General features: G+C 38.7%; 1 protein-coding gene across 1 annotated transcript; it reads right to left on the bottom strand.

The window, feature by feature from the left end:
* Positions 1-30,382: 30,382 nt before the first annotated feature.
* ARSJ (arylsulfatase family member J) lies at positions 30,383-68,098 on the bottom strand (the record flags this gene model as incomplete). The annotated part of the gene is made up of 2 exons (XM_079534969.1): positions 30,383-31,784; positions 67,731-68,098. The coding sequence occupies 2 exons, from the start codon at positions 68,096-68,098 to the stop codon at positions 30,383-30,385; spliced, it is 1,770 nt and encodes a 589-aa protein (XP_079391095.1).
* Between the last annotated feature and the right edge of the window lie 3,991 nt (positions 68,099-72,089).

Raw genomic sequence — 72,089 nt, 5'->3', positions numbered from 1 at the left:
AAACAACCACTAATTAAATGCAGCACAAGAATTTTCCAATTTAAAATGAACACCATTGTTCAGAAATAACTCCCAAATTAACTTTTAATTTGCTTACCTTACTAAGTATTAAATGTGACCAATATGCTCACAATAGAAATCAACCGAATGATGGAGAACTAGTCCACAGTAAATTGACTGTCTAATGGGGTTTTGAAGGCAATGAAAAGATGCACAGGGAAAATTGGTTGTCTTGCCTGGGCTTTCGACTCTGCAGAAAGTATCTCAGAAATCTGAGCTGGAATGCAGACTTATAATGTACATCCACAGACTGCTGGGCATGTTTTATAATGACTTAAGTTTAATTTTAGATTCCAAAGTAGAAAATAAACCAGCAGGAGTATGAATGATCTCCTATGACCAGGAACATAAGGTAGATGTATTGGCACATTAAATTTCTGGAGCTGACAGGTAAATTTCTATTGATAATAGTGCCAATTGGCATGTATGACCTTATAATTACCAAATAAGTTCACAGATAATGCAGAGAGATAGAGGAAGAAAATATTTAAAGGAACATAGTAGAAATCCTTCCTCTCCCATAGGAAAAGAGGAAGGTGCACCATCAGCTGTGTAAAAAGTTTTAAGGCATCTTGGATATCTTAAACCACATGTTATGGTGGACCAAGCATAGACTAGCAAGAAGACCCGTAAATCAACTAAGAATGGAAAAGCAGAAACAGGAAAGAGATACTAAAAATCCCTTAGCAAGAGTCAAGATGACAAGGAAAGTATCAAGGACTCACTAAACAAAAGTGAAGAGATACTTTAATTCTATTCCAGCAGATAAATATAAACAACTGGAATTTTTTGTTGATTAACATCCATTATAGAATCACAGAATCACAAAGGCTGGAAAAGACCTCCAAGATCATCCAGTCCAACCATCCACCTACCAACAATATTTCCCCACTAAATTATGTCCCTTAGTACAAAATCTACACATTTCTTGAACACCTCCAAGGATGGTGATTCTACCACCTCACTGGGCAGCTCATTCCAGAGCCCAACCACTGTTTCAGAGAAGAAATTTTTCCTAATATCCAACCTGAGTTATATCACACTGTTGTAAAGTTTTGTTTTTTGGTTTTTTTTTTTTGTTTGTTTTGTTTTTTGGTTTTTTTTTTTTTTTCAACTGAACTCGTTAATCAGTGGCTGGAAGAAGAATCCAGTAGGTAAAAGGGAAGTAAAATCAGCACCCTAGGAAAAAATGTAATTAATCACTTTCTGAGGAGCTGATAGAGTGGACACTTACTGTCTTGAAACAAAGATCTACAAACAAAAGCACAAGAAATTCATCACCAGTTCTTGCTACAAGAACCTAAGCACTAAGATCAGGAGTAAATACTCATCTACAAAAAGAAGTGCATACTCAGACCTCTAGTATTGAAATAGCCTTAGAACTTCTACAAATTACATTAGTCCCCTAGCTCAAAAATCCATTTCTGATACTGAAAAACAGTATATTTCAATTGGTGTTTAATGAGCCAGTTTTACAAGACCAAACCAAAATGAGATTAAGCTGAAATTAAACTGAAAAACTGAAGATGATAATTGAGAATAAAAGACTTCAGTTAGATGCACCCAAAACCACAAACTTCGGCTGAAAAAGAAAGCTGCTAGTTAAAAAGCAATCTGACTTTGTAAGAAATGAAAGCCACAATAAAGTAATATAAATATTCCCACTTTCATTCCTTGAAAGTCAGGGTGATTCTTTAACAAACTATTCTCATTTTAATTAATGCAAGGGTCTGTCTTGCTATCAGAAATTTTACAACAATGCCATGGGGCAGCCCTTAAAGCTGTCCCTTCTGGAATTAACAGAAGGGTCTTCTGATATACCAGAGATTACAAGGTTACCAAGAAAGTGATGCATACAGTGTTTGGCCCAAGTTCCTTTCTCTTGCTAAAGTCAATTATAGAGAAATTAAACTGAACTCCTATGTTCTCCTCATCTCCTCTCACAGCTTTCATCACCATTATTTAAAGAAAATATTTCCTTCCTCCATCACTTGCTAATGTTTATTGGCATAAGCTGAAGGTGTCAGTCCAAGGTGAGAGTTAGCTAGAAGAAGGAAAACCACAGAGCAGGATTGCAGGGTTGCACATTTCTTCTGAACTTGATGCTTTATTTTAGCAGCTCTGCTGGATCCCACTTTCTCAAACCTTGAGGTTTCTTGCCAGCAGACAGGCTCCAATTTCAACATTTTCTTTACAGTAACTCCTAGTTTTGGTAAGCCAAATGGACATATTTTTCAACATAGATAAACCCCCTTCGCTCTCATCTGAGAATAAGCCCAATATGTGAGTGTTCAATGCATCTTACTATTCACATGAATACAAACAAGAAAGCCAAGTCTATAAATTACATGAGATTGGCTTCTCCCAGAGGACAAGCAGGAAGAATGCGAATAAAGGTGCATATGTAAGGAAGGCTGAGCTCCTAACAAGACATCTGTGGAAGGCTGGGAGAGAATAAATCTTTTCCTTATTCTCCTGTGGAACTGCATTAATCTGGCCTCAATTAGACTTTTCTTACCTATTGCTTTTCCACCCCGTGAGAGAGCAAATAAAAACTGTTCTCTCAGTTGGGGAAGGAAAGAGGAGAGCCAATGACAAGGTAAAATGTAAAAAAAATAATAAAAAAAAAAGTGCCAACAATTAGGAAACTACTGATCTAATCAAGAGGGCATGTTTGCACACATAATAGAGCCGACAAAGACACCCAGATGCATTCATATGAGATATGTGGAAAGCATGGACTTATGTTGAGCTTTATGGACTTCAAAGTCTGTACTCTTTGACAGTGTTGAGGCATGAATTTCTTAGAAATAGGACAAATATAAAAATATCAACAAAAATTATTCAAAGATTTCCTATTCAAATTCCTATGCTGTTTACGTTTGTTGAAATCATATTTTACAGTGAGATCTACCTTTTCTATTTCTGCTAAAACAGAATAAATATATACATATATCCATCTACCCATGCATGTAGTCATTGTCTTCTGATACATCCTAGAACAACAAATCCCAATAAGCCTCATCTGATTAACACACCATTCATACCAAGTTGGATTCAGATAACATCTTTGTTGTCATCTTCATCATAAGCCCCTGGAAAAACCCGAAGCTGAAGCCATAGAGGGCTCAGCCCCAGGAATAGCTGCATGCATGGACAAGCCAGGATGTAGGCAGCCCCTTCAGCCTTGCTCTGTAATGCAGTGCTCTGTCTTTTCTCACTGCTCCTGTTCCATACTTTCAACCCCTGGTGGTGATCTCAGTCCCAGTCTTTATTTTTTCTCACTTTATTTTGTTGCATAATCTCCTCCCAGGTGAACTGCCTTGGAGCTAAGAAAACAATCATGAATGCCCATTAGTTTTACTTCTACAACACTTCTCCTTGAGTGTATTCAGCCACTTTCACCACCTGATTTCTATTTACAGCTTAAACTCTATGGAGTAGGAGCTCGTTAATGCCCCACATTTTCACAGTGGCTAGCATGTTTGTGATCTAGCTCGTGGCCTTCAAATGATCTTTTTTTTTTCCCCTCCATCCTTTGCTTATATAATTCATATGGTTCATTAACATGAAACCTTCGACAATACAGAACATCTGTTTTTGTTTTTTTTCTTCTTGTTGTTTGTTTGTTTGCTTTTCATTTTGGTTACTCTGTGAAGCTGTCATGTCAGCTTCAGGGTGTTTTTTCTAAACTTGATCCTTAGAAAGTTGATGCAACTAGGATGAGAAATCTTTTCAGATTTCATCTTTCAGGGATAATCTCATGTTGGTAAATGGTATTTTCTGATTAGACGCTTATGTTAGGAGAGTGTCTCTCTTCACAGTTCTTAGAATCTTGTATATAGTTTGGGAAAAGATAATCCCTGGGTTATTAACGCTTTCTATAGTCCTGTTGAGTTTGGCAGAGATTTTTTTCCTTATATTTCACAATTTCACCCCCCACTCCCATGTATATTCCCTCAAAACATTTCCTCCATCTGTTTTGCATTTTAATGCTTGGATGAGGCTCTGCGTTTTGGGTGATGTGGCCATTTCTATATAGGGCATTATCTGTTTTGCCTTTAAAAATACACCAGCTTTGCAAATTAATGATTTATAGCCCAAATGCTGCTAACCATCTCATTACTGGTCAAACAATGACTTTTTCTCAAATGTCAGATAACAGATGGTGAACACAATTTTCTTTCCTCTTCTTTAAGAACTACCATTTGAGCTACCAGGGAAGAAATGAGAACAGGGACACACGCTTCAGACTTCAAACGTACTTGTTTTCAGTCAGCATTTGCCATTTAAAACCTGACCAGTTCCACTGTTAATAGCATTTTTTTTCCTATTTTGGTTAAAATTTCATACTCCAAAACACTGCACTGTGTAAAACAGAATTAGTTCTTACATAATGTTTGTACAAATGGATACATACATTTTCACCTGTCTGTCCTGCACAGAATCATAGAATTACAGATTGTTTGGGTTGGAAGGGACCATTAAAATCATCTAGTTACAACCCCCTTCTATAGGCAGGGATACCTCCCTCTAGACCAGGTTGCTGAAAGCCCCATCCAGCCTGGCCTTGAGTGCTTCCAGGGAGGGGGCATCCACAACTTCACCAGGCAATTCACAACCTCAATGAGCAAATTAATACACTACAGGTAATAGAGGTATCCCAAGCACAACTCTAGAAAACTATGGTTTAAAGCAGATATGAAACAACAGATTTGTGGGTGAAATTTAGCTCAGATTAAGCCCTATCTGACTTGGAAATCAGTGATGCTTCTGAGGTATGGACACTTGAAAAGATGTGTCCTGTCACAGGACAAACCTACTCTATGCAAGGTGATCAAATAAAATGGTTGTTACCCTTCACCCTCTCGGCAACCTTCGTTTTGATATTTGTGTTTTTACCTGGATTCATGAAAAGCGTACACTGTGTACACAGTGTATCCAGCTGGAATCACAGTCTATAGAGTGGCTAGACAGGAGGGTCTGTTGTATTTCTGAGTGCTTCCAGCTTGGCCCAACTGGATGATCAGATTAAAGGTGCATTTCTTCTAATTGAAACTGTAATCTATCATGAAATCTTTAGGAAAACTGCAATCGTCCCAGCATCAAGATCTCTGATGATGTTTTTAAGTCTTTTGTTTGAATACAAGATGAATGATTACTAAATATTAGATATATTTATAAGTAGTCTTGACCTTGATAGTAACTATTTTATTGGGGAAAAAAGTAATTTATTATGACAATAAACACTAAAAAATATGCCAATGATTATATAGTGGAAGATATCTTAATGTATTAATGTGAAAGAATAAAATGATAGATCACTCCTTCCTAGGAAACATGTACTATTGCTGCTAAGATCGATAAGATTCAAAGAGTAAATGAAATACCCCAGAGAGATGAGAACCAAAACTGAATAGATAATTCTGTATTCATTTACCTTTTCTGATATATTTTCTCCGTTGTTTTGTTCAGACTATAAGGGAAATGTTTGCTTTGTTTTTATAGTTAGTGCGGAGATTTTCACATACCTTCTCATTTTTATAGCAAAAATATGTTGTCGCTTTAAATGTACCCACCTTCTCTATGTCTTGAATAAAAGCCTTTAGGAATAATGAAAATGTTCTGTCTCATTTCTGAGCAAACTATGGCAGTGTCTCTCAATCCCTTCTATTCTAAAACTTTCCATTAGTGGAATCTGAATCTCTTCTTTGCTATCTTGATGGAGAAGGACAGGAGAAGATTTAAATTTCTTTAAGTAATTTAAATAACAGCAGCAATATTTCATCTTTCTCAGCTGCCTTGGCCAAGGTTCATTCTAATGCTCTTCCAAATACTTTTATTCTCTCCTGCATATTTAGCTGAAGCTAGCAGATGCTTAGCCCGCATGTCAGCCCTCCAGGGATGGAGCCATAAATGTCTTCCTCAAAACTGCATTGAGTACCATTCCCCTTGCAGCAAAACTTAATGACTTCACATAGGAATCAAAAACAAATGAGGCCCCTTACTAAGAAGAACTCAAGTTATAGTTTACTTTCTTATCCTTGCTTGAACTCAGCCTTCTGCAACCCTTAAAAGGCTTTCACTCTTTAAAATTCATGTATTCTGTGGATGGTGCTTCTAGCATCTTCCTGACAAGGATGAAAGGCAACAGGGCAAAAACAAGCCCTTAACAACCATTTTATTTGATCACCTTGCATAGAGTAAGTTTGTGACCAAAAGAGGGCTTTTTGTTTTTGCTTTTTGTTTTTTTCCATCCAAACTGAAGGCAGACAGAATAAATTCATTGGATAGAATAAGTCCAATGTTTGTAGAATGAACTGCCTAAATGAACACCATATTAAATTGCTGAAACTAGAGTGTTAAGTTTATAACAGTTGACATATGACTGTGTAAGAATGGTGATTTTAAGAATTTTATCACTGCTTCTGAGTTGGGGTAGAGCTTACAATGTACCAAAAAGCAGAAGATAAATGATTTATTATTTATTTATAATTTGTCCTGAAAACACAGTTTGAGCTGATCATATGCTTAGTGAGAATCTGATTCATGATTTCTGCATGGCTGGGCTTAGCAGCACTCAGTGTCTGTTACCAGCTCAGTATTGCAGTGGATGCTATGAATAGCATTCCAAGTGGAAAAAAACAACAAACATGAATGATATGTCTTGAAGATTGAAAATCTACTAAGGAAAACTGACTTGATGAAAACGTAACAACATTTTCCATTCATTTTTGTAATATAGATAAATAGGAAACTTGGGAAAGAAAGTTTGTTTTGTGAGACTGGATATACTGCTAATAATGAGGAAAAAAAGATTAATGTTATATTATAAATATCAAATACCAGATCATAATATATTCAGTTTCCTTCCATTGATTAAAAAAGGTATTAAATGAACTTTAAGGCAATTATGTCAACTTCTATCACCAACAGCTTGAGTACTGAAAATGTAAGAACTTTATTTCTAAATTCTTTTATATTTAGAGTTCCTCTGTTACGTAGAGATGCCCATCACCTTGCACATCTGCCAATCAAATTAACAAAACCCAGATTCCTCATGATATGAATCTCAGTTTGGATCATTCTGAGAAGGTACACTATATTTATACTTATTTATATATAGGAATTGTGCACATAAATGAACAAAACTATGTTTGTGTATACATCTATATATTAAAAATACGTTCTCGTGAATGTCAGGATGATGAGCTGACCACATGCTTGTTCCATTCATTCACTCATTTTTCATGCTAGCTTGTCTCTGAAATAACAAGGCCTGAAACGAGAAAGGAGTAACTTCTCTAAATCTCAAAGTACTATAATCCTGGATTTGAAAAGTAAAGTGGTCCCATTACAGCAGATAATTGTAATGCTGGAGAATTAGGTCAGAGCTGCAGTTCATCTCAGCACTGCTATCAACAAATGAGGTCAGGTTTTGCTGTCTTTTATTGTGCTGTTGCTTTGAAAGAAAAGACCTTTTCCCTGTATTGACAAGAGTACCACAATTCCCAAGCAACAACACTAGTAAAGATAAGAAGAGAAATTAAATCTCTGGTCTGTCCACTCTTAGATACCTAGGCTCTCCTCAAAGAGTGAGCTCGTGCTTGCACTCAAAGCTCCCTTTGTACATTCCACCAAACACATGCACAAATTAGATCAATCTTACAATGTCCTTTCTAGCATTTCTCATAAAATTGCATACATTCTTGCAATTAATTAGCATACAGCATGCATTCTCAGTGTAAAGAGGGATAAATATGCAGATTCATCCATATTATTTTCTATCATTGCTCATGTAATCACTGATTCCTTATTAAAGAGAAGTTGCCTCTATGGAACTACTAGGAAATGAAAGGAAATGAAAATAAGAACATGAGAATTTTCTGTAACCATGTTTATGGAATGTAGTCAAGAAGGAATTTTTTGCAGCTGGTATATGCAATGTAGCTACAAAAAAATACAGCTTTTCTATAAACTATCTACGATCCCTAAGGAGACCTCAGGAAACAAGTTACTGCGGTGCAGATTTGCATGGTTCCCTGAAGAATACTCCACTTTCACAAATCCTTCCCTAAAGAGATTTAGCTTTTCAACAGTTTACACTCAAGTACAGTTAATTTTGATGGCCTCTGCATACTTCCCTTATGCTTACAAGTCTAGTTTAGATTTGGTATTGATTAGCAAATGAGATGCTATTCTGGCTCCATACTTGGTGAACTACACTTACTCTAGAGCTGTTTTCATCCTCTGTGCAAGTGGTATGCTTGAAGCATGCTGGTCTTTCTGAACAAGCTGAAATGTGAAGACATAGCCATCAAGCAGACAGTTGAGGATTTTGCTGTCAAGTGTTAGAAGCATTGAAGTAATACACAAACAATTGAGAAGAGAAGGTTGCAAGGTGACCTGATAGTGGCCTTTCAGTATCTAATGGGGAGCAATAGGAAAGAAGGGGACAGATTCATTAGCATGGTCTGTGGTGATATAACAAGAGGAAACGGTTTCAAACTTAAAGAGGTTAGATATAGGTTGCATATAAGGAAAAATTATTTTACCGTGAGGGTGGTGAGGCAGCAGAACAGGTTGTCCAGAGATGCTGCTGGTGCCCTGTCACTGGAGACTTTCAAGGCGAGGCTGGATGAAGCCCTGGGCAATCTGATCTAGCTGTGGATGTCTCTGTTCGTTGCAGGGGAGTTGGACTAGATGGCCTTCAGAGCTCCTTTCCTACTCTAAGGATTCTATGATTCTATAACTTGCGCCTAATACTGTTGATTTGAATAGTAAGAAAGACTCATTTGCAAGAACACAGGTGAACCACTGCTACAATCTTGTTTGCAAACTTTTACAAATACTTTCTTTTTCTTAAAAGCAAGTATTAGGACAGATGTTAGTATCTATGCAATAGCCGATGGTCTGTAAAAACCTGATCAGCTTGTGCTAGGAGTGAGCTGTTAATTTCTTTTTGATTAAAACTGCTTATTCTGTGATCTTGTTTGAAAATATAAAAGCCCACAGTCAACATTTTTAAAGTTTCATATTTTGACAATGCTCTAGATATATACATCATGTATTAAACAGATACAGAGGAAATCTCTTAAAACAATAAAATATAAATGAGTCGTTTGGTGAAAGCAATGCAATTTTTCTGCCAGATGGATACTTACTTACTTTTTTTTTTGTTTTGTTTTAATGCAGAGATAGAATAATCTAATCAACCTTGCAAAGGGGAATTGCTATGAAAATAATTCATTTAGCTGATGCTTCTCACTTTTCAAAGTGACAGACTGATGATGGGTAATGCAAGAAATATTTAGTATTATGACTTTCCCTTTACCGTAGGCAGATTAGGCAGAGAAAGGCAAGTTATCTGTAGCCATTCCCTATTTGACGGGGGGATCGTTCTACAAAAATGTTACATAGGCTTCTCGATACAAATGAGCCAATACTAAATTGTCCATATAGATTCCAAAATTGTGTCTGAATTTCCTAATCTTGAGAGTGTTGATCAGAGAAGAGTTTTGACATAAAGAAAAAAAAAACCTGAACAAGTGAAAACTTACAATAGTAGGGAAGCAGGCTTGTTTATCTATTTGCCTTAAGCAATTTGGGAGGAACTACCAACAAAATGACAGCTGCCACTAGTAATAATCATTGCACGTGAGGTACTTCCTGGAAAAAGACAGATGGATTAAACCATAAAATTACAGAACAATAGGTACACGTCTTATCTGGTATAGTTTTTTTGGTTTTGTTTTCATTTCATTGTATTTGACCCTTTTACAACAAATTTAATTTTCTGTATTCAGAAAACCATAATTATTTTTTTCTACAGCTTCAAAGGTTTTTTCCCTTTTCTTTTCCCCAGATATTCTCTTCCCTTCTCTTCCTTTTTTTTTTTTTTTTAATGTAAATACTAGAAGGACTGCAGCAGCCATACAGCTGCTGAAATTTGCTGCCTGTTTGTAGAAGCTATAAAGTAAGAGCATAAGAAATGCAAATCATCTTGACAACCTCCAACAGAACAAATAACAGAACAAATGAAATTGACTCTGTCTGGTACAGGGAAAAATTTAACACTGAGCCATAAAACATAGATTACTGTTATTTCAGGTAGAATAGTATTTTCATAGCCACCACCTGACAGAACGGATGTTCCCTCTTACTGTTTGCTGTGTCTTGCTCATTCTTCATTCACCATTCCCACATTTCTTATTGCAGGAATCAAAAGAGAAGAAGCTGTGGTAAAAATGGAAAAAGGAAATCTCCAGGACCACTTCATGTTGGAAGCAAAAGCATTACATTTTCTTGTGCTGAATGCAGCACGCTCACTGTGGCTCTGGACAAAATTCTGGCCTCTAACACTTCTGCAGATATCCATAATATGTGCTTAAGTCTCAGTCAAAGCAGTATGTAGATATGTGCTGGATTTAAATATGGAAATCAAAGCAATAAACTGACATTTCATTCACCACTTGTACACTCACCTCTGTTCTTCCATATAAAGATCGCCAATTTATAACATTCCTGATATTACGTAATCTTTTTCACTTACCCTCATTTTGCATTATTCTCAACTATAATTGTTTTTGAACATTGTCTACAAGCTGCATGCAGAAGTTCCCTTTAGCTTTAGGCTTCAGTAACTCAGCTTCAAATACTATGGAAACCAGGAAGCCTAATAACTCTTGACAGTTTACATAAACTCAATAGCTAATCCACTGAAATCTGATGGGAAATGTTGCAGTCCTAACATTCGGATCACTACATGAATTAAACAAGGGTTTGATTCACTTTCTAGAAATAATTATTTTCAGTTTCATTGAAAATGCACAATAGCCAATTGCCTAAAAAAAACCTGGAAATATAGTCAACTCATTTTTTAAGAACTCTATAGTTGGGGAGTTATTCCCCTCCCTCCCTCCTTGATCAAATTAAGGGAAATTAATTACAAGCTTGTGAATCACTATTTTAGTTTCAATTTAGATCACTGATTTAGCAAACTTTCAGTTTAAAATACATGTTCAAGTAATTTCACTCAACCAAATGCAAAATACTTTCCTTCACAGCTGCCCAAAATAATACAGGATTTGAGCTCTCTTAACTCTTACCCTCCTAACTTGAAGGGGAAATTATGATTGCATACTGAGAGTCATTACGATGATTCCAGCCAAGTTAAGAAAAATCCCACTAGTTTTACTAGTCCACACTGACACTTTCCAAGCAATAATGGAGACTCTGGATCTTTCTGTAGATAAGACTTTTGTAATGAAGCTGAGGAGAACTCTGTGCTGTCCTTGCTCAAGCGTACAGATAACCATTTCAAACTGCAGCATTTCATACCTAATCCAAAGTCTGCAGAACTCAGTGCAGTTCTATTTACTGCAAATTGTTTGCAGTAGGAAAAATGTTTGTCTAAGCCAGCAGGAAGAACCTGCTTTTATGCAGTGCTAAGGCATTGCTGTAGAAAAGCATAACAGAATCTTCTGAAGATGTAAAGCTTCATTTTGACCCTAGACCACCAATTAAACAGGAGCTTCACCATATGTTAGTAACGCAGGATCTGAGCTTAAAATCTATGAATGTCTCTGCATCTCTCACCTGTCTACCAATTTCTTGGTATTTTGCCTGAATAGACCAGCTACGTCAACTACTTTTTATACTAGGAATCACTGACTCCTTTAAAAAACTATCATCACTCCCAACTTAAACTCTCACACTTTCCAGGAAAGAAAACACTTGATTAGATGCAACATATGAAAACAATATTAGAATACGGTTTCCATATGCAGTGAATGCAAGTATCTGGTAACTTTCACCTATTACAGTTCACTTCCTTGGACATTACACTTAATAGTACCAAACCCTACCTCACTGCCTGGAGCTTTTGTTGTGTTAAGATGCAGCTCTCCCTCTGTAGCTGGGATCTTTTTGCTCCTGCATTTGCCAAACTTTTGCTTTAGATCTGAAGTGGGCAGTCAAAGCCAGCAACCAATGTTATGAATAGGAGATAAAGATGCTCAGATCTGACATTTGTTCACCAGCATTTTCCTAGTAGTTTCACAGCAAGACAAATGGCATGTAACAACAATTTCCTGTACTTACTAGGAAATTGCCAGGCATCTATTTTCCTCTTCATAATTTTGTACAACTGCTAATACAAGAATATGTACACAAATCAAGCATGACAGTTACACTGATGTAATCTAAAACAACACTCAAGCAGCTTCTTAAAACAAAAGTAAATAATCTAGGTATATGTGATAAGTGCTGAAGGATATCTTCTGCCTCCAGATAGATCTCCCTTCCCACTGTATCTTGTAGGTTTTAAGAGTTCTCAGTACTTCCACTGTCATGGCTCATTTTCAGCATGAGTGATTCATTTTACACACAAGGAAATCAAAGGAACAAGAAAAAAAGGTAAAATCATAGAAAAAGATGCAAGTGTATGTGTGATGCTGTAACCACTCTGGAAGCAAAAAAGGTTAAGTTTCTTTAATGTTTTATGTATTTAGTAAATTAAATCCCTTTCTAATCAGCACACCTTTTGTGATACTTCACTGATACTTCATAATAAACTCTACTGCAATATCTGAAAAGTATGCAACTGTGAAAAAAAGCACTTCTAAGATGATGGGATGTGTGAGGAATACACTCAGGAACAGACTAATGTTGTAATGCCTTCGTATTAAGTGACAAGACAGCCCATAGCAGACTGTCTGTGCACTTGCCACCTGATATCCTGAAGCGTGCTGCAGAAGCACTGGGAGAACAGAAGTCGGAAGCTTCTGTCTCTGTATCTCATGGCGCAGGAACATGATGATATGCAATTAAGCTAAGGGTGTGAAAATCAAAACTGACACAAAAATATCTCTCCATAGTAACTAAACTGTGAAACTCAGTGTTACCAGAAGTCGCCAAATCCAGCAACAAAACTTACAAGGAGGAATGCAATATTTATAGAGTCATCAAGATTATCACATTTTCATGCTATTAAATGCCATGTAGAGTGATTTAGGCCAGTATGTAACTACTGGGAAATACAACAACAGTCAGCATGCAAAGTTATAGGTAGGTTCTTGCATCTTGTTCTGAAGCACCTGGCACAGATGCTGTGACAGAAAAAATGGAACTGAGTTCTGAAATTATATAAATAAGAGGATAAAAATATTGCATATTTTTCCCTAATATATACATTTAATTATTATCCTTACTGCATCAGTCTAGCTATGTAAAATGTAACTACACAGAATATTATTTTATTTTGATAGTTTGTTGACTAATATGGCTTAATTTAGAGATTTCATACTTCTATTTGCAAAAAAAAACCAAACAACGTAACGAAGACTACTAAGATTACTATTAACAACAAAAATTGACAGCCATTTGTGTGTGCTCATGTGTGTGCATGTTATGTACAAGAAACACTTTTCTTTCAACACCAGAATTTTTACCAGATCCTTTTTTATTTTGTCATGTGTCAATTTAATTGCAAACATAGTGTGCACGTGTGACTGTGTGAAAATAATGGTAACAGATGGAAAAAATGTAAACTCTCTCTTCCTAATGTTTTCCCCAGTGCCCTATTTAGATTGCTATCTAATATTTCTTTAGTCATGAATATTGTTGTTCTAGCATAGCCATCTTCTGTCGTCTGTTTTCACTTACACCATTCTTGGGTTGCTTTTTGAGCATTTTTTTAATAAACCCAGTTCAACTAGTAACTCATCACATGCAGATCAGCTAAGTGAGAAAAAGAAAAGGTCAAGACAATCAGGAAAATTCTTAAAGAGGATTATTTTAGTGCAATCAAGAACTTCACTTCTACATCATTACCATTTTCTGTTTGAAAGTCATGCTTTGCAATCTCCTATTCCTGAAACACCTTAAGAATACATTTAGTTTTTTTAATCATGGGTTTAATATATTGTAAAAGCTGTCTCAGAAGCTTAATACTAGACATTTCTTCCACTTTGACTTATTACAGTTTGATACATTCCTTTGACAAAGGCTTGTTCAGCCTGGAGAAGTGAAGATTGCGAGGAGACCTCATTGCTGCCTTCCAGTATTTAAAAGGAGATTATAAATAGGAGGGGAATCAACTTGTTACAAGGGTAAGCAGTGACAGGACAGGGGGAATGATTTTAAGCTCAAGGTTTAGACTGGATATCAGGTGAAACAGGCTGCCCAGAAAGGCTGTGGATGTCCTATCCACTGGGGTGTTCAAGGCTACTTTGGATGGGGCCCTGGGCAGCCTGGTCTAGTATTAAATGGGGAGGGTGGTGGCCCTGCTTGTGGCAGGGGGGTTGGAGCTTCATGATCCTTGAGGTGCCTTCCAACCCAAGCCTTTCTATGATTCTGTAATTTTGTGACCTAGCTTAGATTCTACGCTATTAATGAACTTCCCTCTGAATCAAAGTGGAGTGGGAGCATCACAAAGTGAAGGCAGGCTCCAGGATGCATTTTTTTGCACAGTGCTTTATCCTCAAAAGTTGGAACAGAAGTGCACAAAAATTATATTTCTATACTCAATTTACTCTTAGTGCTGAGGTAAGCTTTTCATTTCTGAATACTGTGCCAATTAGGCTCAAGCTTATTAGCAGTCATTCTTACTTAGAGATTACATTTTACTTACAGTAAATTCAGCAGTCTAGAATTTGTCCATTTACTGCTTTATTTCTGGCTAGTAGAAGAGTACTCCAAGTTATTGAGCCAGACCTTCACATTTACAGAGAAGTTTTACTCAGTATTCAATATGACTGGCAAAATGCGCCCTGAAAATAATTATTCCAATTTTATATTTTGGAAAATAATAAGTTCTGTTTCTGCATTAAAATTACCAAAAACATATGCTTCACTGTTTGCACACACAGACATTCACACTGCTATACAGACTTTCTTAAAACTGTAGCAGGCCTCTTGGATGATATTCCCTAAATGAACACACAAATGGGTTAAACAGCAAATTTAGGATTAGAAACAAAGATTTTTCAATTCCAGCAGAGAACTGAGAAAGTTCAGTAACATTAAAAAATAAGTAAAACATCTATTGCCAAAAATAACAATTATTCTAAAAACAACAAGCTTAAAAGTTTTAGTTATATAGCAAAATTAAAGCAAAATGGGTGTTAAAACCAAACAGAAAAGCATTTATGTCAATATATTTCTTTGAATATTTTCAGCAATATTACCTTTCCTTTAGGGGCACCCTGAGAAGCTTCAGCAACTGTAGCACAGTATGTATAAGCCAAGGCTGAGCTTCTGTGTCACTCAAGAGTGACGGTAGTTGAACATAAGGTGAAATCAGCTAAGAAAGCTTTGAATCACATCTATTCCCTCTAGACTCTAATGCTGTTTCAGCACTGAAGGCTTCTGCGCTTTAATGGCAAAATCAACACGGTTTGGGCTTTTCCAAGTATTCACATACAGCCTTATATGTTCCCCACGGTCTCTCTTCTCTGAAATGTAGAAACAATAAACAGCAGAGAAATGGTTTGTGAAACTTTTTTCTCATGGATGACTTTTTCTTTCCACTTTACTTCAGCAGTTTGTGATTCTGCCATAACTTTGTTAAACTTTTCAGGTCCCAGGTACTTCCACTTCAGCAAGATTCTGTACAAGGGAAAAGACGGTATTTAGACTGACTTTGAATGTCCTTGCAGCTGTGAAACGTGGATGGCAGTGCTGCTGGAACAAACTCTCTTGTGAGGTTTCCTGTACTTTCTGCTTGCAGTATTGCCAAGAATATTCGTAGGGCAGCTTTTTCACAGTAACTTGGAATTTCACACTCAAGATGAAAGTAATGCAAAGGCAAATGAGAGGCAGAGGTTCTTTTTTTTTTTTTTTCAAGAAAGAATATGTCAAGTTAGCTGTGTTAAATTCAAGAAATAAGCACCTTTAAGGAAATGAAAAGATTCTCTTTTTTTCCCCTTCCCTTCACCAACTAATAATTTCCTACTTAATATTTCTTTTTGCTTTTCCCTGCCATCCATCAACAGTGGCATAGAAGTTGTTTCTACTTTATCTGCTATTTATTTACTGGCATTCACAACTTCTCTGAAAAAAGGTTCAAAATCATCCAGTCTGTAGATTTCATAGTGCCTCTGGATCTCCACTTGGAGGCAGAAGTAATTGAAGTGGTGCAGTAGCACAGCTTGCTTATGCACATTTGTACACGGACTGTCCCATCTTGGCCTGTGAAAATTAAGTCCTATAGGACTTTATCCTCTATGTGTTTAAGCATTCTGCATCAGGTATTGTATTGTATTTTAACCACAAAACTCAGAAAACAGCACTGCAGTTCTGCTCCTCACTACCTGTAGAAACCTACCAAAATAGCTTCCATTCTCTGTGAGTGAAATTGCTCACTTGAGAAATATTTTCGTCTTCAGCTTCTCCAAGGACATCTGTTTAACTTACAACTTTTTTAAAAAACACCTCTTTGTCAGCAGCTGAAGAACAGGAGATGTGTTAAGAGATGGTTGCGTGACTGCTCCTAAGCTCTTGCATGCACTGTGCCTCATGCCAAAGAGTTACAGCACTTTGGTCCTGCATGCAAAATTGTTTGTGGCATAACCACAAGGACAGCTTCCAAGCCCTGTAGATTTAATGAGTCTGAGCATACTTTTCACAATCCAATGTGTAGCAGATAGAATCTGAGACAAAAATTCAAAGCTTCATTTTCTAAGGACAACATAGATAGAGAGGGCCTAATGCTAGTGACAAACACTCAAAGGCCTTAGGAGAAGACTTAGAAAATTTTTCAATGGAAAAGTAAAGGTTCCTGAATTCTAGGATAAGGTTGCTTAACACACTGACTCTTCTTGCTGCATACTTTGCACGCTGTGCTAATATCATTAAGATACTGCTTGCAAATCTCTTGGCTTATCTTTTATTGCCTAGCACTAGAAACACACATAGACAGTAACTGAGAATACATCGTGTTTAACAGTCATCTACTGATGGTGTAAAAATTCAGATGAATTCTTTTGCTGTTTGGAGGCCTTCCTTCAAACAAATGCAGAATTGAATGAAGCATCAACAGCTCTTCTGCTTCACAGAAACCAATTGCAACTGTCCAGCAAATGATGTACATTTTTCAGAGGCCAAGAGTGTAACGCCACAGTCTTCACGTAGAGAACTCTGTAGATATCTTCTGTCTCTTGCTTCTCTTATCCTATTATTCACCATCTCATATCCTAGAAGCGGTGAGGTCCAGCTGAACAATTCTAGTAACATGAATGCCTTTGCCAAGAGCTGACATTTTCCTCCAAGAGGTTAACAGAGCTGGTTCCACATTAAATACCAGCTTTATTCTCATGCTCCTCAGGTGCCTATTCATTATAGGAACTACAGCTAACCTTCTGAGAAAAAGAAAAGAAAGAAGTCACAATCTCAGTATTCGTGGAGAATAGTAAAATAAATATATTACTTTTCAGGGAAGGACACAGTTTGGGAGGGAATGGGAATGAATCACAGTGAATCATTTTCACTCACTGAATATAGTACAGAAATGGTAGGGGGAGGAGAAGGGAGGAGTGTGAAGACATTTGCCTCTGCCGTTTTCTAAAGTAACAGCTAAAACTTCTTAGGACTCCTTTAAAGGCTGTATGAAATGTTTAGTGTGGATATACTTCCTGTGCAAACACAGTAAAGGGACAGCACACAGGAAAAACAAACAAACAAACAAACACACAGGCTGATTTAACAGTGGCAGGGAGTACTAAGATGACAGGCTTTGGGAAATAACATCCAAGGTCTGAGTGTTGTGCTTAGACAGAAGGATTGTACAAATCACCCTGCTAAATTACAAGGCAGACAGATAAACACAATTCAAAGGTAATAGAGAAGTGCTATGGTCAAGTACTTTCAAAGTGCGCAGGAAGGATTCTCTATCTTCTGTCAAGCAGAATTTAATGGAAGACAATTCTCTCTGTGCAGGCAAAGAGAATATTGGTATCCCCACATAAACCCATATTAGTATATATTCTTATCTTCTGCATGGGATAGCAATGGCTATGGAGCTGCTGTGTTGGCTTAAACATATTGATACAAAATCACATCAACAAATTAAAGGTAGTATAAAACATTGAACGGGACTAAAAAGTACAAGCTAACTGATCATGATGTAAGAGTAGTGAAACTTCTCACCTAAAAAGCAAATGTCTTTATTTAATGCAAGTATACTATGCATGTCTTGCCAGGATCAATTTCTGTACAGTAAAAGCTAGCTATGGGAAAGAAGAAAATCTCTTTTTAAGTTTTATTTTAAAACAATATTGATTTTAATTTAAGAATTTTATGAGACCATCTGAATAAAGTATGTTTTGGTGAAAGTAACCTTGGTCATTCTGGAGAGAAAATACCTTCAAGAAGATAAAAAGGGAATCTGGCATATTCTAAATTAGAGTTCCTTTCAAGAGAATGAGCTTTTGTTTTTCTTTTTCACAACCAGTGCTATGTGTAGGTCTGCATTGTGATGACATGCACAAAAAGATTATGATGAAGATGGATAAGAACTGAAATTTGAAGGGACGAAAGTGATGAGAAGACCAGCACGTAGCCTAGGATTTCAATTATGAGTTTTCATACGTTTCCCCAGTTCTGTAGTTCTTGGATGAAGAAATAAAGGCAGCTCTCTCTGGAGAGACTGCAGAAATTTCTGTAACATCAGTTAACAGTGTTTACCTAAGTCCATTTTTCACTGACTCATCTCCACACTGAACTGCTACAAGTTGGCCTCTGCTCAGGATGACAGCTTGCCAGGAAGCAGAATCCTCTCTTTGCTCAAGGTCTTAGTGACTCGCTAGGGCCAAGTTCTCTAGCAAAGCTGGAAAACGTGCCATGAAGTAAAACTCAGTTTGTTTTTCTTTTTTTTTCTTGGTCATAAAAAGAAGTCGTTGCACTGTACAACAGAAGATGCAAGTTAGGACAGTGCTATGATTCAGAACGGGTAGGCAGAAAAGTATGTGCTGGATGCAGTACGCATGTTGGCCAGCCCAGCTAGAACAAACCAAATGGAGAATGGTTTGCTGACAACATGAATGCTCCCTACCCAGAGGAAGGGAAAGGAGAGCTCCTCTTAGTGCTCCTTACAAAATTGAAGCTAAGAGCCCCAGAAAGGATCACACCAGTCTCCTCCTCCTCCCACACAGTCATTTAATTTAAAATAACAAGAATTGCATCTTTCTTTTAAAAAATATCTACAAAGCGCATACACATAGAGACAGGTTATTCTTTGTTGGAGAATAGCACCTGAAGTAGGAGCTTTTTGTGTCTGGTCTTAGCCTACATAAATTCAGGGGGAACGCCTGAAAAATTATAATATGGTATGAGGACCAGATGGCGAAGTTAGAAAGACAGATTAGAAAGTGGGTGCACACTTTTAATGATCTGTGTAATTAAACATTGGAACAATTTAGCAAAATTGCAGTGGATTTTCCATATGGTTTAGCATGTTTTGTACTTGGACTGCTTCATAACATGGTATCTTGTAATAAGTTTGTAAACAAAGTTTGGTAACAGACTTTTGCCTCAACTTGCAGCAAGTGCAGGAAGAGATTTAAAATTATTAAAAGGAAGGCTAATAAAAATATATTATTATATCCAGGTAATCGTACCATCATACAATACACGGAGATTTCAAGCAATTTCCAAAAGGATTTTTTTCTCTAACTCAGTTAGAAAAAGAAGAAAAATAATATCCATAAGAATTTTATAATTAAAGCCAAAGATTCATTTCCGTTTGAAACAGATGGTCAGGCAAAGGCATTCTGGATAATTTAGCAAAAGCTTGTGCTTCAACTAACTAACAAATTGCCGTTTTAATCTTTCATCTAGTTGCACAGGCTAACCTATTTATTGTGTATGACAGATCAGGAAATATCTGCATTGCTTCAAAACATAAACACAGAACCAATACAGATTGAGAATTACAAACAGAATTACTATTTTTAATGGAAATAATGAAAATAATTTATGATTGCAAATGAAGAGAAAGACAAAAAAGACACACACAGTAACAGAAAATAATGAGAGACCAAGAGTTGAGGGAATTGGGAAAAACCCACCAGGACTGTAATGAATAGCAGATATCTAAAGTATCACTGAAATCTTGCAGTGTAAGTTTATATCCAGTTTATATACATTGAAACACAACTCTTTTTTTCTTTAAAGTAAACTATGGAGCTATGACATTTGTACACAGTTAGATCACTGGATTGATAAATCTTAATGGCAGCACTAGAAACATGCTTTCACGCCTGAGAGTTTCTTTCTCAGGAGACAATGAGGGAGAGAGTTGTTGACACGCCTTTACCTCTGGGGATAAAAGCAATTGCTGGCGATACTACACCCACCAACAGTGTTTCTTACATCTCCCTCCCTAATTAAATAAATAGCCATTTTGGTTTACTGCTGTTGCACCAACACTTGTAATTCATGAAATACTCATTTAAACCAGTAAATATCTCACCTAGACCTGTGAATAGCAAAGTGTCAGGCTTGCCCTATTTTTCATTATTAAAGCTCACAATGTTTTTTTGTCACTGTGGATATCCTTGTACACAACTGTACTTTTGTTTCTATTTTCAGAAAGTACCAAGTGAAAACATAATCTGAATGAATGGACAAAATGATATTGTGATGTAGTTACAGACAGAATAAATTACAGAATTAGAAGACAGTTTACAAATATATTGGATATTATCCTGGGGAAAACATAACTCATCTTGTATTCAGTTGAAAGTCTCAGGACACAAGTTATTAAGTAGCCCTGAGTATTCCTCTACTCCCCACTCCTCCCACCTAAACCATGGACACAGTTAGCAGTGTATTTTAGAGCACAGCCTTCACCCCCTCAATCCATTAGCATCCATTAGCTCTCTTCATCTCCAAATTCAGTATGCAGCAGTTACACAAAGCAATTAAGAGACAACCAGTAGTACCTGCATTCTGATTTAACTACTGCTGCTATAAAACTCTGGCAGAGCACATCTGATGAAGTGTTTGAGGAATGCTGACCTTATGGTTTAAACATCAGGCTACAGCTCAGGTCATTGGGCTTTTGCCAGCCTTTGCCAATGACTTCCTCTGTCACCTTGGAACAACCTGTGTCTCATTTTCTGTAGGTAAAACAGGGACAGACATAGTGCCCTGCACTGTGAACTGCAAGGGCAGATTTAGTAAACGTACAGTAAGTGCTCAAAACCAAGAGTACACACAGTGAAGGAGAACAGCTGAAGAAAAAACTAGGTAGCGCATCGCATTAAGTGCTTCAGCGAGACAGAGCAAATTTCATCACTCAGCAATGATAAATCACCAGGCATACTCAGAACCAAGAAAATCAGAATGAAGATTTGTCCATGGCTATGGAAAGCAGCTATCTTATGGCACTGAATATTCACTTACATGATCAAAATGTACAGTTTGGAGAATGCAGCTGTTAGAACACACATCTTGCATGCTGCCCTGAAGCGTGTCTGAGTAAATTTAATACATGTGGTTTAAATAAGCGCAAGTTAAACAGGGACTATTCCCATGAATCATGAAAAGAGAAAAAGTGAGTTTTGAGAAATTTACACCTTAGAGAAGGAACTCTGCATCTTCCCTGAATTATAAGCATGGGTGCTATTAGGTTATTTTGGGGATATAAAATATAGTAAGTTTATTTGGTATCCTCTCTATCGATACAGTTTCACCTTCTGTTTTGCCCAGAGTGCTTTTGGAAAAAGGCTATGGAACTTGAAATAAGGAATGGAATTGCTCTGAAAAAATCTCAAAGTCCTTTTTTCAGGGAAGTTTCAAAAAAGTTTTTCCCAGTGCAAGAATTAAAAACACAAGGGGTAAGAGATACACTGAACAACAGATGCACAGATCTGAAGCCCTTTCCTTTCCCGGGCTCCCAAGCTGGGAAGTGCCATCCTGAGACCAAAGCAGCAGGGGATGCTCTAGGCTCAGTACTGCCAGCAGGGCAAGGTTTGAACATTACTGCTGCCATCCACCACAGGAGATTCAGGCTCCCTACACAGTTTGGTGCAAAATTATTTTGCTGTTTGAACTAAGCAATCAACAAGCTACTGTAACTCTGATGGTGCAAACAAAGCATACACCAAATTGCACTGGCAAAAAGCTTATGGGTTGGCCTTCAATGTAGCAGTTAGAAATCATGATGAAATGGAAAAACTTTCATGGGAATGAGTACTGTGTCCAACCCATGCAAAATGACTGCAGACAAGATGTGCAGGTGACACAAAGGCTGGTGGAGTGATATACAGCAAGGGGTCAGGGCAGCCACAAAGTGATGAAAGTTACTTGATAAGTTTAGTAAACTTCATAAATTCAACAGAATGTGTTTTACTAACGCTCCTGAACTGATGCACAGAATGAATATAACAAAGGATAAAGGTGTACTAGAATTAATAGTTAGGGTGGTGAAAACCCTTAATTCAAGAGTCACAGAGGGCACGCATTTCATCAGAGGCAGAGGTCTACACCTTACTACTGAGGAGGTGGTATTTGTTCCTTCTTACAGCTTGAATGAAATTAATATTGTAATGTTGTATTCACCTCTGACATTCATATTTCTCTACCAAAAAACTGAAGAAGGTGTGCAGAGAAGCCTCAGTTTCTGGAGAACTGGAGAAAGTGCCATACAATGCTATAGCAACACTGTAAGGATCCCAACTGTTTGGCTTTTTTTTAAAAAAAGTTAAAGATTGTGTACAGATGTATAATCAAAACAGGAAAACACCAGGTGCCAAAGGACTATTTGGTCTTAGGAATAAATGCATCAAAAGGCAGCACACTGTAGCCAGAAAAAAAAAATAAATTAGAAAGGAGTTACACATATTTTTTAGCTCAGATATTAAATATTACAAGAGATGTAAAATGGGAAGTAATACATTTTTAAAATTCTTTTCTGCTTTTAATCACAACTGGATGCTTTTTTTGAAGTTTAGCCAAGTAACTTTTATCTTCCAGTTAAATAGGATTTACTAGGTTTAAGTAATTAAATAGGAATTAAAATACAGAAAATAGCAACCCAGTAAGCTTATGTTGTTAGCAAGACACTGCATTTGAGAAGTCTAATGTATAAACCTGTGCACCTCTTGGCAGCAATCATGACAAATTTGAGAAGACATGATTTTAGCTGGACTTCAAGGACTGTCTTCTACTACAAGTCCTGATGCTGGCCTTTGCAGGAGTGGATAAGAAGGAAACAGATGTCAGTGATATCTCAGTCTGCTGAACCTGCAATAGAGAAAATCTTCTGATTTTAGTACAACCCCAAGTTCGTGAAACTGTGGAAGAAAGTTGTAGGAAAGAAGGTACAGAAACCAGAAGATGTACTGCTTCATTTAAACTTGTTCTGTGGAGCTTGGCACACTCACATACTAAAAAGCTTAATGACTTTCATGTTAATGACTCGCTAGCTTGACCTGTGAGAGATTGAGGAGAGTGGTGGGAGTGGAAGCAGCACGACATGTTCCTCCCTTACAGAAACCCAGAGGAGGTTTGATGTAAACCAGGCACATTTTGTTCTTATGCTGCTGTTCAACACAGGAGGGTGCCAAGCACATTTTCACATTGATATCAAAAGCAAAATTAATCATTTGGCCCTTTTTCCTTTCAAAGAGAACTCAAAAAATCTAGTGGCAGTACAAATCTCAAAGAAACTGAGTTTAAAGAGAGCAGCTGCAAGGTTGTGAGTTGCTGAAGGCATCGTGCAGGCTGGGGCTGTATGCTCCTTCCACAGCCCTGCAAACTCTTGTTTGTGGAGATTAACTTTATTTTACCCCATGCCTACAATGGACACCCTTCTCTGCTGCCAGAACAGTATGGAAAAGATTTCAATGTAATTTTCAAATCCTCGGTATCTACACGCACAGTAATAAGAGATCAATTATTCTTGTATACTAGAAATTGATCTGGATAAGAGATTGCTCAGAGATTACTTCAAGAGCATAAGAAATTTGGTAAAGATAAACAGTACTGAACAAAAAGCTTCAACATTTTCCTTGTCGAAATTAATTCTATTCACTCCATGCAAAGTGATAAAATGTAATGAAATTTGCTGATGAAAACTGATGAACTAATCAATACAAAAAGAGGTGTGCTCTCAGAAGAAGATTTAAGAGGGTTGCCCAAAGGAGAAAGATTACTAGTTACACCTTCAGCCTTGAAGTTTTGCCAGTATTCAGAGCTTGTAAAGTTTTTTTCTTAAAAAAAAAAAATAAAACAACCAGCAGGTGATGACAGGCAAAGTATAAAGACATTCCATTTATCCTCCCAAATTGTTCCTTTTATGCAACTTGCAAATTTTTCATTCTGTGTACCATACCAGCCACAGCTTAGTACTCTTTCTTTTCTCATAGGGCCATGTTTTCCCTACTTCTCTAGCCACCTTAAGAAACAAAAACATATATTTGTTATCTAAAACAAATAAATTAGTCTACCACAATGGATTTCAGCAAATACTGAGTTCTGAGACTAGTTATGGCCTTTTTGAAACTGCATATTAGATACTTTTAATGGAGAACCATTCCTGATTTCAGGATCATTTCACTTTCTCTTGCATGTAGTTCTGTGCTAGATAATCTTAATTAGCAGGAGCAAAGTTTCATTCAAAAGAAGAATAATCATGGTCGTGTCAAGTAATTCTCAAAAGTGTTCTTTTTAGACAAAGTTAAGGAATGACAACAAACATCATGGCCTATAGTAATTTTATATGATTATATAGTTGACTTTTACAGAGACTGATGTTTATGAGGAATTTTTAAAACAATTTTTATTCTATGTTTATATGATATTATATATTCAGACCCTATTCTCCATTCATTATTGAAATTGACAAAACATTCATTAATCAGTTCTTTTATTTTGGTTGCAAGCTCAACTTTCTTAATGTTGCCTGGATTATAACTCACACAAATGGAATTTATGAAATAGCTTATAACTGTATCATGGAATATACCTGTGTTGCGACACCCATTTAAATCCAAGCACTAAATAAGAACTTCTTTCATGCTTTAAGCTATATTTATATCTACTATTATTAACTCATTTGGCAGAGGCAAAAACAAGCATAACTCAGGGAAAGGGAACATATTTCTCTTTTCACACTGGCCTGCCTTTTACATAACCTTTTTGCTTCATGAGGAACTTAAAATGTTCCACGGAAATGAAATGAAATGCTTTATTTAGTACGCTGCTCTACAGGAATGGAACACAGAAGTGAAGCTTGTATTACCTATCTGCTAAGTTAAATCTTACGCTCTTTTTTTTTGTTGGAATGTACATTCTCTGTCTTGGAAACCAGAAAATAAATGATTAAGAGTAAAAAGCAAAGCCAGTGCTGTCCTAAGAATACAGATCAATAAGGCGGTAGTTAACAGGTGAATTTCTGAGTACTTTCCTGAGCTAATGCTATATTTTGGAAAAGCGGACCTCACACTGATAGTACAGTTTATGATATATGCAACATGAAGTAAACCATATTTTATTTACTTTGCAAGGGAATATTCTCAATTTAAAGCAAGATGACCAAGGGAGCCTGTACTTAGCCTCTGAATGTTACATACTAAAGAAGACAAACTTTCTTTCAGGACTCGGATAGAATGGACAACAACAGACAGCAGAGATATAGTTCTTTGCTCACATATCTCTATCTCTGAAAAAAAAAAATCCTACAGATCATACCATATGTTATTACCATTATTTTTCCTTATTCAGAGAATGACCAATTCTCAGTGACATTTGCTGTCAAAGTCGGTAGATCCAAAATCCACATTTACGCTCCAGAATGCCACTGGAAGGAATTCAGTATCTCAAGGTAGTTCAAGAATTCAGATATAACCATGTCTTCGATCCAATTGCATTATGGAAGCTACTCTGCCATCAACCAATTCTGAAGCTACTTCAATTAAAATAAAATTTAATAGAGCATTAGTTCCTAGTCCCAAATGCAGCTGCCCAGTATCTGACACCATATGCTCTAACTTTTGTTGCAGTATCACTTTGTGATGCAAAAAGCTAATGCTATCCATATGAGTAAAAGGCAACTTTGAAACTGTGGATGGCTGTGTAAAAGCATTGAGGGCACACTGCTGAATGTGCAGAGCAATGAAAGAAAAAAAGTTGTTTATTCTTTGCAGTAAGACCAGTAAGTTTCAGTGTTGTCTAGGCAATACCTCAGATAACCCATTATATATAATCCTGTATAGGTGGAAGCATGAGTGCTTTTTCATCAGCTTGAAATCCAATCAGCATCCATTACTTCCAGGCAGAGAGACAGGAAGTTGCAGGGTTTAATGGCCTAATTCACTTTCTATACCAGTTGTGTGTCCCAGCAGATATAGAAACCTACCAGATGGCTTCAGACACTAATGACTCCATTACTTATGATAATTCATCTTCCATTCCTGAGCTTCAGTACTGTCCCTCACCTCTTACAGCAAGATCCATACAAAAAGATTGTCATTTTAGACTTACTTACCATTCGTAGTACCTCCTTCCACTAGTATTTACCTGTAGCCAGGATAATATTTTTCTCTCCAACTTCATTTGAAACTAAGTAACAACAGTAACAAAAAGCTAACATAGCAGTGGTTGATTATTGAATTTTGAAATTATTGAAAATTATTTTTATATTTTGAAATTATTGAAATTATTGAAGCATTTGAAAAGCAATTCACAGAATAAGATTGAGAAATCCTAAAAAGGACAGAACTAGTATTTTTCACACCTGAAGGATTTTAAGAGAAATTTAGCATGAAATAATATGCTTGGTATGCAGATTTTGAGGAAAGGCTTTTGTGTTTCTGGTTTTTTTCCTTTTTCATGTTTTTCTTTCTTGCTCTGTGCCCTGCATTTGTCTTTCTCATTCTTGGGGCTGCTCTGGTAGGGATTATTGTCCAGGATCACAGAGAGTTATAATCAGAGCTGACTTTTTGTTGTTCCCATAGCATTTGTTAAATATGCCTACAAATTGAGATAACTTTAAAAAAATCCTTCCTGCCATTCTCCCTGTGACGCCTTTTTCTAGATCTTCTCAAAATTTGCACAATAAATCCTCCTGAGCAAAGTATTAACTGCCTTAGTGTGTCTGTCCAGCAACTGGCAGGACTATTGCTTTTGATTCTGAGTTGCAGGACTGTGGTTTCAGTGGTTTCTTTGAACTGTTTGCAGTGCTTACCTCTCATATCTTCCCTGAGATTGGACACGTAACACATCCTGGGATGTAAATAACCTGTGAAATCCTGCTCTTTGAAAGAATGTACTACTTACAACTCTGTAAACAGAAAGTTTGGTTTGAGAGCAGAGTAGTAGCACTGAAAACAAGAGAACAATGTATTGCTGGAGTGAAAACAGGAGTAATAAGTAGACAGGAAAATGACAATGTGGTGTTTTCTCATCATGATCTTCTCAGCAAATGGTTCAAGAAGGCTATCAAATTGTGCCTATTTTTAACCCATTGCAAATCCAACCTTTGCCCTAAACCAGATCAGAGTTTTGATTTTTAAGGGAATCATCCTAACTGACAGCCACTGCAGCCTTAGAAAATGTACTCCTAATGTGTGCTCTACAAACACTTACATTTTGGCACATATATTTCATGCAAGAACTGATCCACTGTTCTGCTTTGCACTGTTTGCATTCAAAGACTCTCATTTTGCCTGAGAAAAAAAGAAAACAGAAATAAATAATCACAAAATAAAACGTGACCAGAGAATAACGCTCCCTGGTTGCTTTAGACCAGTAACAGTCAAAGCAATGATGAAACATTTCATGGATAAGAACAATCACTGATTGTGTAACATTCTACTACAGTGTCTTAATTATATTATGTCAAAATAAATTAAAATATCTCAATCCCTTTTTATATATAGTTTAGCATACGTATCTAATTTTGGCCCTTTCTAAATGACCTCAGAAAGTCAGAAACGTTACTATTTCTTACTGATGCTGAACTGTGTTCAATACAGGCCTATTTCAAAAATATGATCATTTATGTGATAAATGTAAACCAGACAGCATATTGGTTCAAACCAGTTCCTGCTCCCTTGACTCTTCTCCTAATGTTTCCTGAAATGGAGATTCATTCTCAGACTAGAAATATTCATCATAAAAAGTGTATCTGCATTTGTCTGCTTGGTACACACATTTGTGTATCGGTAACTGATGCACACTACTTTTAAAAGTCTCACTTCTTCTCAAAGACAAAAAAAACCCATGCATTTTCTCAAAATCATGTATTTTACACAGGACACTTTGGAGTGTGATATCTCAAGAAGTTATTACTGCTCCTTTTAATGACATTAATAGTACCTTTAAAAGAACTGAGAAATTCTCTTAGAGAAAGGCTGAGTTCCTAATTACTCACTGAATATTCTGCATTTTAAATAAAGCTAGACAGATTTCTAAGATTAATTATTCCCCTAGAGATCACACAATGGAAAAGAACAGTAACAATATTGAACACTTACATGCACACACACATTATCCCTTTATTTACAAGTACTTAGTTAAGAAGTCCACTCATTAGATCTTCTCAGTGTATGCATTATAGAGTAACTCTAAAATTTGACTGGCTTGTTTCTAAATATTTGCTAATGACAGCTTTATTCAGCTTTGTAGCTGCAAATTTGCAAATTACCAGGTTCTGATAGTATACATGTGCAGTTAGTTCCTTTTAAAAAAGATTGGGGACATTTTGGAGTGTTGAACATGATTCAGACTTTAGTGTGCAGTGATTTTAGAAATGCTTTCATTTTTCAACTGCAGTCAGTTTATATGAATGCGATTTCTGATTCAAATGAGATGTAGTTGGAAAGCATGCTTACTTTAAATTTTACCAAACTGTGTTACCAGCTATTTAGCAAATGAATAATCTATTTTACATAATTCATCTTGAAAGTTGAATGTGTATGTGTATTGTATCAATTATCACAGATCACCAGAAATATACAATCTGTACATCCCATTAATCATCTTCACAGACATACTGGAAGGAGGCAAAGGTGAAGGAGCTCTCAAATCATATATGTATTGGAAGAAGAAATTCTGCCTCAGAAGTTAAATGTCAAAATCATCCTTGAAACAATAATAATAAGTTTACTGAGTTTGTTTAAAATAAGCAAGGACAGAATTGTTATTTTTGATGCAAAAAAAGAGACAGACTACTTTCCTGAGTGCCATAAAAATAAACTATTTTAATAGCCACATAAATAAAAAGTTTAAAGTAGATTTTTTCCCCCCAAACACAAAGATGGCCTAGCTTCTGTACAGAAACTGAACAATATTCACGTGACTACTTAATAAAATAATCACTTTGTTACATTCAAAATAATTGGAGGCAAATACATATTGAAATGATGTACCTGAATCATTCTCCTCTCTCATCCTAGCAGTGTCTACAGCATTTCCTTGTTTTACAGTACTCTGAGGATTTGGATCTGTTGAACAAAACTCTGAATGACTGAGTGAAAATAAAATTAAAAATCAAAAGCAAAACAAATAAACAACCCTTGCATCACCCACTAATTAAAGTTTGAATGTAAAAGAAGAAAGTATTGTGCTGTAAAATAAATTACGTCTTGCATGTTCTGTAGAATAGATATCTTAAAGTGTTTAAATATTACATTCACTTTGGTGATGTGCTTTTGCCTATGCCTATAATAAATTATATATGACATGTGCTAGTTATTCAGGTGTGCTGCTAACAACCTTCTGGTTTTACTACAAATGAGGAAAGGTTAGCACATTTAGGGAATTTAAAAAGTATTTCTGGTTTACCTAAGAGAGACACTGTCTAATTCAAAGCAGCTTTCCTACTATCGTGTTTCTCTCCCCAGCACCCCCAAAAAAGATACTGTTGGCTTCAATTTTTGCTGTGTTTTATCAAAAAATGTCACAGGTTGGTGGCTAATACTCTCAGACCTACAGAAGTTTTCAAGCTTTGCTTTTCCTTTCTCTCTATGAATCATCTGCCATTCCAGACTCTCAAAAAATTCTAATTCAGGCAAGGAACAATCATTTGTCCATCAAAAATGGGCCTTCTGAAGTTAGGAGTAATTGTGTTCTTATCTGGAATGTAGCTGTGATGGAAGAGCACCATTCTTCCTGTAGAGGAGAAAGTCTGTCACATGGATGTTTATGTATGTTTGATGCAGCGTCAAAATATCTCATCCTAGTGAAATTTGAGAACAAATTAAAAGATGACAGCTTTCCTCCATAGTGCAGAGCAGGCATTTCTGGTATATTGTCAGAATTCAAGGAATTTGGGCCAAGCTGTCTTAGGCTTGGCAAAAACAAGTATGCTGAAAGTCTATCCACCAGCAAGACGTGATCGGCAATGTAATGATTGTCCTTTTTTCCGATTTGCTTTTTTCTTGTTCTTGTTCTTCTTTTGCTTATTAGCACCTTTACTTTTATCTGACTTCTTCTTCTTTTCATCCTCTTTAAACCATGGACCCCAGACTCCTCCATTCAGCTTTGGGTTACTCCGTGGATCCTTAGGTGGGTACCGAACAGGAACCGCAGTCTTATTAAACTGTGAAAGCCTCCTCAACAGCTGTTTCACTACATCAGGATACTTTGCAGAGAGGTCCACCCGTTCGTATGGATCAGCAGTTATGTTGAAAAGCCACACAGTTTTGCCAGCTGACCAAGAAACACGTTCATTATGCCAGCGATTGGGGCCCATGTTGCTGAAGGCCTGCGGAGGAACCCAGTCACTATATCCTGGATTTCCTGTCAGTAGTTTCCAATGATTCACTCTGATGGCAGATTGAATTGCAGTGTTCCAGATCCCATAGCCAGCTGCCCAAGAACCATTTTTGGCTTTGGTGTAAATTGGGTCAATGTTGTGTAAGATGTCTACCCGTGGAGAACGTCTGCCTTCGCTAATGGTTTCCCATATATCATAGCCATCTAACTGGATATCTTCATCAATCTGTCCTTCAGCCAGTGTGATCAAAGTGGGGAACCAGTCCGTGATGTGCACAAGCTCCTTACACACAGACCCTTTGTTTTTCAGAAGGGGGCTGTGGACAAACCCAACAGCACGGATACCTCCTTCCCAGTATGTTCCTTTGCTCCCTCGGAGAGGCCAGTTACTTCCTCCAGCCATTGGCTGCCCACCGTTATCTGAAGAGTATATGATAATGCTATTGTCATAGTAACCGTACTTCTTTAGAGCAAGGGTTACGTTGTTTATGGCTTCATCCAAACAAGCCAGCATCGCAGCATATCTTCGCCTGTTTATGTTATTTATGGATCGATAATGTTCAAAATACTTTCCTGGTGCCTGAAGAGGCGAATGAACAGCTTGGTAAGCAATATATAAGAATATAGGTTTCCTGGGATTGTGAGAAGCTAATATTTGTTGTACTTTTTGCGTGTACATCTGTGTGGAGTAGATGCCATTGTCGTGATCCCAAGCTGCATTATCATTCTCATACAGGTCATAGCCACATATTCCAGGGCTGTCACATTTGAAGTGAGTGTAGTAGTCACCGCTGCCTAAGAGTGAGCCAAAGAAAGTGTCAAATCCTCTCTGTGTGGGCATGCATTCTCTGCGATAAAACCCCAAGTGCCATTTGCCAACCATGTGTGTTGAGTAACCAACCTCCTTCAGCTTCTGAGGTAGCGTGACGTTATCCAGAGGTAGGCAGTTGGGCTGGGTTGGCCGTATAATGGAGTGCTGAAGGCCGGTGTGTATCTGGTACCTGGGGGCAGGCAGGAGAGAGACATTTGCATCAGGCAGGGGGAAAAGGAAAGCCTCAAGCCCTTACCCATGGAAACCCATGCATATAACTGATAGAAACAATTCTTAAGCACGAAGCAATTTTTATTCGAAGTATTTCAGAGTGCATATGTCAAAAACTAACAAGGTTATACTACTAAATCTGCTGAAGCAGGAGAATGGCATCTGTTTTACTTCATGAGCATTCAAAAGAGTGGCTTCTCCCTCGCTGGCCACTGGGCAACAATACTAAACAAGTAACATGACACAGCACATCACACACTCCCCTCCCTTTTGGCCTCATTTTTAGCATTCTGATTTCCTTGTAGCTGTGAGCAGTGTCAGAGAATCTCAGAGGCAACAAGCTCCCTGCAAAGCATTAGTTAGGCATTACTATTTTAAAGCTAGCAGTCAAGCTCACAGACTTTTCCAGTATCCCTCATGTATAATACAAACCCTAAAAAGCAGAATGATTGCATTGTATTTTTGAGCATGAATAAGTACCATAGCCCTGACTCAGGCCCAGTTCTCACAACATGCACAATCCTGAAGCCCCAATGATCAGACTTCTGGTGATTCATCATGCAACATGCATATGGGCTATGATTTAGTAGAGACATTGCTAATGTTAGAACAACTGAGTCAATCATCAGCATACACATGATGGGGCCTGGCTCTGCACCCCTTGGAGTCCAGAACACCTACAGCCCCATGCTGTGACATTCATTTCCTAAGGAAGAGGTGTAAGCATGTACGGATGGTGAGTTAGGTTTGCCCTAACTAAAAGGAAATTTACAGTGAAAAGATGTTTATGAGAAATCACTGAAAAGAAAGTGATAATTTCATCATGGATCTTTTGTTCAGTACTCATTTTCTGTCTATGCCTAACATTTCTATGAAATGTTTCCTGTCAGAAACTGAGTTAGTCAAAATATCTAGATATACAGGAGCACTGACATTTTGAGATACATATTTTTTTTCTCCACAGAAAGCTTTATCATGTTACCATTTCACAATGATTATGAAAAAATATTTGGATAAATACAATTTTTACAATACCTCATGATTTGATAGTGGTAAACATATATATATACCTATACTGCACTTGGCAACTGCAACAACAGTATATTTAAAGGATGAGATAATAAATCCTGCAGCATAGTCTGCGAGAAAAGAATACGTACAGTATCCATAACATTAAAAAACAAATTCAGCATGGGCAGTAGTAACAAAAATTAAGCACAAGTCAGTTTTTAACACTTAGACACTACAAATAAAATTTATCAGCACATTATAAACTAAAAGAGGCTTCTCCCTGATTATAAGAACAGACAAAATTCTCAGACATGAGTAGAACTGCTAGGTGCCATGCCACTGTGAATCCGCCTCAAAAATACTTTTACTATTTTGTGGTAACAGAAGTTGGGATTTTCTGACGCATTCTGCTAATACTGCCAATCTGATTGGCCTCCTGAGCTATCTACAGAATTAAAAACATTAAGCTCTGCCTGCCCATAAATAACCTAGTCTGCTTTTATATGATGTCTGCCTGGACAACATCTTAGTAGGCAACATGGATGTTCTTAATGCCTGCCAAGCTGTAATAATTGTGTTAACTTCCATCTTATTCTTGGACTTTTGTTATTTTCACAGAACCAGAAGCTGTAGTCCAACTAAATAACTGCAGAAGCTTTGGGTGTTGTGCTCCTTTGCTTTAAGCAGCACTGCTTCCCTCTGTCTCTCTGGAACTTTTTCAGAGCATTGTTTCTATCTGTAACTAGTTTGTGCATTTGGAGCCCTGCCATCCAACTGTCCCAAAACTCACAGGCTGGTGCTGAGACAGGACAGACTGCATAGCAACAGAGCACTTCCAAAATAATGGGTTTCTGGGCTTTACACTTTACTTCCATAAAAGAAATGTCATGCATGCACAAACATCCACATCATTTCCATGATTAGTTGCATTTTTCTTTCAGAACAGGTAAACTACAGCAAGGAAACCACAATGAATAATGGAAATGCTCCATATTTCAGTTCACTATTTCTTTGAGAGCCCACAGGGTACTATGCTCAGAAGATATTTAATTTCCTTCCCCTTCTCTGTCCCCCTGCCTTGTTCAACTCTTTCAGCAAATTCCCCTGATTGGATCTGATGAAGCTCCCACGCTGCTACTCTAGCGCACAGATCTTGCCTTCTCCATCCCTGCAGGACTAAAGATCACCACCCAGCCCCAGTTGGGCAGTTTCACCCGTTACAGTGATTTTGCTGGCATTTGCTGTTGGAATTTTCTTTACAGTGATGCTGGAGTAATAGAGACCCTGCTAACTCTTTGACAGACAAGCAGAATGTGAGGGGAATGGGTAACAGCACAGCACAATGGAAACTAAGCTGCTTCCTGACAACGCTTACACAGCAAGTATGAAACTCATACAAAGTTAATTCACATAAAAAAATCATAACCAACACACAGATTTCCCAGCTTTTCAATTATACATCCAAGCATGAAATTCCTACACTGGCTATTTGAAAAACACTGAACTAAAAAAATATCAAGAATTAGCTTCAGTTATTAGACATTATTCTTAGTTATTACACATTATTCTTAGTAAAATATCTGAAATACAGCAGTGCCCCTTGTTGCAGTAAGTTATTCAGCATGCTGGTTATAATACACACAGAACAGTCTTGCTCAAATTCTGCTTTCACGTACTTCTGGTATGTTTCCCATATGTGTATGTGTCTGGTATTCATGGAAGATACGTTTCTGGATATACATACATGCACACATACAAATAGATATGTATATGTAAATTGACTTACGTAAACAATCATTTTTAAGATAGAATATTTCAACTGCAGAAGTGTCTCAATGCAATTGCAGCCTATAACTATCAGGACACTGTTCACTATCACAAAAGCGGTCAGGATTTGCTCACTTTTCTGTGCCACATGCCTTTCTAATAGATCCATTATGTGCCACTATTACTTTTCCAGTGAAAGGATTATATTTTCAAAGGACTTTCAGATGTTTCATGAGAAAACAAAGGAGTCTGAGCAAAAGACAGTGATTATATAGAAATAAACTGCATAAGTAGCTAAAGGAAAAATATTGCATCATTATCATTTTGAAACTGTATTTAGACTGCGCAAGGGAAGAAAAAAATGAGCATGGCAAAAAATAAAGGAAATAAGAGGCACATGCTGATACTTTGGGGGAGTCCTCTAGACTCTAGTGCATGAGCTCACTATCTGCCAAGATATTTCTGTGGAATACATTTTGTAGATTTCATAGTTTCCCACCACCAACTTGCTAATTCTTCAAAATGCTTTGGTCGAATTTAATCCTAAATACAGAAAGCAATTTATGATAAAGAACAGCCTGGAGCTCCTCATTATAATAACATTAGTAACCAGGTCAATACAAATAATAAATAATTTAATAATAATAATAATAAATATAAACGCTGATGAGTTGCACAAAGTAATTGTCCTGTTTTTCAGACTTTGACCTCCATGGACAGTATTTACATTAAGGTGAAAGAGTGACAGTACTCCGCAAAAAGTGTAGGTTCCAGGTCTTTTCTTCCACCCTGCCCCTTGAAGATTCTAAGCCATGTCTGTGCCCACTAGATATTTGAAATTTGAAAAATGCCTTCTGTTCTTGTTTAACAACAACACCAACATAAACCTAAGTAAAAATTATTTGAAATGTTCAGTTAATAACATACCTACTGAAAATTATAAATTACAAAAATGTTTTTGTTATTATTCCTCACCACCTGGGCACGTTTCTGCGTGGTGGATTTTCTACTCTCACTTTGATTTTATTGGTGTGGAAGTTGTTCAGATGTTTACAGTAAAAACACTGCAATAACTGTTCCAGCTAAGGCAGCTGTACAGTGCTAGCTGACTGTTACAGCACTGTTCATTTGCTTGTAGTGGAAACTTGAGAGCCACGGCCTCCCAGAGAAAGTATCTTGGTGACTTTGTACAACCTTTGGTTCTTGAATGCCAAGAGAAATATTTTGGAGATTTCTTAAATTAAATCAACAAACAAGCAAATCCTTCATCCTGGGTTTGATACTGCTTTCCACCATGATTTCCCTTCCTGTTTCACTCTACAAGGACACACAGCTAAGCCAAAGACTTGTATATTACTCCTACTATCTCTCTCAAGGTGCAGTGACCATTAAGTTGCTAAAGCACCTGAACTATATGTTCAGGTGCTGGAGTCTTTGCGGATATAAATCCCCATGGAGACACTACAGACAATTTGACCTGAACTTGAGGAATGCATGAACATTTAGAGGTCTAGTTTCCCATTTCTGATGTCCTTAGTAATGATAAACTACTTTTCCACTTCTCATCTGAAGAACAAACCAAACTACAGAAGTAGATCAATGATACTGATATTTGTATGTTTTCACTGCTATTCACTGAAGCAGAGAGCAAGACTAAAGGTCTGTAAGAGAAAGAAGTTCTCTTGGCATGTCTCAACCCCATAGTGCTTATGGGGTCCAAAACATATGTTCATCAAACCAGCTCTCTTTAAAAACATCTTAAGGAGTTTTCTATTGAGCACTTTCCCCTTAACTTCATTGTAGGCTCTCCATCAAGAAAGAAGCTCAGATGTTTTTATTTTGTAATGTGAATGTAACAGACCATTAATTTTAAGCTTTCGCAATTTTAAAATACTGCATTAATTGTCTTCAAACCAGGATTCTTTCAAGGCTCACTTAAGATTAACAAAGAAGCACAGTTTTAAGTTCCTAATTTCAGGGACTTTTGCTAGCATGTAGAAAACTTATCTTTATTATGTTTGCACATCTTAGGAAACAATCAATCGTGGAATTGCTCAGGTTGGAAAAGACCTTAAAGATCATCGAGTCCAAGCACAAACTAATCATACTACCCTAACTCTAACAACCTTCTGCTAAATCACATCCCTGAGCACCACATCCAAACAGTTCTTAAACACATCCAGGAATGGTGACTCAACCATCTCACTGGGGAGCCTATTCCAGTGCTTAACAACCCTTTTTACTGATATCCAACCTAAACTTACCCTGGTGCAACTTGAGGCCATCTCCCCTCGTCCTGACACCTGTCACCACATTGGATGAGTTTTCTCAAATTTTAAAATAAATTACAGACTAGGATTCAGAAGAGATTATTTAAAATAAAAAAGGTGTCAGAGAATGATAATACTGAGGTATGCATGCTGCATTAAAGAATCATTACCGATCATTTCTGTGTTAAAAGGCTTAACAACTGGTAAAGAACAGGCTGTGACATCTTACTGTTTGTATAAGGATAGTTTGAAACACGGCTATTTCACCTCGGTGAAGAATGCAGGAATCAGTGACATTGTTTTGTGTGGAGGCTCCCCTTCCTCTGGAGTCCAAGCTTGTGGGGAGAAAACAACACCAACACCCAAAAAATGATTAGAAGCAGGACTCAATGACCAGTGAGAGCAAATAAACATAATAAAAACCTCTTTATAGAGGACTAGGCTTTTACAAACACTGATTTTTTTAAAAAGCCGTTACTTTGGGCAGCTGTTTTTACTCTTAATTAGCTCAAAGTTGGTTTGAGCTCTGTCAGGTACTTGTTAGCAAAGTGGCAGCTGTGCAGAGGCCATTCTGCTTCAGTCCACCAGAGAGGCAGGGGAAAAGCACGGCACAATGTGCAAACTTCCTGATCAGCCAGCGACCAACATGAAAGAAACACAAAAATGTGATTTTGCACCCATAGTATTTGCCATAAAAGCTATGAGCTTTATATTGAATCTGTTAAGGTTTTGAAAACTCAAATTTCTTTGGTGAGAGACAAAGCAGGCAGTAGACATCTCAGCATTCTTCACGAATTTCTGCTTGAGACCAGGTTAACTAAAATCTTCTGTTAATCATATCCTTCCTTTTCAGTACTCGTGTCTGTATACAATTCTATGTTATACATTTTCTAAACACTGCTACAGAAGTCTTGATTTTTGAGCAGTGTAGTCTTCTCAGAAACACTCTTGAGGAGCCCTGGATCTGCACAACAGAAATTAGTTTGTCTTTCAAAAACAGCAGCCTCTGCAGCAGTGCGGAAAAAATATTTTTTTCTGCTGTGAGTTCCAGATACTTGATTCCAAAGTAAAGTTATAGCTAACATTTCAGTTCAACATGTAGTTTAAACATGAGTGTGATTTCAGTCAGATAGTGGTTTGAAACACGACCAAAGTAAGTAATCAAAGTTTGTCCCATGAATATGAGTAATGCTACAGGTACGGAAATAACTCACAAATCAGCCATGCAGCATTCTGACCTGGTTAAAATTCTGAACAAAATGGAGTGAAGAAAATTATTTATATGTGAAAACATGATCAGTCATAAGATCGACCCTCATGCTAAGCAATAGAAATCAAGGATATAATGAAAGAAATGATGTGCTGGCTTATGTCGCCTATTTTTCTCTCTGTTTACAGGTGTGCCTATGACATTCTGTATATCTACAGTATTTTCCAAGTGGCTTGAACTAGGTAAGAAATGGTTTTATTGACACATGGAAATGTTACTATAGCTAGCGGGTTGCTTCTCCAAGATGGCAGGTGCATGACTTTGTGGCAGAAAGATCAAAGAGTTTCCTCCAGAGCATGGAGACAGTTCTTCACTAGAGATGAGCTGTGGCAGGAGGGATCAGAGGAGCTGATCCAGAGCACCACGCCATGGCCTGCCAATACCGGTTAATTTTCTAGAAATGTGAGGGTGACAAAGACCAACCATTTACAAAATAAACATGATCCCTATGATCCCCATGGCCCTGGTTCCCAACTGTTAAATTGATGGAATATTGAGCACAGGCTGGGGTGAAATATGGGGGGATGTAACTGCCTCACCTTTCCGCTTTGCTCTGATAAGAAGCCCAGGAAGGGGAGGGAAGGCAGAGTGACAGTAGACACAACCCTCAGCCATGCAATGATTTATTAACAGACTAAGAATTTCACCGTTTTTTGTTAATTATCCTTTTCCAAGGAGCTATAGGCATTCGGGTATGCCTGTTTAACTGCATGGCAACTGAATCTCATGCAAGGTCCGATATTTGGTCATCTAAAAAATGTCCTTACACAACTATACTGCTTATACTGAGAACGTATTTTTTATCATCCGGCACCCTGAAATGCCACCCAGAGCTACATTAACAAAAATAAACATTTATCAATAGCAAGAATTACAGAAATCTTGAGTGATCACCTTGTGGTGGCTTGGCAGCCCCAGAACTCCGCCATTCAAAAGCAGGAGAATCAACACAGAAAATGGTGCTCATTGTGGCTTTGTTTGGTGCTCATTTGGCCAATTTTGCATCTTGAGGATGTGCACCAGTGGTCCTGTCTTTTATCCTGCCCACCTCCTGCTGACATCACAGTCACTTCAGGAGAGAAGCAGAGCATGGGGAACAGCAGGAAGAAATCTCTTCTCTCTAGGGTTGCTGGTTCTAAAGGAAATATAGCTCAGTACAGAACCAAGCTGGGAGATGAAAGAAACAGAGACCTTTACCTGCATTTCCTTCATGTTAATCTCCCTGTTTGTAAGGGGTACTTTGCACAGTGAAAAACAAAAACGGTGTTATGAAACTCATGCAGAAGCTTCAACTTTAAATCAGCCCTTGCAATTAGGAAATAATGTATGAAAATACTATTTTTCACAAAATATTATTAAGCTCTCATCATACCCACTACTAAACTTCCCTGCCACTGAGACAATTTATCTGCTCAAATGGGAGTACAAAAAGGGGAAAGGAGAATGTGGGAGTAAGAAGCAGCTGGAATGCATATGTGTATGTGCAGCTATTGTTTTCTTTGCAAGAGACTGCTGCAGCTGTGGAAACAGAGCACGTTGCTTCCAACTTTATTTCTGAATGTTATTAATTTAGAAAAAAAAAAGAAAAAAATGTAAGATGGCATAATCAACGCTCTAGGTTTCAAGTCTACGTGTAAATGACACAAAAACAATTTGAATAAAGGCTCTGTGCACACCAATCACACATTCAGACGTTTCCACCAAATTCTGTGCTCTCAGCAAAAACCGATTCCTTCAGATTTTACCCCTAATCAACGTGTTACAAGGAAAAGAAATACGCTGCTGTGAGTTTAGAGGTGTACTGGAGCTGAACAATAAGAAAAGAAGGTCATATAAGCAGCCCATCCCCGTGTGTTTCTCTGAAGTTAAGGCAAGCAAATAGGAAAGGAAACACCATTCATTAGTATGAGATGAAATTCTCTGATCTGCTCCAGTCCTTTTTGCAGGAAGGAAAACAGAAGAACATGAAATAAAGGGAGTCTAAAAGCAATAAATTGCAGTGCAGAAGAATTCTCCCCTCAGGTACAACAATAAAATGGTCCACAGACTGTTGTAAGCACTGCACAAGCACTGCACACGGCTGGAGGAAAACCAGCACATCAGACCTGGAACACAGCAGTTGGTGCTAGTCCCTGTGCTACAGCACATCACTCCTGAGCACTGAGAGCATGCAGGTGGCCTTCATCTTACACTGTGTGTGTGCACTGCTGCACTTTGAGAGCATACAGCTCAGATACTATGAATATCCTGGACTAGGCATGTTTGTAGGTACAGTAAATTTCAGCAACTCTTCAAAGCATACTGCCTAAAAGAATACGTCTGATATCATAGGTCTGTTTACGTGTTTAGATCTAAAGTAGTGCCATCTACCTGGGTGATGAATTTTAAAGTTAAAAATTTTGAGGTTTAAACTTACAATTCTGTGACAGCTTAGGAAAATATCAATCTAAATGTTGTAAAATGACCTTGAATTGACAGCGAGGATGACTGAAGACAAAATGACAAGATATAAAATAGAGGCTAACAACTACCATATCATTTTATAGGTAACGTGATTGAGATAATTACTTTATAATTAAAGAACATTGTGGGACTGAAAAAATCAGTTTTATTCAAGATTCAGGCACATTTAGAGTATTTTAGATATCTTCACATAACATCCAAATGCTGTGAAATCTATCATTTCCTATTAATGATTGAACAACTACATAAACATGGTAATTCTGAGTGTGACCTTGGAGATTGCCATAATTTCATTGCTTTACTGATCTTAAGTATATCATAGGCTAGTAAGTTTCATCCAAATCCTTAGATTAGGCTTTAAGACTTTAAATTATAGATAAATTAAAGATAAATTATTACTGAGAGTATGCTAATCAAGCCACAACCTCTTTTAAGTATTTAGACTATTCCTATTATCCTGTTCTATGATACGTCTGAAGCTCAAGTGTCTTAAGGCAGCTATTACGGAAAAAAGAGATTGAGTTCTAGTTCCCTTAACTAATATGTAGCTACTTAAACAGAAAAATCAATTCCATTAATTTTAATTGAATTTTTTTTTTCCTCAGCGTCATCAAGATACCAAAACGAGCACCTGAATTAATGGATGAAACCCCTTTTCCATTGCACAGATCATAAATACCGATTAAGAAATATTCTTAGATGATTGCTTGTGTCATATCAACTTCACTGTTCTATTTGTTCTGCCTAATGTACTGTCATATAACATTATCACAAAACATGTACATTTACATAAAAAGAAAAAGATTATCTCTTCTTTCATCTCCCACATATCACACAGCAATCCAACATGGCAGGTTATTCATCTAGAGCAATGAGATGTACCTGAGCATTTATACTGAGGGCTTAATTACACTAATACTGTTGAATACATTATGAAATGATGAACTGCTATTCAAAAGTGAAAAGAAAGAGTGCACAATCCACTTATTCCACTTAAGCAATATTAAGTTTCACACTGACTGCAATGCCCACCCAGATACTTCACGTTCAAGATCTTTAACACCAGCTGCATTCTTGTCAGCAAGATAAAGATGCCTTCTGCTGTTGTCTCTGCAGGTATCTTGGGACAGATGCATGCCAGAAATGGTTTCATGCCATGCCAAGCTTCTGCTAGAACTGAATTCATTTTCCAAGAAAAGCTGCAGCCCTGTCTGCATGAAGAGTTTTATCTGGATTGAATTGAAATGCTATTTGACTTTTCAACAGCATAGACAGTTTGCTGTAATGATACATACTGGCAACAGCAGTGGCACTGAATCATTAGCAACAGAGAGCCAGGAGGCAAGAGACACGCTTTCTTCTGGGATCCACACAGCTTTAAGCCTAAGCACTGAAAATGAATTCTAATTCTTCAGTCCTTCTGACGCTTCCATGTTGGTTCCTTAGTCTTCTGTGTTTCTCATCCCTTCAAGCTGTAGTGGTACCACGTCCCTCATACAGTGCAGCAGAGGGACAGTAGCTGATATCTACAATGGACTTTCCAGTCTTCAGGTGAAAACACGGTGGGATATTAAGGAGTATCACCTTGATTCTAAGATCAGTTTGCAACAGGAGTTTTTAAAACACAGCACTTACAAACATCTACTTATTTAGAATGCTTACTAGTAGTCATCTATAAGTCCTGTCATGCACTGCTTGCTACCAAATGAGATCTTACTGCCTCACTTAATTCAGACTGTTGAAAGTACTACTGGATTTCCTTTCCTACTTTCCAATTCACTTGACAAATATTGCATTAAAATCCTTTTTTTTTTTTTTTTTTTTTTTTTTTAAGAGTTGACCACAACATGCAAGTCCTCTTTTGCCTAAGGTAATGGCTGGTGTTGGAGACAGCATGTGCAACTCCTGATGGAATCATGTGTTAAGATAATGAAGTATGCTATCAATCTGGGTCCCAGATGAAAGTTTCCTGATTGACAACACAGGGAAATGAAGCATCTTTGTTTATTCACACAGGAGATTCAACATGGAAATCAAATGCTTTTGCTGCCATTATCTGAGCAAATGGATGTAGATGTAGGTGTGCTTCTGTAACAAGAAGGAAGGAGTGGAGAACAGTGTTTTAGTGCTGTCAGTCTTATGTGACAATTTTAACTAACACGAAGATATTAAATACTGTATAATATGGCATAAAAGGGAAGTTAAATGCTTGTATTTAAAGCATGATTTCTTTCTTAAGGGATTTTCAGATTTCTGGGAAGCAACAGGAGCTTGAAGGCAGACTGAACTCTTTTCCCACATATTCCAGAATGCTGTGGTGGCCTGTTTCTTTCTCTGTTCAGAGCTCCATATGCTGGGACTGAGAAGGAGCCAAACTTCAACAAATAATATGTCCAGCTCATGGCAGCCCTTCCCTTACAACAGAAGAAAGTACTAGAATGCCCCTAAGATTCAGTTTACACAGCTGCATCAGATAAGATAGCACAAAGCCTGGAGCCCAGCGATTCATTGAGCTGTTATCTGCTTATGTACCAAACAGATCCAAGTTTCTGTCCTTGTATTTCTGCCCACCTTAGGAAAAGGCTAGGGAAAATACAAGGCAGAGCAGAAGCTGCAGTGAAATTGGGGATTATTGGCTACACATGTGATGGCTGCAAGGGTGTCAGGCTTTGGGGTGCTACAAAATTTCCTCTCACCATCCTGCTACACCGCTGAAGAGAACAAACTATGGTTAATTGGGGCTGAGGTTAACAGTGTATCTGTGGTCTAAGCTTTCAAGCAACTGAATAATTAAGCTCTTTCGACAAATTCTTCTTTAGTTCCCTCCTGTACTTTAAGGAACAGAGTAAGTAGCACTGTCTTGAATATCACTGCTGCACTCCCTAATCCTTTCTAACAATCAGTAATTTCTCATATATTTTGCTTCTCTGTAACATCTTGCTCTAATGATTGTATAGTGGAAGTATCCAAAAGCCTCACAGAAACGGAGGCCTCAGAGAGAAATGAGGCTGGGTAATAAAAGGGAATATTAGGTTACGTGGGAATGGAAACAGGTGCCTACACACTGCAAGTCCAAAAAAAAATCCTGAAACAACATCTCTTACATGTACAACAATTGTACCTAAAAGCAATCAAAGCACGTATAAAGTGATTTCTATGACAGATGAATGTTTTAATGAAACTACGCCTTATTTAAGATGTTAGTAGGTAAGATTGATCCCAGACAAAATACTTCTAGAATGACTCAGGTAATGGAGTGACACTAGCGTAAATGAGGTGGAAATTGGACGTATGCAAAACTTTGGCAGTATGCATTCAGTATATTAAACACTAAATAGAATCAATGCTGTCGCTGTTATATGCTTGCCTTCTGTGGAGTTTCTTCCCCTTTGGATGAAAACACTGGCTTGATAGAGTGATATTAGCATCACATACCTTACGGTAAGTGATACCTCCTTTAAGACGCAGACCACTTGTACTGAGGCAAGAGGCATACTCATCCACACGTACAAAATTCTTCACTATATTAAGAGAGAATTTCAAGGCCAGTGGTAACTTGGCAGTTATTGGCCTGATTCAAACAAGAAAGCCAAAGACGAAGTTTTCACTGACTTCAAAGGGCACTGGTTCAGAGCACTAATTTTGGTCCTTCGGACCTAGCTGCAATTTCCATACCTACAAGAACTCAAATGGTCAGTACCAGATGGACAATTGCGTGTGATTCATTTTATTCTACAGTCAAACTCAAAGATATTCATGTACTCACACTTATCTCACTCAGCTGTGTACCATTCTTATTTCTGAATTCACTGACCTACCCATGTATATTATGCAAAAAGGTCAAGCAGCAATTATGGTGTTGTGTCACTTATTGACTGCATATATTGTAATGGCTCATCAATTTCCATCGCTAACTTCAAGACTTGACAAAATCAATCTAATACTGTAAATCAAAGTCAATTAAGAAAAACTGAAATAATTTGTCATCTTTTGGAATGTGTGGCATTTACCTTCTCTGGGGTTTCTTTGGAGTCATGAAAATCAAAATCCATTTAAAAATTAAAAATAAAAGGCAAAAGTAATAGTTATTGGGAAACAGCAGTTATTAAGGAGAGATGAAAGCATATTCAGCATTTAGTATAACATATGCTTCATTGAATAACTATAGAGCTGTGACACTCGAAAAACCCTTTGTATGGATTTTTCACATCTTAATTTTGTTACTTAATTTCCTTAAATTAATTCCCTTAATTCCCATAAATTCAATGTAGAGAGAAAAGCTTTCTAAGATGGGATGGATTAAAAGTCTTGCTATTTTCTGAACTGATGCTTAAATGCATTTCTACTGTTTTCAACACCATGGGAACTTAGAAACCAGACTGTGAATACATACAGACACAAATAGGTGCCTAATGGGATTTTCAAAACCATGTCCCTAAATCTCCAAGAAAATAGTGTAAGTTACTAAATACACAACTGAAAAGTTTACTGATTCCCAATCTGCATCACTGAGCTTCTAAATAACTTTGTAAAATCTGGATGTTACAATCTGGACCTCACAATGCCAGCCAGGACAACTGATTTTGTTAAGGTAAATACAAACTTAGCTATACTTCTGTGAGCATGGGAAGTCCAGAGAAACAGCATGGCAGTTTTTAAGACAGGAAAAAATAAGTACGCTGACCTACAGACACTTATTTTGGCAAACAGGATTGGTGAACTGTTCTGTTTTATTGTATAATATTCTTGCCACAACAGAACTATATTATAGTTAAGGAAATGTGGATTATTATTTTGTTACCTTTCTGTTCTCTCCTTTTTATTTATTTATTTATTTATTTATTTATTTTGCAAAAGGCCAACAAAAAGTTGATTTTCTTAGTGTTTCCAAACCAAAACAACAATCTTCAAGGTAAAAGCAATTCCTACTTATCTGATCTTAAACCTTAGGGCTTCTTGTGGGAGCCAAACATTTGTTAAAAGAGAAAATAACAAGACCACAACCCATCACTCCTTTTCAAGCACTGTTAGCTACATAGTAATTAATCAACGGCAAATAACTTGTCATCAGTGCCTTTTTAAAGTTGTGAAGTTAATAGCCACAGCAATAACATCAAAATTAACAAAATGCTGCCATGCTAAACATGAAGCATCACCATTCAGGGTTTATTCTTCTTGGCTTTAAGAAAGGAATACAGGATCTGTAAAGGGAAGGAGAAGAAAGAAAACAAGGTCTCCTTCGTACCTGCTATTTATAAGGATACTAAATATTTCTTCTCTAGGAGTCAAGAATATGTTAAGGGAAAGTAAGCACAAACAAACACATGCATAACAATTTGTTGACAGCACATACTATTGTCTGTAGTACAAGCGTGCAATGTGACACAGAGTTATCTTCAAAAATAAAGATCTTGAAGTGTGACAACAGAACAGCACATCAGTTTCATTAGTATAAGGCTTTTCACTTCACTTGATCAGGGTACCAAGCACCAAAGAAATGCTGAATGTGCATTGGTCTTCCAGTCTCAGCCTTGGACTCCAAAATGGCATACAAAAAACTTGCAGTTAGGTTCAATGCCACAGAAAAGGAAAACAAGAGAGCCCTCAGAAAGCTAGGTACACACAAGGCTAAGCAAAAAAAGCAAGAACACAGTTGGGTGCCTGATGCCAACTGGTTTCCAGTAACAAGTGTTCCAGTGTTGTGTCTTGACCATTTTTGTTACAGATTTTTATCCATCTATGCTAAGCAAACCTGAAACTTACTGTACTGCACTTTTTCACCGTAATACAACTCAAGCTGAACAAGTCATCAACAGCTTTGCAAACGCTCGCTGAGATTATCAAAGATCAGTCAACTATATTTCTCACAAGAGAACAACAACTTTGTGGCAAACTAGTTTTCAGCAGTTGGTCACAATGAGCTTAGAAAGTACGCATCCAGCCTAAGAACAATATAACTGAAATACATTCTGAAATAGTACACACCCTGAGACAGAAAAAGCATGGTTGGGCTTTCACTTGAAATATTTGACTACTTAGAATTTGCTTATGTGCTATAAAAGAAAGTTTTATTCTGACATTTCAACTTTTTTATATGCTACATAAGCTCCCTTTCTCCCTTTATTTTCATAGCAATAACTAAATATTTTATGAATGAGAGGTCTTTGAACTACATTTCTCTGACCCACTGACAGATTCTCACTTGTCTCTTAGACGTTGTATCACATATGCTGTATCACATACTTGGAGCAAATCATCTTGGGAGAGATCACATGGCATGTGTGTGGCGTCCAGGGGATCAGGCCCACCCAACCTGGGTTTGTGAAAGGCAGGTCATGCTTGACCAACTTCATCTCCTTCTACAACTGGGTGACTAGACTGGAAGATGACAGAAAGGCTGTTCATGTAGTCTATCTAGACTTCAGCAAAGCCTTTGACATGTTCAAAGGGTAGGGAGGTCCTTCAGAGGTATCTAGATCAGCTGGATCGCTGGGCTGAGGTGAATGGGATGAGGTTCAACAAGGCCAAGCGTTGAGTTCTGCACTCTGGCCCTGACAATCCCATGCAGCGTCATAGGATTGGGGATGAGTGGCTGGATGACTGTGAAGAGCAAAGGGACCCAGGGGTGTTGGTTGATGCTCAGCTGAACATGAGCTGACAGTGTGCCCAGGTGGCCAAAAGGGCTGATGCTATCCTGGCTGCATTAGAAATAGTGCGGCCAGCAAGAGCAGGGAGGCAATCATCCCCCTGTAGTCAACACTGGTGAGGCCGCACCTCGAGTGCTGTGTTCAGTTTTGGGCCCCTCACTACAAAAAAAGACATTGAGGCCTTGGAACGTGTCCAGAGAAGGGCAACGAAACTGGTGAGGAGTCTGGAGCACAAGTCTTATGAGGAGTGGCTGAGGGAGCTAGGATTGTTCAGTCTGGAGAAGAGGAGGCTCAGGGGGAGACCTCATGGCTCTCCCCCTGAAGGGAGGTTGTGGTGAGGAGGGCTTTGGCCTCTTCTCACAGTCAACAAACAGGACACGAGGAAGTGTCCGCAAGTTGTATCAGAGGAGGTTTAGATTAGACATAAGGATAAACTTTTTCTCTCTCAGAGTGGTCAGGCACTGGAATGGCTGCCCAGGGACATGGTGGAGTCGCCGTCCCTGGCAGTGTTCAAGAGGCGTCTGGATGAGGAGCTACAAGATATGGTTTAGAGGCTTGTGGTAGCAATGATAATGGGAGGATGGTTGAACTAGATGATCTTGCAGGCCATTTTCAACCTTGTGATTCTATGATTCTATATCCTATGAGAAAATAATCATCCTTGCCTATCAAACAAACGAAAAAAAAACCACAACTGTATTTCCGTTTGTTGCCAATGCTCTAGGTCAATTTAAAGGCCAATACAGTTCCACTTACTATCAAGAAGTTGCACAAACTCAATTCATTTTTCATCTACCTTAAGTCAGTCACTCCCTAAGTCACAATCAGAAAAGGAAAAAAGAATATCTTTTCTTTCATTGTGGTTAATGTAAACTCCAAATTCCACCAGAGAAATAAAAATATGGCTGCGTATGTCCACATATCTTACTGCACGGCATTATAGGTGACAGTGACACACAGGTTAAGATTATCCCAGGCTAATATTCAGTGCTTCATAAAAATGCACAATTTTGTAGTGTCATGAAAAGATAAAAATGTATCTAATGAAGGACCTTTTTTAGCCTATCAAAGTACTTCACAGTTAATCATGTGTGGATTAACTCACTTTTCAGAATCTTCCAAACTTCTCAGGTTCAGAAAAAATGAAAGTATTTTTTCCTCCACTTTTTCCCATGACTCCACTCTCATTCTTGAGAGATGAAGAAAAAACTCATACTTGAAATTACGGGCCAGTCGCAATTCTCTAATCTAATCTATTATTATTGGTTTGATATGGAATTATCTGCTTTTCTACTGAGATTACCTGCATTCCCTTAATAAAACTGAAATAGCTGCTCAAGCTGTTTTGCAGTTGAACTCAAATTGAAGACTTTATCTTCACTATGATTTAGAGTACTTTCTTATGACAAAACCTAGTCTTTACTTCATTTGTTCCAGAAAATCATCACTATTCCTGCCAAGCATATACAGTGCTTTGCATCAACTACATTTAGGGACATTAGAATCCAAGTTTTGTGGGGTCCCTATAATCCCCAGGCTCAATATAAAATGGCTTTCAGAGACTCACCTACAAGAAGTTTAGGTAACTGCCTTCTGCTCTGACTTACATATTTTTGTTCGTTTCTCCATAGATGTCACTGCTTTGCCCGAAGTCACCTACTTTGCTCTCTGCAAGGTTTCAGGAATTCCCTGTGTCTCCACAGATGTCATTATTCTGACAGCTACAGGATTTACAAGGAAAATTGGACAGATAGGTTCACGTTTCTGCATTCAAGCTCAAGATTCTGATGATGGTCTCAAAACCAGGTTCTTTAACATTAAACGTTAGAGTTTGTTATGCATTTTACTTTAAGGAAAAATCAAAAAATCACCTCCTTCACCTGACACTTGTTTTTCTCTTGGTCTCATGCATGAGTACGAGAAGGAACAGGTCTGAAATCTCAGAAAAAGGAAGATAACTCCAGCTAAATTACGACAAAAGGACACAAGTGGAAATTGAAAAACAAGCGCACTGTTCAGACATTCATGCAACTTCTCATATAGATACACACAGTCTGGTGCTAAGAGACAGGTTCCTGGAGATAACAAAACAGAGACCTGTGCATTTTGCTAATCCACCTGTTTTTCCGTTGCTTTTCTTGCTGAAAGAAAATATACTTGTCTTTCTTGCTAACTTCCCTTGGGACTGAAAAATAAAGGAAATTTCTCATTCTCTCCTTGAGTCTACAAATTGCAAGGTGCGTTACTGAGAAAGGAAAAACAAAACAGTATCCTAACAACATCAAAAATTTGACTATTACGGAGATCTTGATTAGCCTACAGATGGGAAAGAAATACTCAGATTAGCTCGCTGGACAATTGGAAACAAATGAAGCATACTTTGCCTTTTAATAAAAGCCAAAAATGCATACACTGTCTTTCACTCTCTCACCAGAAAGAATGATTTTTCCCACTCACTCCCTCAGGAATGTGCTTACAAAATTCCACTTCCCCTGACTCAATTATTCCAACTTCAAAATTCTTCCCAATTATGGCCATGTTTTCAGTTGCTTGTTTAAATTATGTTTGACGGCCTCTACTACCTGCAGATAGTGCTTCATTTCTTTCGTTTCTTTCCTAGAAAATAAACTATGTCTGCACATTACACTTTCCATCCTCAAGGAAACTGGCAGCTAAGGAAGTAAAATACAGATTTGGGAAATGTGGAATCTCTACTGATTTGTCTCAAACTTCCTACATGCCAAAGTACATGCCTTTGGACATGTAGAGCAAACTATAGAGAACTCTGACTGTATTAAAATTGCACTGTATCTTCTTGAGATATTCCTCTCTCTACCCTCTCTCAGAGATTGCTCACTCCAGAAAACATTTGCCTTGGTCTTAGCAGAAAGTCACTTTAATGACAGCTGAAGCAAACAGCCCAGGTTGTGGCTGGATCTTATAAAGAGAGAACTACACTCTCATTTGCTTCCTCTAGTACAGAGCAGTAACCTCTGTTAGAAGGACAAAATTCAGCAAAGCGTCTTAGGTCACACAGCTAGGCTCAAATAAATTTGACCATCACAGCTCTTAATTCTTATCAAACCAAAATAATAATCCAGTTCTCCTCTCACAGAATATTGTGATGCTAGCCCTAATGATGTTGCTAAAACTATGTGAAAACCTTTGATAGAAGCAGCTAAGGAGGGCCAAAACTGTAGTCTCGGCTTTAAGACCCAAGTAGCTAAGGTTTTCACGGTTCAGTGACTTCCTCCAGAGTCTGTGATGACAATTACAGATACGGAATTTCTCATCTTCACCCCTCTGAAAACAGCTTTCAGAAACTCCTAACTTGATCCAGGCTGAGAGCAAGATTACAGGGAAGAAGGGCAGAAGGAGGGGGAGGTCAGGCCCATCCTTCTGACTTCCCCATTTCCCAGTTTTATCACTCACCCATCCCACGAGGCAGCATGCACCTTCTTTGCTCCACACAAGTGCAAACAGACCAGACCAGCATCTCCCCCCTGGTGCCCCAGCCAACAGCAAAGTTCTCTGTTGGCTCTGCTGCAGGCTGTCCTCCCGCTTCACTGGCTCTTGCATTATCATCCACCTACACAGATTAAGACACAGTTTCTTTCCTTCCTCACTTCCTTAAATAATGAATTGATGAGGTGCAAACTTAGAGGCAAGTGGTATCAGCAAACTCACACAGTCTGTGAACATTTTTTTTAAACCATAATGGCTGTGTGTCATACATAGTAAATAGGTTAAGTCATCTACTTCAGTGAAGGGAAGCAATCTGTTCTCTCTCTGTCATGTCTTCTGACGTGCCAATCTCCAGGTGCATTGCGTGAGCAGAAAATGCTCAATTTTTCCAACAAGATCTTCATTCCCAGCAGAGGATGCAGAACGGGAGGGCACATACAGCCAGCCATACTGCATTCACTTCTCTCTGCTTCTTGTGTATTACTTGTCTTCAGGTGCCTATCACTTGCTCCAATGGATTGTCTGTGTTTATTTAGATTTCTTTACCTAAACAACTCTTTTAAGGAAATCCACGCTGTTATTTATAAGTGTATTTTGGAACATTTGTATTAAAATCTTGTAAATAACTGCTTTACTTTTAAATACAGTTTCATCTAACTAACAAAACAAAGGCAAATTGATGTAACAGTAAAATAACAAACAAAATGATGCATCAGAATTGCACACCAATTCTTAGGAACAGTGCATTCACTGACAATTAAAAAAACTAGCAATTCAGATACTCAGGATTTCACTTTGGAGATGGATGACATTTTCTCTCTGCCTAAGGTCTTTTGCTTTTCTTTATGCCTACCTGCACCACAAAAGAGAAAGACCCAGATTTGACATTATCAACATACTGCACTCTACTTCTGTCTCTTTGCCAGATTTTTAAGACTGTTAAGTGTGCAACTGAGAAGTCATGATGAACATAGAAAATCTAACCGTCTCCTAAATGTCTTTATATTGCCTTTATTAACTTTCACATGCATGGACAAGATGTTGCTGTGACAGACAGCAGGATGGGCTGAGCCTGATGCTGACATCACTTCCTCTACAGAATGAAATCTGTAGTGTTTGTGCAATTTGCATAAAATATTTTAGCACGCTTTTAAAGGATGTGCAGTTAAATTTACACTCTGAGCCTAGTTCATTTAGACTTAAAATTTGAATGCTTTCCAATATGAAGTCACTAACTAGTCTACACCAGGCCACCATAAGCCTGGAATATTTCCATTCATGTCAGTGCGATTGATGTCGAGTTCCAAATTGCAAAAGGCAGGAGATTTTGATGCACTGGAGGTTTGGGAGCGAGGCAAGTTGACTGCAATTTAAGCACAGTTTTCAAAGCTAAAATTGGTGAAAGATTCCATTAAAAGAAACCCGTTTATACAGGAAAACATTTTTAGTTTGGATCAGCACAGTATAGATGTACGCAGTTTTCTGTATGGCATTAGCAGCTGATAAGCCCAAAGCAGACGAATGCGAGGAAATATTTTAATTCCATGCCCTCCTGGCCAGTGTTTTATCAGCACCAACTGTTTCAGACATTTTTTGCAGCATGGTAATATTTGCAAGTGCTTCCTTAAAAAAAAAAAAAAAAAAAAAAAAAAAAAAAAAAAAAAAAAAAAAAAAAAAAAAAAAAAATTTAATTCCAAGTGTGCAGAACTGTTTTGACACAACTGATCAATTGCTAGCAAACAGAGCAGATTCGCAGATTCAGGACATACTTGTTCCATTTGCTAAATTCAAAATTTCCCACATGCAAGCCAAGGGAATTAAGGTTGACAGGAGTGAGTTTTTCAGGATTTTTTTTTTTTTTTTTTTTTTTTTTAAGTCAGCTACTGTGGCCCTCTAAGTTTGTTGCCAGCAGATTGAAAGTTCAAGGGTGATAGCAAATTAATTTTTCAGAGAAGAATGATGACAGAGAAAACGCAAATATACATCTCTCTCTGGCTAATGCTTTTTCTAGATACCAAAACTTAACTTGGCTTTCTGTATTCCATAATGTTCCCTTTCAAAACAGACACAAAATAGCACTTGCAAAAACTACTTCCAATTACATACACGATGATTTGATATAAATCATTTTAAAACTAAAATCCTTCTGCCATGACTTTCATTTGGATAACAATTCCTAATACAGTAGTTGCACTTTACAAAAATTAGGTCAGACAACACATTAAGAAGGCCTACAGACCTCTATTCTACAGACTCTTCTATCATCACTAAAGTAAAAGGGCAGTGCTTCTGTGCAATACTAATGCATTTTTGAGCGCAGCAGTTTTTCTTCCAGGAAGTCTCCTCAACAGGCTGGGTACTGTTATAGCACTTATTTTTAACAGTAAAGTTTTAAAATCTTCAGCACTCTCTTCTGAGAATTACAAGTAACAGACACAGAATTTTACTGCAGAGAAGTAATGTGCAAAGAATGCAGCCAATGCACAAGGATGTGTTTGTTACTAATGATGTAGGAAAAAGAAAAATGCTGATATGCAAAAAATAGGAATTATTGCCAGATGCTGCCCTCTTCCAGGAATGCTAGCTCAAATGAAGAAGCTGCCAATTTTAGTTTTTAGAATATAATCTTGATGATTTTGGTCTAGTAAGGGATTATTTTACCTACCTTCATCATACCCATGTTCTTGGAGAGGAAGAGGGCAACATGGAACCAAAATCAAATTTTCTGATAACAGGTGACAACTCCATTTTTGCAGAACATGATTCAAATGAAAATAAAAGTGTATGCTGCTAATAAAAACAGGTATTAGCCATAGCAGAGGAAACACCTGGAGCATGATGACTGGCTATCTCTGATCTTTAAAATCCAACAGTAATCTTGCAGGAAAAAAATCCTTGCTGCTAAAAACCATATGTCTACTTCAAAAGAACTGAAAGCTTCAGAAAGTCTTTTAAGAAAATGCTTTTGTATGTCAACGAGGAGAAACTCCTCTTTCCATTAATTCATCAAGTTGTTCTTTCCTCAGCAAAACAACTACAATTATGAGAATATTAATGAGTACAAGTGTACTTGTATTGTTGAATACTGTCAGAAGCTGTACCTGTCTATTAGCTCCGCAGCCTTGCATTTGATTTATGATCACCTTGATCTGCAATACAAACATTTTCTTCCGAAGAAATACATTCAAGTACTTTACCTTGAAGGAACGTCTACCAACTACAAGGTTTAGCCCCGCCTACAGAGAAACTACAGCTCGTCAAAGACAAATCCTTCCTTGTTCACCATGGGAAGTACAAGACAGCCTGGCTTCTCAGCTTGTACAGGCCTTATATTTCCAGCTTTGTCACAACGACATGAGCACAGAAAAGGTTCTGCTCTTTTGATAATTTTAACTACCAAAATTGCCACTACCATTTTGGCAATTTTTCACCTAATTTCTCCAGAGAAAAAAAAAAAAGTGGACAATCAACCTATTCTTATCTTTGTTTCATACCAATGGGTGACAGCCAGCAGAACCCTTGCCTATCAGGATGCATTTACATGGCCCCTCTGACATAGTCACAACAAAACAGATAATAATTTAGTTGAATTGAATATGAACCAGAAAAATGAGAAAGGGAGAGTAGGAAAAGAAACCCAACAAAACACAATCAAACCCCAAACAAACACACAAGGCTTTAAAAGTCTGTGGCTGAAAAAGTGATCCAAAAGGCCAATATGTTTTCCTTAACTAATCCTAAAAATTTATTCAGGAAATTCAGTTTCAAGTTCTAAGATGAGGAATTTGCAACAAATATGTTTAAGCTACAGGCTTTTTCATTCTTATAACATATCCTTAAGGAATAAGTAAAAGCAATTCGGTTTGTTACTCTTATGTTGATTCTTTTCATATGGGCTATAAATACATTTTAAAGGTGAAATTTATACACAGTAAATTTCATTACCCATGCAGCCTACAATTTGTGCTAGTAGGGCTGCCGTGCTGCATTTTTGACAGGAGGATTTTTAACAGGTCAAAATCCAAACTGAACACAAACGAGAGGAGCAGCCTGAGCAAAAACAGAAGGCAATTCAATGACAACTGCAAAGTAGGGCTTTTAGGTAGCAATAAGCACTGCATTTTTATTTTTTTTTTTTCCTAACAGAAACAAGGTCTGGGTTTTACTGATAACCCAACACGTAGATGAGTCAGCAGTGATCTGATGTTGTGGGGAAAAAAAAACATCCTCTTTAAAGACGCATAAAAGTGACTGGTGAAGTAAAACATATGACAGTCTGTTTAATGCATGGAAATACAACAGCTGACAAAGGATTTTCAATCTGCTGTAGGAAAAGGAAATGCATTTGCTTAATTTCCAAATGTTCAGACATGAGAGGGAACATACCTCAAATATGGCTGGTTCCTTTTTAAGTATCAGTGTGGCTTCAGTGCACTCTGACCAGCACTGTACCTCAGTGTGGGTGTTCTACCGGGAACAAACCCATGGGGGATAATCATCAACTGATCACAGCTTAACCAGTAAAGACAGGACAAGATCTTTTGTTCCTGCAACATTTTCTACCCATCAGCAGTGGAAGAAGAGTCATACACTATGATACACAAATGCTTTGGCCAGATTTTCCACTGAGGTGAATTCATGCCAGTAAAGGAGTCACATACTGTCTTCAAATGCCCAAGAATGAAAATGTTTTAGAAACTTAGGGACTTAGAACAAAATAATGTGGCAGTACTGGTCTATGGAACACTGCGTCCTGTTCTGAGCACGACTTTTAATAAGATAAAATGTTCAGAGGAGAACATTAGGAATCATCATCAGTATGTAAACCAAGATCTAGGTAGAAAGATGGCAAGAACAGATCTTAGCCAAGGAAGAGCAGAGACATGATAATAGATTTTGGACATACAGGAGATTGATCAACTTTTGTAGCAAAGGAAGTCCTTCACTTAGGAATCAAGATCATAAACTTAAACTGAAGCAGTATAGAAATTAGGCAATAGAAAAACTATATAACTAAAATTATGTACTGTATACTATATAACTAAAATTATAGCTAGGTCTGCCTGGGGGAAATCTTTGTTGAAGATTTAAGGAACAAGGTAATTCTAAGTATTTTAGTGATGTTTTTGTTGCCATTTCCTGAGAGGGGTGAGTCAGGGACTTTATTATTTCTTACATCCCTGTTCTCTGGAGGTGACTGTGTGGATATGGAAATGCCAGCTTGCTCTCTCCATTCATGGCTGGCTACGAGCAAGACCATTTCAGTTCAGGAGCCAAACCAACATAGCTTCAACTGTGCCCACGTCAGCCAGCTGAGCTTTGCTCAGATCCTGCTCACCTCGCTGTGCAGCAAGAGCAGCTGGATCCACATAGCAAGGCTGAAGCAAACAAGCTGAGCAGCACGGTGCTTCATTTGTTCCTTCAGCACAAAGACGGCCAGCCCCACACTGCTACTGGAACAGTGGCAGCGCCTGTGGCAGCCAGGTCCAGCACAGCCAAGCAGCGCCAAGCGGGGCTCGGGCCAGGGCGCTGCAGATGCACGCCGAACATCTGTGCTACTGAAAACACCTTGTTCTCATATCAGATTGCAAACGAAGGTGTAACAAATTTCCCTACGTTGCTATGACAAGCTGGCAGTGTAAATTCCAGGACTTGCAGTCTGTGATGTGAGAGAAATCAGTGAGGCGTGGCTTGATTCAAAAAGAGAAGGGCAAACTTGAAAGGTGAATAAACATGCCTATATATCACGCTGCATATGATAACATGTCATATCTAATTAGAAAATCCTGAACTGTTTTCAAGTGCCTTACGTTTGTTTTCTTTTTGAAGAATTTGCTTAGCACTACCTCTGTAAAGTTCCCACTCCTCCTTGTTAGCATCACCTTTTCCAGGTTTAACATACTACAGTGATGGAAAGGCGCAGGCTAAATATCAACTATTTATTGGAAAATCCCCCTTGACAGAAGGCTTTTGAAGTGTTTTTTAAAAATATTTTCAGAACTGTGCAAGGACTATTATCTATGACAAATCTTAACATGCATATATGTCTGTGGTCAACTACAATAAATCCAGCTTTAAAAGACTCTGACAAGTATAAATATTCTTGCACTACAGATACAAAACTTACATGCCAGTAACTGAGAAACATAAACATAAGTTCTGTTCCTGTCTGAAAGATATATCAAGCACGTAATTTAGCCAAAAATACCTGAGGAATTAGGGAGAGAACCAAATGACAGGGTGATTCCATTCTTTCTTCAGGAGAAGAGGTGGCTTGGCTTCCCCTTTTTTCAATGTTGGAGGCAGGATAACGGGAAATGCAAAAAAAATGGATTAAGTCTGGGCAGCTGAACTGATGGCCCCTGGAAAGAGACGTAAGACTCCAAAGCACAGCCTGTTGGGCCAGCGTCCAGGAAAGTCTGGATGACATTTGAGTGGCTACAGGCTTAAAAGTGATTCTGGGACAACCTAAAATACTCCGATTGTGGTGTTGGTTTATTTTTGCTTTGCTTTTCAATTTTGATTTGCATGGTGCAAAAAAGGTCAGAGAGGCATTCTTAAGAACAGGAGGAAAATGCTACAGAGAACCTTTATTACTGGGGGGACATGCTTTTCCTGTAGTGAGATGGGAGACTGCAGAAGGAACCTGCAACTGGGTCAAGTTAACAAACGATAAACTTCAGAAATCTTCCCTGCTCCAAACATATTACAACAATGTCATAAGAAAGTTCACCAATACAGATGTGCAAACTGAAGCCTGGACACGTAGCGCTGTCTGCCTGTGGCCAAAAGGCAATTCAAGAGAAGATTTAGACAGGGACAGATGTGGAAATCCTTATAGCATCCTCTAACCACTATCTCACTTCTCTGCTAGCTCCGCTAAATAATCTTGCCATTGTTCTTCTTGAAAACATCTTATCTGTCAAAACTCTAATTTGTTTCATTTGTTACTTCTTTCTTCAGCACAGTAAAGCCCAAGGAATTTCATTCAGGACATCTTACATAAGGGAGGAACAGTCATGTAGTTTAACAAAGGCACTTTTAATCACCTCCTCAGAGATGTTCATTTACCTCCACTGAGGTAAGTCTATATAGGATCCTAACTGTGGTGTATTCATTTCTATCTAAGATACCTGAAGAAGGGCATGTGCAATGGCTTGATAACTCCCTATGGAATAAACCTTTACAAAAAAGCTGACTTTCTGGTGCCAGCCATAGCATTCTCAACAATCACCATTTTACTTACACCAAGCTTTGACTTATGAATATGAAAATTCATGTCTGGCATGAAAATCTAGCATTCGAAAACATTCTAAATGCTTTTCTTTTCTATTCCTATGTTCCGTATATATTTAAATCAATGATTCTAATGCAGAAAATTGCCCTTTATCGGCAATTACCATCAACCTAACTGTATTCAGTGTTAGGTACAAAAAAAAAAAAATCCGTTCTCACACAAGCACCCCTATCATCATGTCTGTGCTAATCTAATAATATACATATCTTTAAACACACATTCATCACAAAAGAAACACAAACCACAAAGCAGCTTTCTCCTAACTAGAAGGCCAGGAAAGGGTTTGTTCACCAATTGTCCTTGTATGTGTGATGGGTGCCATCACCTCACAGACGGGGCTTCCCAACACAGGAACCTGGGCAAAGGACTCAAGCTCACAAAGTAACGCCCATTTCCTTCATGAATGGTTAATGCCTCTTCATGCTGTATCCACTTCTGACCCTAAACATAGATGATCAATAGTTTTCTAAGAACTCAAAATGCCAGAATAAAAACCAACAACTACAACATGAAATCATTTCAACTGGAAATGCTTACTACAATTTTTTTTTCCTGTAAGTTGTCTCAGGCTTGGACATTAAGGAAAACAAAATAACCCACAAACTTAATTTTGCCTTAGGAATGTTGACTCACCATGGCTATTGGTAGTGAAACATGTTTTCACTACTGAAGTGAGAAGATGTGACTCAGTTACACAGAGGGAAACTTGTTGAATAAACACAGTGTCATCCTCTTATGACAGCTTTCCAGAGTCAAAAAGCACTATAAAGACTTGCATAGAAAAGCTACACCTCTAAAAGAAAACTTCTAAATCAACTCATTGTCAGAGATCAGGACTGGTTAACAAATGCAGTGTAGGAGACAACAGTTAGCACAAATGCAGAGTATTAAACTTCAAGGTCACTTGAAGGTCACACTTAGTAGCAGAAGGCAGAGTATCAAAAGGATGCTAAAAAAGCCACTTGGCTCCTGCTGACAATGCTGATAAGAGCCTCCGAGTTCATACAGAAGCCATTAACACACTACTTGTGCTACATTTTCCAGGCTGAAAACAGCCAATGTTTTGTATGGCAGAAATATAATGCACTGTACAAAAAGATTGGAACCCAAAATCAACAGAAACATCTCTTCTGAAAGCATCTATGAAAACATTTGACCCCTCCAAGAGCCTGCTGTTGCTGGACTCCATCTGCCACCAACTCAGACCTGGCAAAGGTTTACAAGGAGCAGGTAAAGAAGTGCCAAAATTTCAAGTTGCTACAAACAAAACAGAAGCCAGTAACAACGGAAACGCAACACATAAACCTTGCAATTGTCTGAGATGGAAAAACTTACTAAATGTTGAAATCAACAGAAAACTTTCAGACTCCGAGAGATGCTACGTGAGGTTTCGCTGTGGGAAACACATTACTGCCAAGGGTTGTAAAAAATAATCTGTGACGCAGTAAAAACTCAAGAAGGCTATAATAGTGCCAAACAGTATTACCTAAACTCTTAATCTTTATATAAGACTGCATCATGCACAGAATATACCCCTAGTATGAGCAAGATGGCCGAGTATTCCTGAGCTCATCACAGAGCCTTACTCTTTTTCACCTTAAAAGACTATACATTCTACAATGTAAAAGGGCTACAACTACTTACTTGCAAAATTAAGACCCAACAAAGCATTTCCTTCCTTCTAGCTTCATATATGGGCTCAAATTCTCATTTTCCTATTAAAATGAATTCCATACTGTAAAAGCAGCAACAATCTGATTAAGAAGAAAGACAACAGAAATAAATCTCACAAATTGTAAAGCAGCTTCAAGGAAGTATGCAGCTGACACATGTAAGCCTCTGTATGCTTAGTAATGTATATACTTCCTGCGTGGGTCTGGTGAAAGTACGGGGAACAGTCGAGACTTTCAGAAATAATGCTAAATTTAGTGCTGTTGTATCCTCACCAGTATGCTGTGGTCTTGGAAAAACAAGATTTATTAGGACCATGATAGTGCTGACTCCGAAGAGAGCGCGCTCATGCTGGTTAAGAAGGCCACAGACCAAACACTTAAACACTCCAAATACTTTAATTTTTTTTTACCAGGAGCAATTCTACAGGGGGAGAAGCAACACTGATGCGATTTGCTCCCTTCCCCTGCTCCAAAAATATTTGTTGTGGCAAATTAGCACCATAAAATGCTTTTAGGCTATAAGGGATTTATGGAGGTCTTTTGGTCCAACCAAATTTTAGTATGAAACAAGTATTTTAAATTATTAGAAGCAATATGTTTGAATCTTTTCAACATTTGAATGTTTGACAATCTCCACTGTCTCCATTTCAGTTTCTCACTGTCCATCACAAAGATTGCCCACACACCACCACACTGTGCAACAAATACTAGAGGAAGGTAAACTGACAGTACTAAATAATCATATAATAAAGTATCTTTGTCATGTGGATCTCTGCACAAAATGATAACCTGAACATTCAGCGTCTGCCAAAGAAGCTGAAAACTGTCTGCTGATGTTTGTGACTTTAAGCAAGGTTTGGGACATCTTCCTTTGTACTGCTTTCAATATCTTTTGTAGCTTCCAAATACTAGAATAAACACTTCTATACTTATGGTTGTAAGCATTAATAACCAAAAACATTTCTATTACTCCACGTAGACCTTTTAAAGCAGGCATTGAACTGCTTTTTCCAAGAACACGTGGTGTGGGAATGCACTTTTGGTGCCTAAAGTGACAACCGCGATTAACCCTGTGCACTTTCTCACATTCCTCCTGCTCCACATGTGAGGACCCCACAGGCCACACTTGCTGGTGCCATCAGTACAGAGCAACCTTCATTCTCCATTCCTTTGACACCTGTGCCCAAGGTGTGAGATACAGCTGATCTGCGGCTCACAAGCAACCATCTCAAATTCTACACGTCAAGACAGTGAGACAGATGTCAAGGTACAGAGGTCTTACTGAATCAGGCATTTAAGCATATAAACAAACAAGCAAAGGTACAGATCTGTCAGATCTACAGATCTGTATTTATATCTAACCGTGTTACTTAACTTACTGCAGTTTGTATACACTGGACAATGAGAAAGGCAAATCTGTTGCCGCTATCTAGTTAATCCACATCAGATAATGCTATGTTTGCTTTATATTCATATAGGCAGTGGACCAAAAGTATTAAACAATATGATTAAAAAAACATATAAGAAATATTTCCTGAAAGCAACGCAAGAAAAATTTATTACAACCTAAACTAAACTCTGCTTCATGTTATTTTTTTTTTTTAATCCTTATTGTTCATATGTAGTTTCCTTTCCTGCTCTTTCCTCAAACATTCCTTTTTTAGCACATCAGCACATTACTAATTACAATGATATGAACAGGCTTTGAGTTTAACTTCCAGTTGAAGGCTATGGGGCATTTCACTGGATACAATTTTCTGCAGAAAGAACACAGGAGAGCATTGAAGGAGAACAAAACAAGAAAAAGAAGTCCTAATGTTTAATTATTTATTTGCTCTGTATGCTACATATACATGGACAATGTCATCCTAAGTGCAAGACATATAACAAGAACATGGAAAAAGACACCTCAACATGTTTGGCAGCAGTCCCACAAACTGTCAAGAAAGAAGCAGAAATAAATGATTACATACCACAAGAGTTATAAAGGCCTAGGGGGAAAAAATCCTGAAAATTTTCAGAGAAAAATCAGAATATGGAAAAAAAGAATTTCTGGAAGAAAACTGAACTTTCACTCACACAGCCTACTTTACCTCAGAATAAAAACAAAAATAATTTGTAGTGTATTGTTTTTAAAATATTTTATCATCACTCCCCTTCAGAACACTTTCTGTACTTAATATCTAATTCAAATGAGCCAGAGAAGAGTATGAGCTGGAAGAGAAGCCATCTAGTTCAACTTTTTCCTCAAGACAAATTCAACTACACTATGTCATTCCTGACATATTTGTCTTGTCTATTCTTAATGACTGCCAACAAAGAAACTCAGCAATTTCCCAAAGCAAGCTGTTCAGGGTTTCACAGTCATTACCATTTGAAAGTTTTCCCTACTACCTAACAAGAAGTCTTTTCTTACAGAGGAAAGCCCTTTAGTTGTAGTACCATTCACACTCACTGATCCCCTTCCGCCCACGATCCCCTTCCACCTTGCCATAAAGCCTTGATCTTAAATCAGCGAAGACTTATCTTGTCCCTTCTGATCTTTCCTCTAAAGTTATCTTTTTGAGATACCTGCTCACTCTCACAGTGACTCTATTCAATTTCGCAGTGCTCTGGGACAGCAATGCTCTGGTTTGGACACAAGTGCTCCAGCAACAGCGCAGAAGGGGTGCTTCACATATCCATCACGCTTCCCTCTTACACAAACCGGTATGATGCTTACCTTTTTTGTGACAGCACAATATTGCTGACTTTATATTCAATGTATGATTTGCTATCTTTCCAGCTACTTTTCTAAAGAACTGCTGTTTAAGCAGTTGTTCACCATTCTCTGCTTTTGAAGTTATTACTCTTCCTCCAACATGTTCTTCCATTTGTCACTACTGAATTTAACTCTGCTTTTTCAGATTATTTTTCTAATTTGTCAAGATGATTTTCAGTATTACTGCAGCCTCTTAAATCTTGGTATATCCTTCTTTGCCGCACATTTAATTTTACTTTCCAAGTTCTTAGTGAAAACAATGGCCAAAATTACACTCGATACACCAATGACTGCCAAATCTCTTCACATCAGAGCAGACACAGTACAAGGCCATCTCTTGACACATTGGACAGACATTTTGCAATCCTTCATACTTCATTAATTACAAATATAATGGAGTTTTATTCACAGTATTTCTTCCTATAGAACAACAAATTTTTTCTGAATGTGCTGATCACCCGTAGAAACCACCTGGGTCTCTGTGCTTGTCTCTTGTGCCATGGCGGGCCTGCACATCACTCACGTGCTTCCAAGTTCACTTCTTGCAAGGTGGTCTGAGAATATCTGACCTGGTGGCCTTCCTCTGCTTGATAGCTCACCAATACCCAGCTGGTTCAGGGCTCACACAGGGCACTGAAGAGTACAGATCTCAGGTCTTTGAGACCCTCCATCTCAGGACACAGAAGATAACTTCTCAGTTACAGATGGTTGTTCTGAATCCTGCTCAGAGCAACCAAACAGCTGAGATCGCTCCTATGAGCCCAGGAGGCAGGAGAAGGTGTATCAAGAGTCTGAACCCTCGAACTAGAATATTTCTGTTTGCTTGCAAGTCAGCTGCACTGCTTTCAATTAAAAATATTTTAAACTTTCTTCTATTCTACTTGTCAAAATAACTCTTAGTTTGCTGAGATATCGTCATTTTTAATGGTGAACAACATACAGCTACACATCCAGTCATGCCTGGATGAGCATGCATACTAACAAGTAATACATATATGTGTATTATTTACACAGTTAACAAACTCATATAAAATTATTACAGCCTACTTCTGTCTCCTCTGGATGAGCAAGTTATCTGTATTTCATTTTCTCCCAGGGGAAAAGGGATTTATTTCCCCAGATCTTCAACATTTCTCAACATCTTCCATCTCCACATTCCATCCATCATGCACAGCTTATTCCTGAGATTACTGTGGGGCTTCCATGATTCATAAGTACTCATCGTAAAAGGGAGTTCAGATTCTTTAGTGATCTGTAACCCTGGCTGTGTATCAGTTTCTACAAACACAGATCCCCATACTCCTGTGTATATCAGAAGCCTTCCTGTGGCCCAAAAGGAGTCCAGAGCACGTAACAGACCGAGCCTTTGATCCCTTAGAAAACCAGGGACATAGAACTGGAGTTAGTTACCTGCTGCGTTTGTAATGCAAAAAAAAAAAAAAAAAAAAAAAGAATGACATATTTTGACTAGATTTCTTCTATTCTAATCCATCTTGTTTCTCAAATTCCTTTCCTAAATGAAGTACAGTCTAGTGAATACAACTACACTGCATATTATAGAGCTGGGTCAGATAAACATCTGTTGAGGTAGCTAAGCTTACAGCCTTTTTGTCTCACCAGTTAAAAGAAATACTTCTCCTTTTGGTTATAATCTTTCAAAACTTTTTTAAAAGCTCTGGGAAAATGTCTATACTACCTATGCTTTAGTAATCTTTCTTTTAAAAAGGCGATGACTGTTTGTGATAATGTAAGAAATTACGTAAATAAGCAATACTACATCTAACCATACCATAGCAGATTAACAACGTACCTTCCATCTCACCTCAGACAACTCTTACACACAGGTAAACAAGAAACTTCACACATAATCTTAAGATTTTCATTGTATGTTATATAACCCTGTAGTGTTCAATAAATCAAGACCATCTTAAACTCTACTGGCAAAAGTAGCTTACAGGAATAAGAAGTCATCAAGGCCATTAAGCACACAGATACAACAGCTAACTCAAGGAGTACTTCACCACATGCCAGCCTGTGGTGTCACCTGGGCACAGTCTGAGCACCCTTGTGTGTTTTTGCACCGTTTTCCTACCACCTGATTATAACCTGGCTACAATCCTTACTTTTTATGATCTTCTATGTAAATTCCAATAAAATAATGTGTTTAGAAACGTACTTATTTTTCCTTATTGAGCCATGTCTATTACTTTTAAGAAAGAGGCTAAAATGAATAGTGTGTCATGCAACAGAACTGGTGTGGAACAACTTAAATTCTAACTTGTCTACAGTCTTTCTACAATTTATCAGCTGTTCAATACTTCTTGAGCATATGCAGCCCGTTGCCCTGCTAAAACCAGCACACAACAATAGCAGGAAGTCTTCAGAGAGCACTGGCTATCAAATTCTCAAGCCAGCTGCAGGAGCCCAGGCAGGAACTATAGCAGTTCCAGGATAGCTCAGCGAGGAGCAAACTCTCGGCCAGGTCACTGGTGCAGCTGCAGAGCAAGGGCTGCGCTGCTTCCCAAGAGTCGCCTCACTCCCCTCCCTGCTGTGGCCCCAGCACAGCCTGCCGGGACAGCACATCACACGTGGCAGCCAGCCCACTGGCTCACACATTTCTTCCCTACTTCCAGCACTCAGCTCAGCTGCAGCCCCCTCCCTGCACCTTTAAATACAGAATGAAATAAAAGCTGTAGAACCTTGCCTCACTCTTAGCCTACGGGAATTTGACAGGTAACAGTCATGGAGAGCAAGAATTTAAAGGAGGCCAAAGAGTCAAGCTCTGGACATGAGAAAGTAAAACAGAGGCAATGGTGAAAAAGACAGACTTACCAGCTGCAGTGCTGTGGATAACATGAAAAGAAAAAAAAAAAGGGATTAACCTCAGCTCTTTAACCTTCTTCCCCACAGTCATTCACTAGCATGGGAGAGCTACCAAAAAAGGGTCCCTTTACTAGTGTAAGCCTAAGAGAGATTGCCTGGAGACGTACAAAGAATTTGGAGCATTCAAAGTCTTTTTGCCTGAAGTCTAGCTTCCATTTGGCAATTTAAGCCAGGGCTTCCTAATGACTCTGGTTTACACAAGTTCTTCTGTTTTCCACAGATCAATCAGTTACCATTTGGAACGTGCTATGCACAGTATGTGCATTGGGAAGCACAGAGCATCCAGGTGGGCCTTCAGTGAACAAACGGGCTTGAACTAACACATGCTGGAATTCAAGAAATAACAGCACTTCTCCTGGATTAAATGCGTCTGAGTCCTGGCATTTTAATTAAGGCACCTCTGCATTCAGAGTAGTTATCACCAGCATTTATCTTCAGGCTGCATCCCTCTGGATCTGTCTTGTAAATAGTTTACCCAAACCTATTAATCTGTCACCATTTCCTCCCTTACTTCTCAGTCATGCAGTCTTCTCTCTCTGCTGCTTTTACCCCCAAAGTAGAACAACATCAAAAAAAAAAAAAAAAAAAAAATTCTACAGGTTTCAGAACAGCAGGCTGAGAAAATAAAGATGAAGTATAAGCAAATTTACTTTTTCCTATAGAAGGTTCCAAAACCAAAGTAGGCAGATTGTCAGAATTATTTCCGCCTGACAAGCTGATGAACAAAGTGGATTCCTTACAACATGCCTACTGATTGTTACCATGTATTTACACAGTAAACACTCTGCAATGGAGGATCAACATAATTCAAGTGAGGTATTGCTACTCCTTCCTTTATTTTTATTCTACTTAGCGTAAAGGCAACCCCTGCAGCCTCCAAGAGCCAACACAGTACCCCAGCTCCCCCAGAATCCACTTCTCCCATTCCTCTGACCGCTGACTGAGTCATTTTGCAGCATAACGTTCCCTTTGTAAAGCACTGGTTCCCAAACCACGGTCCTCAGAAAGCTGGCTGGCTACATGCTGCTGGCACTGGTCCTCACTTCCAACTGCTGCATGGCTTTAAAGACAACCAGGATGCATTATACGCTTTCCCAGTACTAATTACCCATGTTAGATACTACTTTAGTTGCTGCAGGGCAACCGTGTTCTTGTGAACGAGTAGATGTTTCAAAACAACTCTAGGGTTGTCCACATGGGGGGGGAATTTGAGCGGCACAGGAAAAACCATGGGAAGCCTTGCTCTAGATATTGTGTCTGTCCTCTGTGCAAATCTCACTCATCCAGCAAGTCTGGAACTAGAGCAAGACCAGGAATTATCTCCAGTTTTACCATATGGAGATGAAGACACCAGGCCAGTTGCTTGTTTTATTTAAACATGTGTTTCTTTTACCAGCAGTATTAACATTGCTTTGTTCCTGTTTATATTTAAAGAAATGAGAAAATAAACTAAGTAACTTTTTTCCTCTCATTCCATTTTTGTTCTTTTAAGACTTCCCTGTTCCTGTCAGAGTGAGTTAAGCTAAACAGAAACAAGGCATTCTTGTTCCAGAGTAAATGTGTCCACATTTGGAGTTCTTTGGGAACTATTCCTACAGCTCAAATTCCTGTTGCTGTCAGCCCCTCTCCTTAAATCTTAGTAGCTTTCTCATGTAAAAAGCCCTGAGGTTGGATTGTTTGCTTAATGGAACATGGTAACACACAAACTACCAAAGGCAGCAAGTTACACAATACCCATCCGCTGCTCTTACCACTGCCCCTATTTCAGGGGCTTCAGAGAAAACTTTCCAAACGTTTGCAAAGAGGTGGCTGCATTATGATAAGAGGGATTCCATGGCCCTGAGGATCCTAAGAGTTCTGAGCCCTTGCATTCATCCACACGTGAGGCATTGTGGAACCATCCCATACATTCAGTGCAACCCCCAGAGGGAACCTGCGTTAAGGTGAAGCTCAGTGTGACCAACAAGTAAACGTTCAGCTGCAGTCTGTGCGAGGACACCTCACACCTACACTTCCCTATCACGCAGCCCTCCTCAAAGTCATGACAAAATCTAACAGCAAATCCTTAGCTGATCGCTTTGGAGTACCAGCAACATTACTTGACAACTAGCACACATGTTAGCAATGCAGTAAATGTACATGTATCACAACACTCTACTAGGGCAGCTCACAGTGCTGAATTCTTACTGGCTCTCAGAGCGCAAGTTTTATCTCACTACTTCAAACATATAAGAAAGTCCACTTCACTCAAGGTTTTTAAGCGAATCGGAAAGCCACTCTTCTGCCTACAGGGTAAGGCAGAGGCATACCTGACAGGGTTCCACCCAAGAGACCCAGGTTCTTTTCAAGAGGAATGGCATTTAAGCCTGTGAGTTGAAGGACGAAGCAGTAAACTTACTTTCCAGTGATAAACTGGCTTCTGGATGGTGTGCACATAGGCTGAACATAATAGTTCTCCAGTTTAACCCCTTCAGCAGCTAGCTTGTCCAGAGTGGGCGTCCTGATCTCCGAGCCGTGGTACCCTACATCTCTGAAGCCCTGATCGTCAGCCAGGATGAAGATGATGTGCGGCTGCGAGCTGGGGGTGCCGACCCCCGGCTCTTCTCCCAGCGCTGCCGGCGCCTCTCCGGGGCCGCGTCCGAGGCTGTCCCAGGACAGGTAGCCGTAGGTGAGGAGGCTGAGCACCGAGAGGCCGGCCAGCACCCCCACCGCCAGCATTTTCCCCTTGCGGAGCCGCTGAGGCCAGCTACACCCACCGCGGGCCATTCACCTTGGCTGGAGCGAGAGCGAGACGGAGGAGAAAAATAATAACAAAAAGAAAAACACACAAAAAAAAGCCACCCGAGACCAAACCCAGCAGCCTGCGAGGCGGGGGCAGCAGCCATCAGGGGCCCCGCCGGGCGGGGAAGCGGAGAGAAGCCGCGCTCATCGCGGCCACCACCAACTTCGACAACTCCAGCCGCTGCCGCGGGAAAGGCGCCTTGGGCCGCCCTGCCCGGCGCCGGTACCGGTGCCGGCCGGGTGGGCAGGGCCGCGCCGGGGGTCACAGCACCCTCGGCCCGCCTCCGGCCCCGCGCCGGGGCGCCGCTGCCGACCCGTCCCGGGGCCGGTGCCCATGGCGGGGAGAGTCGGGGCGCCCCGGCGCAGCGCCGCCGCCAGCGGGCCGGGCCCCGCCGCCTCCCCCGCGCCCCTCCGCGCACAACCGGCCTCGAGGCGCCCTCCGCCCGCCCCCTCCGGCGCTGCCGAGCCGCTCCCTCCCCTGCCTCCCTCCCCTGCCCGCCTCTCCCCTCCCCGCCGCAAGGCTCCGCCGCGGGCAGGGGGACCCCGGCCCCGCGCCCCCGCCCCCCGGTCCCTCCCAAGCTCCTCGCGGCAACTTGCGGCTCTCTCGTTTCCCGCCCCTCCGGCCTCTCCGCACCTCACCTCCTGTCCGTGCCCCCCGCCCCAAGGGCCCCGGGGTGCTGGGCAGTCCCCAGCCGGCCCCAGCCGAGCGGTACGAAGCGCCCGGGGCAGCTCCGTGCGGCTCCCGCTGCTGCCATTGCCCCCAGCCTGGCTGCGAAGGGCAACCCGGGCCGCCGGCGGGTCCCGCGTCTCCCTCCCAGAGCTATCGATAGTCGTTAGCATTTTTGAAATCACCGCAAACGTCTGGAATGTATGAGTGTACCGGATTTGTTTTCAGCCGCAAAGCAGACCCCAGTCCCAAACCCTCCAATTCTGGTAAGACTGTGGCAAATGCGAGGAATGCTCCTTTTCAAAGCACTATCATTTCTTAAACTTTGGGTTGAAGCATGAATGTGCTGCACTTGCAAAATACAACTTCCCCCTAGTCCTGAAAGACACTGAAACAAGCAGAAACTTACATTCATGCATGATTACGCTAAAGTGAAGTGAATATGCAGGTCTGACCTGCCTAACATGAGTCATCCCGACAGGAACAACTTTTTCAAACTAGTTTTTCTAATACGTTAACTCTTAACCAGCCACCTAGTCTGAGGCATGTGGCTGCTGCGCCTCAGAAGCCCTGGCTCAGTCCCGCTAACCCCACGCTGTCTGGTGGTCCTCTCTGATCTCATTTTTACAAGCTGACCGTAGCACTGAAGTTTGCCCCTGCCACTCTGCTCCGCACAGCCCTGAGCACTGTTGCCTCATATCTTCTGCAAAGCACAGGAATATTTTTGAACCTTGGAATATTTGGCACTGAATGATAAAAATCAGCTTCTCAAATGAAAAATATCTAATATTAGCTTTACCACATCATAAGAGGCAGAACAAGAACAGATTTAATGGTTCCTCTACTGGATGTTGAATATTGGTGTATGTTCTTCACTTACCTTTAACAACATTGTTCAACACAAGTGTCTGGATTTTGCTTGCCTTGATGTCTACGCAAATGTAATTCAGTTCATAACAGCACTTGGTGTTCTTGTTCTGGAGAGAAAAAATAAAATTAGGCTATCATCACAGAACCTTAATTTTTGTCGATTCAAATTGATTTTGTGCAATCTATCATGAACAGAAATGTCACCACTAAAATTTTCACCAAAGAAGAGTTACTCAGAAATAACTTTTTCTCTGTACTTGACAGCAGCGCAGCAGGGGGAATGTGGAAACAAAAGTAGATTTGGTGATGTCAATATGCTACTTAAGGGCTTGTCAACACTGGAAAGTGCTATCGATAATATCTGCATTGCAGAACCTACCAAATTTAACTCCCAAGGTGGAGTTCCTCTGAATTCAAAAGAAGGAACTTTACAGCATGTTAACTCAAGCTCTTGTCAAAACCAACCAACCAAAAAAAAAAAAAACAAAAAAACAAAAAAACATCAATACCTCCAAATCTTAAATTGAAGAAATTCTGAAACCTTCATGTACTGAAATGACATTGCCTTAAAAGAATTCTCTATTCAGATTTATTATTATTATTTTATTTATTTATTTATTTTTTACACCTTTTTCCTCATATATAAGACACCAAAACTGGATTTGTAGTGCAACTTTGCCTCAATGCATCTACCGCTGAGTGGTGAACAAAATACAGTGTCCTCTTAATGGAAGCATCATGGGTGCAGGTAAACATTAGAGCATCACACTAAACATCTGATAAAAAGGATTCACATTTTCTAGTAACTAAAGACATTTTGTATTAATTTCTGTTTTTCATTGTCTTAAAAGAGAAATACTAACATCAAGTATTGCTGAGCACTTATTAAGAAAACGTGATAATTCATATATTACGTATCCATAAAAAATTATCTGTAATTATGCAAATATGATTTTGCTCAGATAATCAAAACATTTTCAACACATCCAAAGAACTCAGAGTGGCAGGCGCCTAGCTAAAGGGGACCGCTCCTGAGCAGGTGATTGTCAGCAAGCAGAACTAGGGAACCAAACAGAAGAGTCTAGAATACAGATTCTTGCAGTCAGAGAAAAAAAAATGTATCATTACACAGATGCATCACAGTTTATCTCCCTAGAGACCATGGGTATGAGCAGACAGCAGGAGAGCTCAGCTTTTGATTTTCCAGCCATGCCTTATGAAAATGCCTGTTAGCCATACCAAACCCTACTAGTCATTGCCTAAGTGCAGCTGAAGATATTTGAGGACAACCTCATTAGACATCCCTGAGCTTGGCCTTCTTTCTTTATGAGACTGACAAAACTTCCCTCTTTTTCTCCTTTCCCTTTTGTTAAAACTAAAGTACGCTTCTGCCAGTAAAATATCTGCTGACCTTGAAGTAAAGAGGCCTGGGAAGATAACATGCTACCCATAATGTTGCACTTCAAAAAATACTGGTACCACTCAGGAGCTGCAAGCACGGCTTATGCAGCCCAGTCAGGATGCTCAGTGAAAAACAGAGCTGTGAAAGCTGGAGAAGTGTTCTTCCCTTAGGGAAAAAATACAGAACCTTCACAGATATTTAAACTTGACTGTAGTGAATACATTAATCCAAATATACAGTAGTTAAAGTCAAATTTGTTGTACCATTAGGAAATGATATATTTTTAGCACTTATTAAGCAGCCTCTGCAAGTACTGAGACCATAAAATTAAGTCAATTAAGGATGCACTGGGAAGATGACTTTAGTTGAAAGCTCGTCTGCAGTTATCTTCAGTCAAGGTAGGGGCTGTTGTTAGACATGCCCTTTTCCCCTCGTTTCAGATCAGGCTGCCATCTAACCTTTTGGAGACAGACGTTTGACACACAAGTATAAGCCCAAGAAGATATTAGCTTTATAAAGTTAAGTGCAGCTGAAAAATTAAAGGAGACCGTTCCTTCAAAGTCAATCATGACACAGACCAGAGTTAGCACTAGCAGAGACAGCAAAGAATTAGACTGGGTGAAGGGCTATGCAGCAGGGCCTGGGAGGCTGCAACTCAGGGATGACTGTGAGCCATGGCTCCTCTCTTTCTCCCTCTGTGCTACTGAGCTGCTAACTGCAGCACTAGGTGAGGTCAGACAACAGGGAGCAGGGCAATGGGTCGTTCCTGGAGAAATTAACAAACAAAAATCTATATTCAAATGAGGTACATTATAAAGGGCTACAAAGATGGGGAAGGGTCTGAAGGGCAAAACGTATGAGGAGCTCTGAGGCCCAGAGCAGAGGAGCTGAGGGGAGGCCTCATGGCGGCTCACAGGGAGCAGAGGGGCAGCGCTGAGCTCTTTATGAAAATAGACCCAAATGACTCTAATGTTATCCTATGATAACACTGTAACTGCATTTTCAACACATCGGTATTAGAAGGGTAAGTCTTACTA

Source organism: Tetrao urogallus (genome assembly GCF_951394365.1).
Source record: "Tetrao urogallus genome assembly, chromosome: 4".
Lineage (NCBI taxonomy): Eukaryota > Metazoa > Chordata > Aves > Galliformes > Phasianidae > Tetrao > Tetrao urogallus.
This window is presented reverse-complemented; position numbering and strand designations above follow the sequence as displayed.